Below are 60,948 nucleotides of genomic sequence, written 5' to 3'. Positions count from 1 at the left end.
AACTTCCCAAAAGCCGTGGAGCTTCCCAAGGGCTGTGGAATTTCCCAAGGGCTGTGGAGCTTCCCAAAAGCTGTGGGTCTTCACAAGGGTTGTGGAACTTCCCAACGGCTCCAGAGCTTCCCAGGGTTCTGCACATTCCCAGGGCTCTGCACATTCCCAAGGGTTCTGCACATTCCCAGGGCTCTGCATCCTCTTTAGCACCAAGTGCCCTCCCAAAGGATGCAGGTGGGTGGGAGGAACACGGGAGGCTGGGATGGAGGCACAGAGGGCACCCAGAAGAAGAACCAAGGAGGGATTTTTGGGGACCCCCCCCCCGGTATCACTGACCCCCATCTCTTCCAGCGCCCGGCACCGCTGGATGCTGACGCCCCCCCCGGAGTGCCGCATCCCCCCGTTCCCTCCCGGGCCGTCCCCACGCCATGTCCCGGCGGAGCCGCCGCCCGTCGGCCGGGGGCTGCCCGGCGCTGCCCCGGAGCGCCGCGCCATGAGCGGGCCCCGGCGGCGGGGAGCCGAGCTGCGGGATGGCCTCGCTGGACCTGCCCTACCGCTGCCCGCGCTGCGGCGAGCACAAGCGCTTCCGCAGCCTGTCCTCGCTGCGCGCCCACCTGGAGTACAACCACACCTACGAGACCCTCTACGTGCTCTCCAAGACCAACAGCATCTGCGACGCCGCCGTCTTCCCGCTGGCCGCCGACGCGGCCCTGCTGGCCCCGGCCGCCCGCAGGGACTACTTTGAGAGCACCTCCTTCCAGGGCAAGGACCAGCGCTTCTCCTGCGACCTGGTCCCCGCCGACGAGCTGGAGCCGGCGCCGTCCTCGTCGCCCTCGCCCCGCTATGTGCACGAGATCGAGATCCCGCTGAGCGAAATCTTCACCCGCGGCAAGGCCGTGGCGCCCGCGCCCGTCCCGCCCGCCGCCGTGGACTCGGCCTACGAGGAGGGCCTGGCCCGCCTCAAGATCCGCGCCTTCGAGAAGCTGGAGGTGGACAAGAGGCTGGAGAAGCTGACGGAGGAGGTGGAGCAGAAGATCGCCTCGCAGGTGGGCCGGCTGCAGGTGGAGCTGGACCGCAAGAGCTCGGAGCTGGAGAAGGCCAAGCAGGAGAGCCTGCGGCTGAGCCGGGAGAAGCAGGAGCTGGAGGACCGGGCGTCGGAGCTCTCCCGCCAGGTGGACGTCAGCGTGGAGATGCTGGCGTCCCTCAAGCAGGACCTGGTGCAGAAGGAGCAGGAGCTCACCCGGAAGCAGCAGTGAGTGCTTTGTCCCTGTGCCCACCACGGGCCGGGAGGAAAGGGGTGCCTGGCAGGGAGTGCTGCAGAACCTGTGGCTGCCCCATCCCTGGAGGGGCTCAAGGCCAGGTTGGACAGGGTTTGGGACAGTGGGGAATACTGGAAGGTGTCCCTGCCCATGTGAGGTTGGAATGAGATGAGCTTTGGGGTCTCTTCCAATCCAAACAATTCCCCTAAGTCCAGAGGAGCCCAATACCTCACCTCAGGGCCAGGGCTCAGGGACAGCCCCTTGGTGATGCCCATCAGCATCCTCCCTTATCAGGTTCTGCATCTTCTCCCACCCACTCAGTGTCCACACAGACCTGGGCCCCTCCATGGCTGGGTCATGGCGAGCCAGACCTTGTCCCAGGGCCACCAGTGCTCCCAGGACATGGCCAGGCTGGGGATCACTGAGCCACAGACTGGTTTGGGTTGAAAGAACCTTAAATCCCACCTTGTTCCCACCCCCTGCCATGGCTGTGCCAAATTCCAGGTTTTTCTCCCAGAGGGAGGGTGGGGCAGCCCGAGCAGTGCCACCTCAGTTTGCTGTTCAGCCTGTGGCACTGCCATCCTCATTGCCACCTCAGTTTGCTGTTCAGCCTGTGGCACTGCCATCCTCATTGCCACCTCAGTTTGCTGTTCAGCCTTGGCACTGCCATCCTCATTGCCACCTCAGTTTGCTGTTCAGCCTGTGGCACTGCCATCCTCATTGCCACCTCAGTTTGCTGTTCAGCCTGTGGCACTGCCATCCTCATTGCCACCTCAGTTTGCTGTTCAGCCTTGGCACTGCCATCCTCATTGCCCCCCCATTTGCTGTTCAGCCTGTGGCACTGCCATCCTCATTGCCACCTCAGTTTGCTATTCAACCTTGGCACTGCCATCTTCATTGCCCCCCCGTTTGCTGTTCAGCCTGTGGCACTGCCATCCTCATTGCCACCCTGTTTGCTGTTCAACCTGTGGCACTGCCATCCTCATTGCCACCCTGTTTGCTGTTCAGCCTGTGGCACTGCCATCCTCATTGCCACCCTCGTTTGCTGTTCAGCCTGTGGCACTGCCATCCTCATTGCCACCCTGTTTGCTGTTCAGCCTGTGGCACTGCCATCCTCATTGCCACCTCTGTTTGCTGTTCAGCCTGTGGCACTGCCATCCTCATTGCCACCTCAGTTTGCTATTCAACCTTGGCACTGCCATCCTCATTGCCACCTCCGTTTGCTGTTCAGCCTGTGGCACTGCCATCCTCATTGCCACCTCAGTTTGCTGTTCAGCCTGTGGCACTGCCATCCTCATTGCCACCTCAGTTTGCTATTCAACCTTGGCACTGCCATCCTCATTGCCACCTCAGTTTGCTGTTCAGCCTGTGGCACTGCCATCCTCATTGCCCCCCTGTTTGCTGTTCAGCCTGTGGCACTGCCATCCTCATTGCCCACCCAACACCCCCTGCCCACCCCAAGCTTCTCTCCAGTCCAGTGCTGGGTCATTCTGCCCTTGGTGCTGTCCAGGCAAACCAGACCTCGCTCCTCAGGAGCTGGAGCAAATCTGGAGGGACCCAAATCCGTGAGGAGGTTGTGGGGGACAGGCATGGCTGTGCTGGGCTGGGAGCACTGCTGGGATTCCTGAAGGAATTGTTTTGATTCCCGTCATCCTCTGCACATTGGTGAATGACTTTGACTCCAAAATAATGACCTGGCTCAGAAACAGGGCTCCCAGGATGGGGGGATGGCCTGGGTGAGGAGCGGGGCGAGCCTGGGGCTGGATAAGGACACCCCCAGGTTTGGGGGCACGGCTGTGGGACAGGCACTGAGGGGTTTGGGGGCTGCCTCGTGGGGGGTGTCCGGGGGCACCCTGGGGATGTGTGGTGAGGGAATTAAGGACACCAGCGTGGATGAGTCTGGAGCAGGGTCTGGAGACAGCTACACAGGGTAAATAGAGGGTCACATGTCTCTTGGTGGAACCTGGACAATGTTACCACCTAAAATCCTGGGTTTATGCCCCAAAACTACCTCCTGGACCTCCCATTCCTTAGAGACACCCTCCTGCCCCTCAACTGTCCCCAGCAGTCCCCAGACTCCTCCACCCCAAGGGACAAAATCCTTTGTGAGGCTGCAGGGAGAGCATGGGAAGCGCTGGTGGTGGGAGGAGGTTTTCTCCTGGATGTGAGGAAGGCATCAGAAATAATTTTAACCAGCAAAGCCTTCCCTGAAAACACTGTGGGGACATTTCCCAGCCCTGCCAGCTCCTACACACCATGAAGCCGTTGTCCCCCTGGGACACCTTTGGCTCTGGGCTCCGTTTCCTCTGCCAGGAGTGTTTTTCCACCCAGTCCATGGGAATGAGAGAGACACAGGTGATAACCATCAGCATCACCTTACAGCTGCTGCCCAGCTCCCCATTTGCCTTCCAAATCCCCTGGGAGCCCTTCCAGAATCCTTCCCAGAGCATCCCCAGAGCTCCCAGGCTCTGCCTGCAAGCAGCAGGCTGGGGAGAAATTAATTGATAATTAATTGGTGATTAATTGGTAATTGAGAGCCAGCAGTGGGAACTGTGTCACAAAGAGCTGCCCCTCCTTTCCCTTTGTGCTTCTGAGCGGATCATTGTGTCCAGGTGTCCAAGGTCAGTGTGCAGCAGCAGGTTTGGTGTCCAGGTGTGCACAGTCAGGGCTCTGGGGTCACCTGTGTGTGATCAGGTGTCCAAGGCCAGCTGTGTGTGCTTGGGTTTCTGTGCTCAGCTGTGAGCTAGGTGTGCCTGTCCGAGGTCAGGTGTGTGTGTGCTTGGGTTTCTGTGCTCAGCTGTGAGCTAGGTGTGCCTGTCCAAGGCCAGCTGTGTGTGCGCTTTGGGTTTCTGTGCTCAGCTGTGAGCTAGGTGTGCTGTCCAGGTCAGGTGTGTGTGCGCTTGGGTTTCTGTGCTCAGTGTGAGCTAGGTGTGCGTCCAGGTCAGGTGTGTGCGCTGGTTTCTGTGCTCAGCGTGAGCTAGGGTGCTGTCCAGTCAGGTGTGTGTGCGCTTGGGTTTCTGTGCTCAGCTGTGTGCTAGGTGTGCCTGTCCCAGGTCAGGTGTGTGTGTGCTTGGGTTTCTGTGCTCAGCTGTGTGCTAGGTGTGCCTGTCCAAGGCCAGCTGTGTGTGCTTGGGTTTCTGTGCTCAGCTGTGAGCTAGGTGTGCCTGTCCAGGCCAGCTGTGTGTGTGCTTGGGTTTCTGTGCTCAGCTGTGAGCTAGGTGTGCCTGTCTGAGGTCAGGTGTGTGTGTGCTTGGATTTCTGTGCCCAGGTTGGTGTGCCTAGGTGTGCCTGTCCAAGGTCAGGTGTGCCCCAGACAGGAGTGCAAAGCTGGGTTTGTGCCTCTTCAGGGCTTCCTGGATGCTGAGGGGTGGTGTGAGCAGCTCTGTGTGTGTGTGTATGTGTGCACCCCCAGCAGTGCAGGTGTGAGCAGCTCTGTGTGTGTGTGTGCACACCCAGCAGTGCAGGTGTGAGCAGCTCTGTGTGTGTGTGTGTGTGTGTGTGTGTGTGTGTGTGTGTGAGTCAGTGTGTGAGTGTGCACCCCCAGCAGTGCAGGTGTGAGCAGCTGTGCCTGGGGTGTGTTCACGTGGGAGCTCCTGGGATGGCTGGGTGGGAAGGGACCATAAATCCCACCCAGTGCCACCCCTGCCATGGCAGGGGCACCTCCCACTGTCCCAGGGGGCTCCAACCCCAATGTCCAACCTTGGGCACTGCCAGGGATCCAGGGCAGCCCCAGCTGCTCTGGGCACCCAGTGCCAGGGCCTCACACCTCCCCATGCTGCCTGGCTGTGTGTGTGCCTGTCCCTGTGTGCCTGTCCAGGTGTGCCTGTCCAGGTGTGCCTGTCCCTGTGTGCCATGCTGAGTGCTGGCTTTGTGCTCCCCTGGGCTGTGTGGGGCACTCAGGTGTGCAGGACAGGGCTCTGTGAGTGTGTGTGTGTGTGCCTGCTGCACACCTGGGTGTTCCTGGAACACGTCGGTGTGCAGGGGTGGGGTGGCCACACGTGTTTGGGCCATGTGGCCTCGCTGGTGTGTCTGTGCCCTCGTGTGCTTCCCTGGTTTTTGGGGAGCAGGTGAGGACAGAGAGTGTTTGTACTGAGGTGGGATCAGCTGGGGTCATGGAGCTGCTGTCACTTTTAGGGGGAAACAGCCCTGCTGCAGGCTCAGAGCTCCTGAGCACCTGCTAATTAATGTGTTAATGGGGGAGCCGGGGCCCTGCAACCACCGGGCTGAGCAGAGTTTAAGGGTGTCACTGCCATCCTCCTCCCTCACCCTGTCACACCATCAGCATCCTCTTCCCTCTGCTCCATCGTGCTCAGGAGCCTGATTCCAGTCCTGGGAGCGATGGATGAGGGGCTGGGGATGTCACCTCACCCCTAAAACAACAACACCCCCCTGCATGCTGGGAGCATCCCTTCATCCCCGTCCTGCCCCAGCCCATCCCAGGGGCCGCCTGGGCTGGCACAGACCCGGACTAGGCTGGGGATGGAACAACCCCGGTGAGCTCGGGTGGGTCCCAGCTGGACACAGGGCTGGAGGGGCTGAGCGGGGTGGGGATGGAGCTGCGGGCACGCGTGGGCAGCCCTGGGTGTCACGGCGGGTCTCCGTGCCAGGGAGGTGCTGCAGATCGACCAGTTCCTGAAGGAGACGGCGGCGCGGGAGGCCAACGCCAAGGTGCGGCTGCAGCACTTCATCGAGGAGCTGCTGGACCGCGCCGACCGCGCCGAGAAGCAGCTGCAGATCATCAGCAGCAGCTGCGGCACCACCCCCAACGGCAGCCTGGGCCGCTGCGGCACCCCGGCCACCAAGGCCATCGCCCGAGCGGGACCTCTGCGGGCACAGGCACGGCACGGCTTCGGGAGCGCGCCCGGGGCTTCGGGAATTCACCCTCGGCTTCGGGAATTCACCCTCGGCTTCGGGAATTCACCCTCGGCTTCGGGAATTCACCCTCGGCTTCGGGAGTGCGTCTGGGGGCTTCGGGAATGTCCCCAGGGCCTCGGGAGTGCGTCCGGGGGCTTCGGGAATAGGGCCTGGGCTCCGCTTCGGGAATGCGCCCGGGGCTTTGGGAATTCATCCTCTGCTTCGGGAATGTGCCCTGAGCTCCCAATAGGCAGCCCTGGCCGCAGGAGTGCGCCCCTGGGTCTCCGGTGCCGGGGCCCGAGGGGGCTCGGTAGGGACCCCACCTCCGTGCCGGGGGAATGGATAATGCTGGGGGGCCCAAAGAGAAGCTGTTTCCCCGTGGGTCGGTGTTCCCGTGGCGCTGGGCGGTGCTGGAGGTGCCGCAGGGTGAGGGGTCCCCCCGAGGGCAGCTGGCACCGGTGGGTGAGCGGGGTGCCCTCCCTCGGCTGCCCACGCTGGGTTGTGCCACGTCGGCCGCTCTTGTCCCCTGCCCCCGCAGAGAGAGCGGCACCCGGGCCCGGCGGTGGCCGTGCACGGTCCCTACGGCGGCGTGTCCAACCAGCGCTCCTCCTCCAGCACCGGGTGAGTGCCCGGCTCCGCCGCTCTGCGATTTTAACGGGAATTTAACGGGAATTTAATGGGAATTTACCGGACTTGGCGGGAAGGGGTGCACGCTCGGCCAGCCCTGAGCTGGGACATCCCCGTCCCCAGGGCCTCGAGCCGGGCCAAGGCCGTGTCGCAGAGCTCGGGCTGCTACGACAGCGACAGCGCGGAGCCGTGTCCCACGGACGACACGGCCGAGGGCCACCCGTACGCGGCGCGGGAGGCGCGGGGCTCGGGGCTGCGCCGCCAGGCCATCCAGAACTGGCACCGCCGGCCCTACCGCAACAGCACCGAGGGAGAGGAGGGCGACGTGTCCGACGTGGGCTCCCGCACCACCGAGTCCGAGGCCGAGGGCTGGGAGCCCGAGGCACCGGGATCCGCCGCGTCCCGACCGCCCGGCAGCTGCCGCCTGACGGGTGAGAGCACAGAGGGTCCTGGGGCCGGGAGGTGAAGGAGTGAGAGCACAGGGGGTCCTGGGGCCGGGAGGTGAAGGGGTCCGGGCCGGAGGTGAGGAGCGAGAGCACAGGGGGTCCTGGGGCCGGGAGGTGAAGGAGCGAGAGCACAGGGGGTCCTGGGGCCGGGAGGTGAAGGAGCGAGAGCACAGCGGGTCCTGGGGCCGGGAGGTGAAGGGGGGAGAGCACAGGGGGTCCTGGGGCCGGGAGGGGAAGGGGGGAGAGCACGGGGGTCTGGAGGTGAAGGGGGAGAGCACAGGGGGTCCTGGGGCCGGGAGGTGAAGGAGTGAGAGCACAGGGGGTCCTGGGGCCGGGAGGTGAAGGAGTGAGAGCACAGGGGGTCCTGGGGCCGGGAGGTGAAGGAGTGAGAGCACAGGGGGTCCTGGGGCCGGGAGGTGAAGGAGTGAGAGCACAGGGGGTCCTGGGGCCGGGAGGTGAAGAAGTGAGAGCACAGGGGGTCCTGGGGCCGGGAGGTGAAGGAGCGAGAGCACAGGGGGTCCTGGGGCCGGGAGGTGAAGGGGGGAGAGCACAGGGGGTCCTGGGGCCGGGAGGTGAAGGAGCGAGAGCACAGAGGGTCCTGGGGCCGGGAGGTGAAGGCTGGCCAGCTGAAGCCGTGGGACGGGGATGGAGCTGCCCTCACTCGCTGTTGACGCTCCCCAGTGGCCACGGACGCTGTGTGTCCCGCGGGCAGGCCCGAGGGGGCCGGGGGCAAGGTGTGCCGGCTGGAGCGGGGCAGCCCGGGCCACTGCAGCGAGGTGATCAGCCCCGAGATCCTCAAGATGCGGGCGGCTCTCTTCTGCATCTTCACCTACCTGGACACCAAGACCCTGCTGCGCGCGGCCGAGGTGTGCAAGGACTGGAAGTTCGTGGCCCGGCACCCGGCCGTGTGGACACGGGTGCTGCTGGAGAACGCCAGGGTCTCCTCCAAGGTACTGGGGAGGGGGTGGCACTGCCTGGGGCACGGCCTTTCTTCCAGATGGGTAAAGCTGGGTGAGCAGCTCCCTGGTGGCCGGGATGGTTGTGCCATTACGGTCATGGGGGACACAGGTGGGTGCTTGCTCCAGTGCTGGAGGTGTTGCAGGTGAATGCTGGAGGACAGGAGTTCACTCTGGCATAAGTTTGCATGTGCTTTTGTGGTCACACCTAGGAATTTGCGGTCACGCCCATGGGTTTGTGGTCACACCCATGGTTTTGTGGTCACACTCATGAATTTGTGGCGCATGCTCTGCCACGGCCTCCTGTGTGCCTCTCCAGACATTTCTGCCACGTGTGTGCACAGGCAGGGTGGGTGGTGTGGGACGTGCTGGGGTGTCCCTGGCAGTGACTGCCACCGCTGTGCCCCAGTTCCTGGCCATGCTGTCCCAGTGGTGCACCCAGATGCATTCCCTCACCCTCCAAAACCTGAAGCCGCGCCAGCGGGGCAAGAAGGAGAGCAAGGAGGATTACATGAAGAGCACACGGTGAGTCCCCCTGTCCCTGTGTCCCCATGTACCCTGTCCCCCTCCCACCGCCGGAGCTGCTGCCCCTCAGGGCTGCTGCAGCAGCTCCCTGAGCCCCAACCTCCATTTCCACGACAAACTCCAAATCCTCTGTGGGTTTGGGGTGTCCCGGAGCCAGGGGTGCCCGTGGGACGTGTCCCCATCCCGGGCTGGTCATGGGGAGGGTGAGCAGGGCTCCTGGGGCTGATGCTGGTTCCCTCCTGGCAGGGGCTGCCTGGAAGCGGGGCTGGAGTCGCTGCTGAAGGCCACGGGCAGCAACCTGCTGATCCTGCGCATCTCACACTGCCCCAACGTGCTGACCGACCGCTCGCTCTGGCTGGCCAGCTGCTACTGCCGCGCCCTGCAGGCCGTCACCTACCGGTGAGCAGGGCCACCAGGGCCCCCGCAGCGCGGGGCAGGGCAGGGGACACCGCTGGGACAGGAGTGGGGACACCATAGGGTGTGCTGAGATCACCCCTGTTCCTTGGTAGACCACAGGGACAGGGCTGGGGACACCACGGGGACAGGGCTGGGGACACCACAGGGTGTGCTGAGATCACCCCTGTTCCCTGGTAGAGCACAGGGACAGGGCTGGGGACACCACGGGGTGTGCTGGGATCACCCCCGTTCCCTGGTAGAGCACAGGGACAGGGCTGGGGACACCACGGGGTGTGCTGAGATCACCCCTGTTCCCTGGTAGAGCACAGGGACAGGGCTGGGGACACCACGGGGTGTGCTGGGATCACCCCCGTTCCCTGGCAGAGCACAGCCCACCTGCTCGGCTGCAAAGGACCTGCCTGTCCATGGCAGCCCAGTGTCCCCAGTGCCAGCTGTCCCTGCAGCTGCCATCCCTTCCAGGCTGTTCCCATGCAGGTGTTTCACTTCCAGCTCCATCCCCACCACCCCATTACCAATCTCATCCTGGCTGGATGGGCTGGGGGCTTGGCAAGGAGGCACCAGTTCATGGTAGAGAAGAGTGAGGAGGAGGTGCCCAGGGAGGTCCCACCTGGCTGTCACCCCTGATGAAGGAGGGAAGAGGCTCAGAGTCCCTCTGTCCTGGGAGGCGGGAACAGCTCTGCCAAGGGAGAGCTAAGATTCTGCTTGGACACCTTGCCTGAGGTCAAGGACACAAGACTCATGATGACTCTGGAGGAGGTCACAGGTCCTGGAGGACATCACTGGCCACTCCTTAGTTTTGGCCACCTGTGGAGACAGGATTGGCCTTCCCTGTACCCTCCAGGAGGATGATCCTGGCTCTGCTGCAGCTGCAGACAATCACCTCAGCCTTGGTGTCTGTTCCACCTGCTCCTCATGCAGCCAGGACAGAGAATCCTCCAGGTGGGAAAGCCCATCCAGCCACTCCCCTGGCGTAACCCCCAGGAGCCCAGAGCTCTGGGGGGTGGCTTTGACCCACCCCACGAGACAGGAGACAGCCCAGAGCTGCCAGGCTGGACTCCAAGGCTGCTCCTTGGGCTGCTCCCCGGGCAGCAGAGTGAGCCTGAGCTCTCCTGGCACACCCTGAGCTGTGCCTGTGACACGCTCTCATTAACCTGCTGCTCTTGGCACCCTGCTCCAGCAGAGGTGTGAGGCACCCCAGACAACACCCAGCCTTATTTTTAGGCTTGCCTGAAGTTCTGAAGTGGGACATTTAGACTTGGGAAGCGTGGCCTTGGTCCCTGGAAGGCTCCTGGTGTGGTGGCACAGCTTGGGGACTGTTTGGGCTGGTGGCATCAGGGTGGTGCTCTCTGGCACCTCTCCCCAAAGTTGGGCTCCACCCCAGCTCATCACAAACCCACTCCAGCCCCAGCCCCTGCCCAGGTCTCAGGAGGCCTCTCCTGGTACCTCCAAGGACACCAAGGAGGAGCCACAGCAATCCCCTGCAGGGACATTTGGCCAAGAGCCACCTACAGCCACGGTGGCACAACCACAGAGCAGGGACAGAGGCCACAGAGCAGCCCCTGCCCCTGGCTGGGCTGTCCTTCCAGCCCTGGCACCATCCCCATCCCAGCCAGGCAGGTGGCAAGGGACACCAACGCAGTGTGACCTGCAGGACAGGGACAGGTTCTGTCCCCTGCAGGGACACGTGGCCTGGCAGTCTCAGCCAGTCACTTGTCACCTTGGCACGTGGAAGGTGCACCTCCAGAACCTTCCACGTTCAACCTCTCCTTCATCCCCCTGCCCCTCTTCACCTCCAGAACCTTCCACGTTCAACCTCCTCTTCCTCTCTGCTGCCCCTCTTCACCTCCAGAACCTTCCACGTTCAACCTCCTCTTCCTCCCTGCTGCCCCTCTTCCCCCAGCCCCCCTCCTGCCCTGCACCATTCCAGGTGGGAATGCTCCAGCCCTCCTGCACAGGGTCCTGCTGGGCTGGCTGCTCCAGGGGCAGCTCTGGGCTGTAAATAATGCCCAGACTGGTGCCCCTGGGTGCTCCAGGGGCAGCTCTGGGCTGTAAATAATGCCCAGACTGGTACCCCTGGGTGCTCCAGGCAGCTCCTGGGCTGTAAATAATGCCCTGAGTGGTGCCCCTGGGTGCTCCAGGGGCAGCTCTGGGCTGTAAATAATGCCCTGAGTGGTGCCCCTAAGTGCTCCAGGCAGCTCCTGGGCTGTAAATAATGCCCAGACTGGTGCCCCTGAGTGCTCCAGGCAGCTCCTGGGGGATGCAGCCCCAGCCCAGGGGTGGCACTGCTGCTGCTGGGGTCATCACGTGTCCCCTGTGTCGTTGCAGGAGCTCCACGGACCCCGTGGGCCATGAAGTGATCTGGGCCCTTGGAGCAGGCTGCAGGGACATCATCTCCCTGCAGGTCGCACCTCTGCATCCCTGGTAAGGCCTGGAGCCACAGAATGGGGAGGGACCCACCCAGTGCCACCCCTGCCATGGCAGGGACGCCTCCCCCTGGCCCAGGCTGCTCCCAGCCCTGTCCAGCCTGGCCTGGGACACTGCCAGGGGTGGAATTGGGTTTGGAGGAGGCCACGCTGAGTGTGAGGGGCACCACTGAGCTGGAAAGGATTTGGGTGCCAGAACCTGATTTGCTTAGGGGGTGAGCAGCAGTCCTGGAGCCCAGCCCGTGGGACAGGAGCTCAGCCCACCCCTCCCTGTGCACACTGGGACCTGCTGGGTGTCTGCCCCTCCCTGCTGAGCCAGAATGTTCCAGGGAGGCTGCTCACATCCAGGTGGAAGGTGCCTGTGCTGGGTCTGGGAGGTGGCACTGAGCATCCAAGGCCTGTCTGAGCTCTGCCTGCTCAGCAGCAGCAGCCCTGGAGGGCCTGGATGGTGCTGAGAGGGTGTCACTGCTTGGGGGGCTCCAGCAGCTGCTCTCATTTTGGGAAAGCATTCTGGGGAGATGCTGCCTCATCTCCACCCCACAGTGTCTGGGTGCCCAGGAGCTGGTGGCTCACACAGCAGGACCCTCAGCTCTGTGCCTCAGGACAGTCCCTGGGCACTGGTCATGGCCATGTCACCCCCAGGGGATGTCACCCCCAGGTGTCACAGCCTGGTGGCTCCTGTCTGCCCTGGGGGAGCAGCACGTGGCACGTGGCTTCTCCACCTGAGCCAGAGCCCAGGCCCTGCTGCTGCTTTGATCCCTGCAAGCAACAGAGTTCAGGGCCTTATTTGGGTCTCCAAGGTTGGGATCACAGAATCCTGGAATGGTTTGGGTTGGAAGAAACCTTGAACGCCACCCAGCGCCACCCCTGCCATGGCAGGGACGCCTCCTACTGTCCCAGGTTGCCCCAAGCCACTCCAGCCTGGCCTGGGGCACTGCCAGGGCTCCAGGGGCAGCCCCAGGTGCTCTGGGCAGGGTTTGGGGCGCTGGGCACACGGAGCTGCCCCGTCCCCATGGCAGCGGGGACACCCCTGGTGCCCCCCAGGCTGCTGGGGTGGGAGAGCTCCCCGTGCAGCCCCTCCCTGGGCGGGCTGGCGGCCGTGCCACCCCAGCTGTTGTCCCTGTGTCCCCAGCCAGCAGCCGACACGCTTCAGCAACCGCTGCCTGCAGATGATCGGGCGCTGCTGGCCCCACCTGCGCGCGCTCGGCGTCGGCGGCGCCGGCTGCGGCGTGCAGGGCCTGGCCTCCCTAGGTAGGCACTGCCAGCTCACAGAGCGGGGCACTGGGCTGGGGAGGAGCTCTGGGCCACCAACACACCCTGGGCACCATGCCCACCCTGTGCCCAGCCCAGCACTCACAGTCATGGGTCACACAATGGGTCACTGGGCTTGGGGAGGGAGCTCTGGGCCACCAACACACCCTGGGCACCGTGCCCACACTGTGCCCAGCCCAGCACTTGGGATCACGGGTCATGCAATGGGTCACCAGGCTTGGGGAGAGTCTCTGGGATCCCCAAGTCCACCCTGTGCCCAATGCCCACCCTGTCCTCAGCCCAGCCCCTGGGATCAGAGGTTACTGGGCTGGAAAGGATCTCTGGGGCCACCAACCCACCCTGTGCCCAATGCCCACCTTGTCCCCAGCCCGGGGCACTGAGTGCCACCTCCAGGCATTCCCTGGACACCTCCAGGGGTGGGGACTCCAACCCTCCCCGGGCACCACCTCCCTCCTGCTCTGGAGAGGGTTGGAGTCCCCACAAGTGACAAGGACAGGGCAGGGAGGTGCTCCCTGGGGTCTCTGTGCAGAAGCCCACCCCCCCCAAGCTCCATGGGTGCTCCTCCCCCCCTGATGCCCCCAGCCCATGTCCCCGGGCTTTCCTGCCCCCCCATGGTGCCCCCAGCCCATGTCCCGGGCTTCCTGCCCCATGGTGCCCCCAGCCCATGTCCCCGGGCTTTCCTGCCCCCCATGGTGCCCCCAGCCCATGTCCCCGGGCTGTCCTGCCCCCATGGTGCCCCCAGCCCATGTCCCCAGGCTGTCCTGCCCCCATGGTGCCCCCAGCCCATGTCCCCGGGGCTGGTCACCTGCCCCCCCATGGTGGCCCCCAGCCCATGTCCCCAGGCTGTCCTGCCCCCATGGTGCCCCCAGCCCATGTCCCCGGGCTGTCCTGCCCCCCCATGGTGCCCCCAGCCCGTGTCCCCGGGCTGTGCTGCCCCCCTGGTGCCCCCAGCCCATGTCCCCGGGCTGTGCTGCCCCCCTGGTGCCCCCAGCCCATGTCCCCGGGCTTTCCTGCCCCCCTGGTGCCCCCAGCCCATGTCCCCGGGCTTTCCTGCCCCCCTGGTGTCCCCAGCCCATGTCCCCGGGCTGTCCTGCCCCCCTGGTGCCCCCAGCCCATGTCCCCGGGCTGTCCTGCCCCCACCTGGTGCCCCCAGCCCATGTCCCCGGGCTGTCCTGCCCCCATGGTGCCCCCAGCCCATGTCCCCAGGCTGTCCTGCCCCCCCATGGTGCCCCCAGCCCATGTCCCCAGGCTGTCCTGCCCCCCCATGGTGCCCCCAGCCCATGTCCCCGGGCTGTCCTGCCCCCCCATGGTGCCCCCAGCCCGTGTCCCCGGGCTGTCCTGGTCCCTCCCCCGTGGTGCTGAGTGCTGTGTCCCCCAGCCCGGAACTGCATGAGGCTGCAGGTGCTGGAGCTGGACCACGTGGCCGAGATCAACCAGGAGGTGGCAGCTGAGGTGTGCCGGGAGGGGCTCAAGGGGCTGGAGATGCTGGTGCTGACCTCCACGCCGGTGACCCCCAAAGCCCTGCTGCACTTCAACAGTGAGTAGCACTGCCAGGGCATGGCCTGGCACCCAGCCCCACCCATGGGAGCTGCTGGCCCTGGGAGCTGCTGGGAGCTCTCTGGGCATCCAACATCCCACACCAGGGATGGGCCAAGGAGAGCTGATCTTGCCTTGGGCCACAGGGAGGATGGGGATGCCCCTGCATGGCCCCCAGGGTTACCAGGGCCTCAGTGTTGGTGACAGACCCGAGGCATTGCCCAGGGCAGGGTGCCATTCCCACCCTGGGTTTACCTCCACCCTGGAGGGCCTGTCCTGGAGGTCACAGCTGGGCTGTGGCTGGAATGCTGGAGCCCTCCCCGGTGGGTGGCACGGTCAGGGATCCCCAGGGCAGAGGGAGGACACCAGTTTGGGATGGTGTGGTGTTGTGAGGTCCTCAGGACAAGGTGAGAGATGAGAATTTGACTCCATTTTCAGAATGCTGATTTATTATTTTCTGATATGATATTATATTAAAAGATGATATACTAAAACTATACTAAAGAGATAGAAAGGAGACATCAGAAGGCTGGACAAGAATGAATAATAAAAACCTGTGACTGACCAGAGAGTCTGACACAGCTGGCTGGGATTGGTCATTGAGTCAACACAATCCACATGGAACCAATCCCAGATGCACCTGTTGGTGAGCAGCCTCCATCCCACATTCCAAGCAATCAGATAATTGTTGTTTACATTTCTTTTCTGAGGCTTCTCAGGAGAAAGATCCTGGGCACAGAAGATTTTTCAAAAAACATCATAGTGACAGGACAGGGCATCCAGGGAACATCTCACAGCCCGTGGTCCCCCCGCCCAGACCCTGGCCAGGCCTCCTCCACCTTCAGGGAGAGGAGTGCCCACACCCAGGGGCCTTGAGGAGCACAGGGTGGGGTCTGGGGGCCCTGCTGGCCGTGGGGAGGCTCCTGTCCCCAGGTGAGGAGATCCAGGTGCTGTCTGTGCCCCCAGGTGTGTGCAGGAACCTCAAGTCCATCGTGGTGCAGGTGGGGATTGTGGACTACTTCAAGGAGCCCCACAGCCCCGAAGCCAGGAAGATGTTTGAAGAAATGGTGAACAAACTGCAGGTAAAGGAGCCCTGTCCCAGCTCACAGGGTGTCACCAGCCCTGCGTCCTCCCGAGGCAGGGGGCAGACACGTCCCCCTCTCCCTCCTTCCCAAGGCAGGGATTGGGGATGATGCTCCCCCTCTCCCTTCCCCACCCTGTGGGCAGGGATTGGAGATATCCCCCCTTCCTTCCCTTGCCCTGTGTCCTTCCCATGGCAGGGATTAGAGATATCCCCCCTTCCTTCCCTTGCCCTGTGTCCTTCCCATGGCAGGGATTGGAGATATCCCCCTTCCTTCCCTTGCCCTGTGTCCTTCCTATGGCAGGGATTGGAGATATCCCCCCTCCTTCCCTTGCCCTGTGTCCTTCCTATGGCAGGGATTCCCCTGTTCCTCCCTTGCCCTTTTCTTTCCCATGGCAGGATTTGGGGCATTCCCATTTCCTTCCCTCATCCCATAGCAGGATCTGGGGCATTCCTTGTCCCTCCCCCACCCCATAGCAGGATTTGGGGCATTCCCTGTCCCTCCCTCAGCCCATGGCAGGATTTGGGCAGGATTTGGGGCATTCCCTGTCCCTCCCTCAGCCCATGGCAGGATTTGGGCAGGATTTGGGGCGTTCCTTTCCCCCTCCCCACGGAGCAGAGGCCCTGCTGGCTCCCCCTGACCCCACTGTTCTCTCCTGTTCCAGGCCCTGAGGAAAAGACCTGGTTTCTCCAAGATTTTACACATCAAGGTGGAAGGAGGCTGTTAGCCCTTCAGGGAGCCCAAAGCACATTCCCTGCTCTGTCCCTGAGCCCAGAGCCCCAGCGGGGCCGGCGGGACCCCCGGCTCGGGCACCAGGACCCCCAAACTCTCGCAGCCCTCGGGGCCGTCCCGGGTGACAAGGTGCTACTCAAGGACAAGTTTTGGCTGTCCCCAGAGCCAGGCCCGTGCTCTTTGCCAGCAGGGAGGGTGGCCCTGCAGCCCTGCGGCCGCTCCTCGCCGAGGATCCGCTCTGGGGACGGCTGTTCCAAGAACTCTGCTTGGGGATCCCTGACCCCGTCCTGGGGCTCCTGGCTGGGCTGGCCACCCAGCCCCACGGTGCTGGACCTGGGCTGGGAAGGGGCTGCTCCTCCCCCAGCATTCCCACAGGGTTTCTGCTCCTGTTCCTTTGGGATCTGGCAGAGGGGTCCCCGAGCCCGGGAAGCGCTCCCAGGAACCAGCAGCCAGCACAGCACAAGCCCAGGAGCAGAGCTGCACCTCGGGAGCCACAGGACACCAGGAGAGAGGGCTCCAGCCTCACTCCTCTCCAGCACACCGCTCCTGCCAAGGCAATAACCATCTCCAAATCCCCACCCAGCAGGAAACACGGGTCACACTCCTGTCCCACCATCCTCACCCAGACTCCAGCCGGGGTCAGTGGTCCCACGTGGAGAGAGAGACTGGCACAGGACACCCACGTTTGCCTTCCCGAGCAGCCTGAAGGAGAAACCTGGCCAGAATATCCTGAAATGATCCTGGGAAAAGCACCAACCAAGAGCTGACCCTTATCTACAGCCACCATTTTCTAAATCTGATTTTTCTTCTGAGTGTCCTCAGCCTGCAAGGACATCATCATCCCCAAAATATCCTTTTCCATGGGAAATGACTTTGGAAAGGCATCCAGCAGGGTCAGGCATGTCATTCCTCCACCCTGGGCAGAAGGGACCAGGAGGTGGCCCCGGGACTGGGGACAGCCACAGAGCACTGCCAGCAGTGGGGACAGCCCCAGCCCCCTGTGCTGGGACCCACCGGGCTGAGCGCAGAGGAGGCGACTGGGGGAGTGGATCTGGGGCTTTTCCCTCTTCTCTGGACCAGCACTGGAGGTGTTGGTGCCTGCTGGCCAGCCTGGCTGGGGGGGGACAGCTCCCAGAGCCTGTCCCTTGCCCAGCCCTCCTGCAGCAACGGGCTCACCTGGAGCATCCCCCCAGGAGGGACCGGGCTGCAGATCCAGCACCCCGTCCCTCACCCACGGCACAAGAGCTGCTGACCTCAGCTGGGGCTGCCACACAGCCCGTGGGGATCCCCAGAGCAAGGAAAATCACCCCAAATCGCCGAGGCCGGTGGGGCTGGAGGCAGCTGGAGACCCTTCAGGCACCCTCCATCCTGCCTGCTCTGAAGCAGGGTGGGGTTTTGTGGCCCCAGCCCCGTGGGAAGCAGCCCTGCTCCCCCTTCCATGCAGCTTTCCAGGAGGAGGCTGTTCCTGAGTGCACAAAATGGGGAGCCTGAAAATGCCTGCGGGAAGCTCCTGCACCCCCAGGTCCCACCGATGAGCTCCTGGCTCCCTGCCATGCCCACCACGGGTTTACCTCCACCCTGGGGAGCCTGGCACACTCCTCACCCAGGGGCAAGAGGAGCAAGGGATGCCCCGACCAGCAAAAAACCACCCAGCAGAGCTACAACCCCCAGGGACCGTCTGGAGCAGGAGCCTGGCCCAGTGGAGATGGCAGCAGCACAGCACAGGGACTCACAGAATCCCTTAAAAACAAAAACAAAACAAAGAACCTATTTATTTCTATAAAGAGAAGAAGGAAAAAAATAAGATTTTAAAGGAAAATTATATACTCAGCATGTTTATACACTCTATGCTTAAAGACTCTCGTGGCCCAGAGTGGTGGCCCAAGCCTGGAGGTGGCTGCTCCGGGTGTGCCTGGAGCCCCTCCCGGCTCCTGGGGCTGTGGGGAGGGCGAGGATGAGGTGATGGGAAGAGGAGAGGAGTGAGGACTCTCAGAGAAGCCTTCTGTGCCAGAAGAAGGGGTCAGTGAGTGGCTGTGTGTGTGGTGGCCTTGGTGACCCTGTGACACCCCCATCCCTGCGCTGCCCCTGGGGCTTTGGAGGCACGGCAGGACCCTCTCCTGGATTCCTGGTGCGTCCCCAGGACCCTCTCCTGGATTCCTGGTGCGTCCCCAGGACCCTCTCCTGGATTCCTGGTGCGTCCCCAGGACCCTCTCCTGGATTCCTGGTGCGTCCCCAGGACCCTCTCCTGGATTCTTGGTGCATCCCAGGACCCTCTCCTGGATTCTTGGTGCATCCCAGGACCCTGTCCTGGATTCTGGTGCGTCCCCAGGACCCTCTCCTGGATTCTTGGTGCATCCCAGGACCCTCACCTCTCCTCAGAGCATTCCTGAAAAACCCAGCTCAGCAAAGGCACATTTTTCCACAAATCCTCTGATGACACAAGACCTTGAGCGTGTTCAAGGATTAGAAGATGGCAAGTGGGGGTTTCTTCCTGTTTTGCTTGGGCTTGAATGGATCCCTTCCTCATCCTCCTCCTCCTCGGCTGGGGATGAAGCTGGCACAGTGACAGGAGTGGTAGGAAGGAGGGCCCTCCTGGTGGCTCCTAATTGCCCAGCTTGTTAACGAGCTCATTAACGGCTCTGAAATGTCAGAGGGATCCTGCCCCTGCTGCTTCCTCTGCCCAGTCCCGCAGGGGGGTGGCTCCCCAAGGCCCCATCCCCGCGGGAGCCTCCGGCCACCCTGGCCCCGGATTCAGCCCTGGAGCCTCGGCCCCATTTCCTCTGGGAGCGATGGGAACACCCAGAAATGCCGAATTTCCTGGGAAAGCCTTCAAGGCACCCAGCCCGTTCAGCTCAGCCCCAGGAGAAGTGCCCGAGGGGCTCTGCCATGACAATCCCAGTGAAATCCAGGGACAGGACTGGGGGCACAGCCATGGCCACAGCTGGCAGCAGCTGGATGGACAGTGGTTCTGAGCCTGGCTCCTGCAGGACCGGCTCTGGGGAGATTTATTCCTTTTCTAGTGGTTCTCCCAAGGTTTCCCCATGGCTGACATTGCCAGCATTCCCCTTCCCCTGCAATCGGGACTGGGATTTCGAAAGGAACAACGTCACCAAAGGCAGCTCGGGGGCCAAAGCCATCCCAGATCCCTGGGTTTGTTTCTCCCTGGGTTGGATTTCACTGGCTCCCCTCGCTCCCAGCCCCAGGGATGCTCTGGGGACCAGGGGCCTCCTCCTGCCTTGTCCCTCTGCCTCGGGGCTCCAGGGTGTCAGGGACTGGGGAAATGGGACCCCAGGCTGGCTCTGCCCCACCAGGGTCTTAAACTGCTCTGTCCCTCTTCTTGCCACGTGTCCTGGTCCCTGCTGCCACCAAGGGCAGGGCCGTGGCAGGGGCTTCTCTGGATCCCCCAAAAGAGCCTGGATTTAGGGAAAACAGAACACAAACAAACCAGGAGAAGTGTTGGTAATGGCTCCTGAAGTGGTTAATAGATGTTTTCATTCAGCTTTTAGGGGAGGCCCCAGCCCAGGAGCTGGAGCATTGCTTCAGCCTCATTTTGGGGTGAGAAAAAGCAGGTTGAGGTGGAGCAAAAGCATTTGGGAATTGGTGCCAAATGAGAAAGTGCTTTAAGAGGGAAAAAATCCCAGGGCACAGGGAGATTTTGGGAAGCAGAGATGGTTTGTTGTGAAACATTGCAGGGTGTTGTGAGGTGGTGATGGATGGACCTTCTCCATCAGCAGGAGGCAAAATAATCCCTGGGGAGGGTGGGAGAGCACTGAGGGAAAGCTGCTGCAGCAGCGAGGAGGGAAAACTGCCCAAAAGCAAGGAAAAAAAAAAGGGATTTTCTAATGCAGCCTCGGGATTGAGCCCGTGGAGGCCAACGAGGCAGGTTGGGGCCGGGGACAAGTGGGTGCAATGGTGTGGGGCAGTTTTGGGAAGCGAGGGGGTGATGCACAGTTGCTTCGAGATAATCAGAGGAGATAATCAGTGCAGAGGACAGAGATATAGAAATCAGAACTGGAATCATTCCCTACAGCCCTGGACGGCAGCGGTGTACAGCGACCTCCCCCCCCCAGAGCTTCCCGTGGCCTCCCTCCCAAGTTATTTTTTTAACTCTCTATAAATTTAGGTCTATTTTAGTCTTTCTGCAGCGATGTGCCAGTGTCTGGAGAACCAAACATCCCTTCCTGCCCCCACCCCGTGGTCCCTGGATGCTAAACCGGGCGAGGTGTGAGATGTGCCGGAGCAGGGCAGGGTGGGCAGGGCAGGGCTCGGGGGCAGGGCCAGCTCCGGCCCGCGGGTTTAGCACTTTGGTTGGAACTCTCACCTGTAGACGCACTTTGATGTTGTTGCTTTGAAACTTTGGCAAGTGTAAACAATGTGTATTTAAAGAATTACAGAGAAACGACCCCCAGCCAAGCGTGTAAAGAGCTATTTTATGACTCAGTGTTGAATAAAGACTCTGGAGATCGAGCTGGGTTTTCACTCTCCCGGGGCTCACACTGGACCCACACCAGTGACACCAGTTGCAGTCTGGGGCTTACTGGAAGTGAACTCCTGACTCCCTCTGCAGGTCCGTGGGCTGCGCTGGTCTGGCATCACAGGGACCAAGTGGGATACAGGGATACAGCATGGGGGGAGCACCGAGGGTGGGCAGGGCCTGGCACAGGGTGCCCAGAGCAGCGCTGGCTGCCCCTGGGTTCCTCAAGTGTCCAAGGCCAGGCTGGACATCGGGGCCTGGAGCACCCTGGGACAGGGGAAGGCGTCCCTGGATGAACTTTATGGTTCCTTCTGACTCAAACCAGCCCATGATTCTGTATTTCTTTCACTGTCCTCCTTTGACACCTGTAACCCACCAGACCCAAGTCTCCCCACACTCTCCCAGCACCATTTTCCTCTCAGTCCCCCCAAATGCCTGGATCCTTCCTTGGAGCTGTCACACAGCTGCTGCCCTGAACCTCCTTCCATGAAGCAAAGTGGAAAATGGAAATGCCCCATTGAGCAGAAGCCAGTTAAATGTCACTGAGCAATATCTGAGAGCTCCAAGCACACACAGAGGTGCTCCATCCTAGGAACACTCCTGGGCTGTGCCTGGAGTCTGCCCTGCAGCCAAAACCAGCCTGAAAGGTTCATTCCTAACCCCAGTCCTGAGGCCTCCCTGTGTGGAATGAAGCACAGAACAGAGGACAAGCCCAACTGCCACTGAGACAAACTCGTTTTATTGTGCTGGAGCCTGGCTTCAAACTGCCCAGCAGAACAAAACACAAACCAGTATAAATAGGCCCCAAAGCCTGCCTGTGCTGGCTCCAGCCCGCAGGAGGGAAGGGTCCCCAGGAGGGAAGGGTCTGGTGGAGGGAATGCTCCCGAGGGAATACCCAGGCCAGAGAGGCAGCATTGGGCAGGGCACCTCCAAGGCTGTGGCTGCCAGCGCCAGGAGCTGCCTGTGACCACCAGGAGCTGCCGTGACCGCCCCCAGCCCGGGGCTGGCAGCCCTCAGCAGGGGAAGGAGCAGCTGCCGATCCCGGGGGTTTCCAGGAGCTCTCTCTCAGCGGCTGTGGGGCTGGGAGCCCTGGGCAGGGAAGGAGCAGCTGCTGATCCCAGGGGTTTCCAGGAGCTCTCTCTCAGCGGCTGTGGGGCTGGGAGCCCTGGGCAGGGAAGGAGCAGCTGCTGATCCCAGAGGGTTTCCAGGAGCTCTCAGCGGCTGCGGGGCTGGGAGCCCTGGGCAGGGAAGGAGCAGCTGCTGATCCCAGAGGGTTTCCAGGAGCTCTCAGCGGCTGCGGGGCTGGGAGCCCTGGGCAGGGAAGGAGCAGCTGCTGATCCCAGAGGTTTCCAGGAGCTCTCTCTCAGCGGCTGTGGGGCTGGGAGCCCTGGGCAGGGAAGGAGCAGCTGCTGATCCCAGAGGGTTTCCAGGAGCTCTCAGTGGCTGTGGGGCTGGGAGCCCTGGGCAGGGAAGGAGCAGCTGCTGATCCCAGGGGTTTCCAGGAGCTCTCAGCGGCTGTGGGGCTGGGAGCCCTGGGCAGGGAAGGAGCAGCTGCCGATCCCGGCGGTTTCCAGGAGCTCTCTCTCAGTGGTTGTGGGGCCGGGCGCGGGCGCGGCCGCGGGCAGCAGCAGCAGCAGCAGGAGGCTCCACGCTGGAGCGCGGGTTGCGGATGGTCTCGTCCACGGACACGATGAGGCACGCGGCCTCCGAGGCGGCCGTCAGAGCGTTGATGCGCACCACAGCCGGCTCCCACACGCACGCCGCAAAATTGTCAGCAATGTCCTCGTTGGTCACATCCACGCCGTACCACATCCCCCCCTGGGGACAGAGGGACAGATCAGTGCCACATTGCCGTGGGGGCAGAGGGACAGATCAGTGCCACATTGCCGTGGGGACAGAGGGACAGATCAGTGCCACATCCCCCCCTGGGGACAGAGGGACAGATCAGTGCCACAGCCTGCTCTGGGGACAGAGGGACAGATCAGTGCCACAGCCTGCTCTGGGGACAGAGGGACAGATCAGTGCCACATCCCCCCCTGGGGACAGAGGGACAGATCAGTGCCACAGCCTGCTCTGGGGACCAAGGGACAGATCAGTGCCACATCCCCCCCTGGGGACAGAGGGACAGATCAGTGCCACATCCCCCCCTGGGGACAGAGGGACAGATCAGTGCCACAGCCTGCTCTGGGGACCAAGGGACAGATCAGTGCCACATCCTGCCCTGGGGGACAGAGGGACAGGCGTAAGTGCCAGATTGCACTCTGAGGGACAGTGATCAGTGCCACATCCTGCTGAGGGACAGAGGGACAGGGATCAGTGCCACATCCTGCTGAGGGACAGGGATCAGTGCCATATCCTGCCCTGAGGGACAGAGTGTCACAGGGATCAGTGCCCCATCGCACTCTGAGAGGACAGAGGGGACAAAGGGGACAGGGACTGATCATGGGGCTGGGTGGGACTTGGGGAAAGCCTGGGAGGGAAGGCCAGGCAAAGGTGAAGGGAGAGGCTGGAGCCTCCCTCACATTCTATGGTGAAGGAAAACACAAGAAATCCAAGCTGAGCAGACTCTGCTCTCAGCCACCAGCGCCAGCAGTGCCTCATGAAGAGGAGGCTCCTTCCAGCTTAGGATCACAGAGTCACCGAGGCTGGAAAAGCCCTCCCAGACCATCCAGTCCCAGCTGTGCCCCATCCCCACCTTGTCACCAGCCCAGAGCACTGAGTGCCACCTCCAGCCCTTCCCTGGACACCATCAGGGATGGCGATTCCAAACCTCCCTGGACAGCCCCTGCCATGAAGCTGCAGAAGCCTCCCAGGCCTGACTCCTGCCTGGTTTTGCACCCTCATTTTGGGGCACTCCCCTGAGCCCCACACCTGCAGCAGGGTGAAATGTGCTGGGAGTGACCAAACCCAAGGGACAGCCTTAAAGCCCTGGAGGTGGGATCTCCACAAGACCAGCACTCAGGACCTCGAGCCTGCAGCTCCTGTGTAAAATGCTCAGCTCAGCCAGCTCCTGCACTCTGCTTCCTTTAATGTTTAACACAGCAGCGCCTTCCTGACAAATGATGAGTTTTTATGGAGCAAATCAGAACTCCCAGCTAAGGAAGCCACCTGACAGCTGGGATCAAAGGGAAGTCAGCTCCTTTCCATTTATAGCCACCTGTGCCAGGCCCACACATGATGTGAAACAAACACAGTGCTTAATCAAAGGGGACACGGCTCCAACACGGGCTCAGCTGAGCTACACTGGCTCTGACAGGCTCCAGGAGGGAACTGGGGACAAGGGAACCACACACACTGCCTCTGGGATGCCAGGTGTCTGAGGCTGAAAGATGCAGCTGAGGGTGTGTATTCTATTGCCACCTGTCAAAGGTGAGCAGGTATCTGCTGCTCACTGGGCAGGTTTCTTTATCTCTGCCACAGCCAACCCTCCCTCCAGGAGATCTCTGCTGTCAATGGGCCATTAATTATTAATTCTCTGCTGTCCATGGCTACTGAGTGTCCCTGCAGGGCTGATCAAATTCCAGCATCCCATGGGGAGATGCTCCACCCAGGGGAGGAGCCAAGCATTCCTACCTGGATCCAATCTGCCCTGGGAACAGCCCAGCAGCCTTTGCCCCCTGCATTCCCAGAGGAGCAGCTTTCTGCTGCCCTGCATTCCCAGAGGGAGAGCAGGCCCATCTCCAGCAGCCCTGGAGCTGCAGAGGAAAACTCCCGCCTTGTGCAGGATCCCTGCTCCAGCAGAACCACAGCTGGCACTGCAGGAGGGCTGAGCCCCCCTGGGATGGGACTGTGCCCCCACCCTGAGCCCCCCTGGGATGGGACTGTGCCACCACCCTGAGCCCCCCTGGGATGGGACTGTGCCACCACCCTGAGCCACCTGGGATGGGACTGTGCCACCACCCTGGGATGGGACTGTGCCACCACCCTGAGCCCCCTGGGATGGGACTGTGCCACCACCCTGAGCCACCTGGGATGGGACTGTGCCACCACCCTGAGCCACCTGGGATGGGACTGTGCCACCACCCTGAGCCCCCTGGGATGGGACTGTGCCACCACCCTGAGCCCCCCTGGGATGGGACTGTGCCACCACCCTGGGATGGGACTGTGCCACCACCCTGACCCACAGGGGCTCAGGGCCTGCTCTCACTCTGGCTATGGGTTTTTGTACTCTTGCATTTGTATTTCTAATTTCCCAGTAAAGAACTGTTATTCCTATTCCCACACCTTTGCCTGAGAGCCCCTTAATTCCAAAATTACAACAATTCTGAGGGAGGGGTTTGCATTCCCCATTTCAGGGCAGGCCCCTGCCCTCCCCAGCAGACACCTGGCAGTTCAGGCAGGGACAGGGGCTGTACCTGGGCGTGCTTGGCGCGCAGCTTGTTGAGGATGTTGGTGGCGTCGAAGCCGGCGTTGTCGCAGAGCTGCCGGGGGATGATCTCCAGGGCCTTGGCGTAGGCGCCGATCAGCAGCTGCTGCTTGCCCGGGATGGTGCGCGAGTAATCCCGCAGGAACTTGGAGAGCTCCATCTCGATGGCGCCGCCGCCCGCCACCACCGAGTCGTTCTGCAGGGACAGGCACAGCACAGGGGCTCTGTCAGGGCCCTGCAGCCCTGCTAGCCCATGGCAATGCACAGCCCTGCCAGCCCCTGCCCTGCTAGCCCATGGCAATGCACAGCCCTGCCAGCCCCTGCCCTGCCAGCCCATGGCAATAATCTACAGCCCTGCCAGCCCCTGCCCTGCTAGCCCATGGCAATGCACAGCCCTGCCAGCCCCTGCCCTGCTAGCCCATGGCAATGCGCAGCCCTGCCAGCACCAGCCCTGCTAGCCCACGGGAATGCACAGCCCTGCCAGCCCCTGCCCTGCTAGCCCATGGCAATGCACAGCCCTGCCAGCACCAGCCCTGCCAGCCCATGGCAATGCACAGCCCTGCCAGCCCCTGCCCTGCTAGCCCACGGAATGCACAGCCCTGCCAGCCCCTGCCCTGCTAGCCCATGGCAATGCACAGCCCTGCCAGCCCCTGCCCTGCTAGCCCATGGCAATGCACAGCCCTGCCAGCCCCTGCCCTGCTAGCCCATGGCAATGCACAGCCCTGCCAGCCCCTGCCCTGCCAGCCCATGGCAATGCACAGCCCTGCAAGCCCCTGCCCTGCTAGCCCATGGCAACAATCTACAGCCCTGCCAGCACCAGCCCTGCTAGCCCATGGCAACAATCTACAGCCCTGCCAGTCCCAGCCCTGCTAGCCCACGGCAATGCACAGCCCTGCCAGCACCTGCCCTGCTAGCCCACGGGAATGCACAGCCCTGCCAGCCCCTGCCCTGCTAGCCCATGGCAATGCACAGCCCTGCCAGCACCAGCCCTGCTAGCCCATGGCAATGCACAGCCCTGCCAGCACCAGCCCTGCCAGCCCATGGCAATGCACAGCCCTGCCAGCCCCTGTCCTGCCAGCCCATGGCAATGCGCAGCCCTGCCAGCACCAGCCCTGCTAGCCCATGGCAATGCACAGCCCTGCCAGCACCAGCCCTGCTAGCCCATGGCAATGCACAGCCCTGCCAGCCCCTGTCCTGCCAGCCCATGGCAATGCGCAGCCCTGCCAGCACCAGCCCTGCTAGCCCATGGCAATGCACAGCCCTGCCAGCCCCTGCCCTGCTAGCCCATGGCAATGCACAGCCCTGCCAGCACCAGCCCTGCTAGCCCATGGCAATGCACAGCACTGCCAGCCCCTGCCCTGCTAGCCCACGGCAATGCACAGCCCTGCCAGCACCAGCCCTGCTAGCCCACGGCAATGCACAGCCCTGCCAGCCCCTGCCCTGCTAGCCCATGGCAATGCACAGCCCTGCCAGCCCCTGCCCTGCCAGCCCACAGCCCTGGTGCTGCTGTCCCTGGGACTGTCTGGCAGCAGCAGCAGGGACACACCAAGAACCTCCAGTGGCAGCTAGAGCAGCTCAGCCCAGCTGAGCACAGGACAAAGGGGGGTTTGGACACACTACACCCAAAGGGAAGGATGGCAGCTCACAGCCATCCCAGGCCAGGGAAACTTCCTCACTCTCATCAAGCGCCCAAAACTAAAGCTATTGGCAGCAGCACCTTGCAGCTCAGTTCTGCTGCTTTTTCAGGAGAGAGATCAGGACCTTCCTTCTAGAAGCAACAGCTCCAAAACTCCTGACATGCTTCTCTCCAGCCCCCAGGACATGCAGCCTCAGAGCTGCTTTTAACCAGAAGCCCTTCCTACAGCAACCCCTCTTTGTGTAACCCAGAGCCTGGCAGTGTCACCCAGGATCAAACACATCCTGAGAGGCCCTGGACTTCTCCTGGTGCCCCCAGCCTGCCCTCAGAGCCACGGGACTGTCATGCCCTCAGACTGGGCACCAAGAGAGGGGTCAAGTGGCTCTATGGGCATGGACACACGTGTGACATCAATCTGCTGTTCCATCTCCTGAAGATCCACCCAGCACAGCCAGGAGACTGCTCCCCTTAGGGTGGAGGATGGAGCAAGCACAAGGCACAGCTGCACAGAAGTGCAGGCAGAACCCAGGCGTGCCTGGAGAGCAGCTGCAAACACTGCCAGAGCCACTGAGCCATCCAAGGAACTGCACTCGAGTGCATCCATAAGATGTGCTCACTGTGCAGAGCCCTCAGCCCTGGTGTGTGTGAGGTGTGCAGCATCTCTGGCTGTGCAGGGCAGGGCAGGGCAGGTGCTGGGCTCACCTTGATGGCCCTCCTGACGATCATGATGGCGTCGTGCAGGGAGCGCTCCGTCTCCTCCATGAACTGCTCGGCGCCCCCGCGCAGGATGATGGTGCACGTCTTGGCCTTGGGGCAGCCCGTGAAGAAGTTGTACCTGCCAGAGGGAGGGTGTGCCATGCACGAGCTGCTGCTGGACAGGCAGTGTGGGACAGAGCCAGCCCTGCAGCCATGTCCCTCTCACAGTCCCAAGGGACCAAGGAGGAGCAGGGCCATGGAACACAGAAGTGACGTTCCAGATAATCCAGGAGAATCCGTTCTCATCCTGCTGCCAGGGACTCGCACTGAACTGGTGCTCCCAGGAGCACAGAGGGCAGCAGCCAGCCCCAAACAGACTGGAAGGACCCCAGGGTACTGTCCCCAGCTTCTCCTGCACTGACAGGGAAGTGTCAAGCTGGAACATCACAGAAGTGCCACAATCAACCCCAAAATGTGGTGGTTTTCCATTACAAATGCAACAGTAGCACTGTGCTTTTTACAAGGCACTGCAGAATAAACACGTATTTTAAAAGCTTCTACAGAGGTAGGATCTCAATGAAATCTTGCTTCTGGCCCCCTCTCTCAGCCTCAATGAGCAGCTTCTGGCTATAATAAAATATACATTTTGTAACAACCTTGTTTTCATCTCAACAGCTTGAGAGATGTTGACCCTGCCAATGCTTTGACCCCCAACTTTTCCACCTGCTACAAGAGGGCATGCACAGGTTTGCAGCTGGTGTTTTTACCTCTCTCCCCCAATCTGGGTCTCCTCAAAGAGCTCACAGCGGCCCAGCACATCATCGGACAGGGCATTGACACTGGTCTGGATGGATCCCCCACAGGCCTGCAGGGAATGGGGACAAACATGGAATTACCACTGCTGACAACCCACACCAACCTCCCAGCAGGCTCCACCCTTCAGGGACAGCCCAGCTGTTGAGTTGGTGCAAACCCATCCTGCAGATTCAGGAAAACCCTTCTCTCTCCCTCCCTCCCTCCCTCCCCTCTCATGGATCCAGGCCAACCCTCGACAGCAAAATAAGTTTATGCAGCTTCAAGGTGCTGTCTCACAGGCTCCAGAGTCCAGGAGATACACAAAGAAAGCTCAGGAAAAAACCCACTCATGATGGAATGGGGAAGAACACAGGAAAAGAACTCTCTACTGATGCACTGATCAGATCTTTGTATGTAACACCAGGCTGTCAGGGTGTGAGAGCTCACCCCACAAGGAACAGCCTTGTCCTCTCAAACCCTTGTGAGGAGCAGGGAGAGCAGTGAGCAGCTGTTTGGGAATGCCCAGCCTGGGGTGTCAGCACTTTCCAAAGGCTTTCCCCAAGCCAGGGCAGCTCACCATCATGGTCCTCTTGAGATCCTCCTCGGGGACACGGCCAGCACAGAACATGTCCCTGTCTGCGAAGTACTGCGTGGCCACGTCCCCAATGGGCAGCTTGGACAGCACCACCTTTGCTCCTGACTTGTGGATTTTGTCCAGTTTGTCATACAGGATGTTCCACTCTGCATCCACGATGGCCTGGTAATCCTGGCAGGACAGAGGAACAGGTGTTCCAGTGCCAGGGGATGTCCCACATGCAGCCCTGGCACAGAGTCACAAGGGCCCTGTTCCATGGCACTGCCCAAACGGCTGCTGCAACCCAGGAGCTCCTGCAGCACCCCAGGCACTGCTGCATGAGCTGGCCCTGCAAGGCCCAAGGCAATCACCCCAGAGCTGGTGGCTCAGCACAGCTGGGGCACAGGGACAGCTCACCAACATGTCCTGACCCTGCTGTGCTTCCCAGTCTGCTGGACCCCCATTCCCATAGGGCAGCACAGCCCACCAGGTGTTCCCAAAGTTGAAGGGTGGGCAGGAGGGAAACTCATTTATCATGGAATGGTCTGGGTGGGAAGGGACCTTTTAAAGGTCACCCAGTGCCACCACCTGCCATGGGCAGGGACACCTCCCACTACCCCAGGCTGCTCCAAGCCCCGTCCAAACTCACCTTGGACACTGCCAGGGATCCAGGGGCAGCCACACCCTGTGCCAGCCCCTGCCCACCCTCCCAGCCAGCAATTCCTTGCCCAGATCCCAGCCCAATCTCCCCTGTCCCAGTGGCAGCCATTCCCTGGCTCCTGTCCCTCTGTCCCTTGTCCCCAGTCCCTTTCCAGCTCTCCTGGAGCCCCTCCAGGCCCTGCCAGGGGCTCTGAGCTCTCCCTGGATTTTTCCCTTCTCCAGGGGAACATTCCCAGCTCTCCCAGCCTGGCTCCAGCCCTCAGCAGCTCAGCGGCCCTCCCATCTCCTCCTCCCCCAGGGGATGAGCAGCCCCAGGTGTGACAGGGAGGAGGAAGCAGGCCAGGCTCCCCTGGGGCTCTTACCTCCACCGTGTTGACTCTGACCTCGGCGTTGTCCTTCTCAGCCTTGAGCTCCAGCTCCACGTTGAGCAGGGCGATTTTGGGGGACTGGTACTTCTTGGGCTGCATCTCAAAGCCAGCGTAGGAGAAGGTTTTCTTAAAGGCAACTCCAGCCACCAGCTGTGAGTCCTGGAACACAGGGATTTGCCTCAGGCTCAGCCCCCAAGGCTTTCTGCACAGGGTTAATAACAACTCCCACAGGACACTCCCTGCTTCCAGAGGCCTCATTTACAAAGCCTTCCCAGCACTGTCTCCTTGGATTAACCCACTTTTAGAGGAAATAAGCAGCAAGCATTTCTTTCAGCTCACAAAAGCATCTTCCTCTCTGCCCCTCAAAACTCCACAGCCAAGAACTCCTCACACAACCTGAAGATCAAGGAATGGAGCAATCAGTTCTCTCCCTGATCTCTTTCCCATTCCTCCCCTTGGAACTTTTGGATATTTCTCATCCACAGTCCCACTGGGGGCTGGTTTTGCTCTGGTTTGCCTTTCCAAGTTCCATCACCATCTCCTGATTTTCTGCAGCAGGACAGCCCTGTCCAACACCACTCCCTGGCATGAGCCATTCCTCAATTCCTGGGTGAAGAAATCAGGACTTGAATCTCCCTCTCCACAGGGGCTGTCCCACAGCCAGGATCAATCCCCTACCACATCCCCAGACACAACAGGTTCTCCAGCACTGAGGCATAAACCACACATCCCACCTCCCTGCCCACCACTAAATCAGCTTCATGAGGTTTGCCTTGCATTTTTCCCAACCCAGTAATCCTACATGCAACCAGGACTTTTGGAACCAGAAGCAACAAAGACTTCCCATAAAAAAAAAAAATTATTCGTGGAGAGATAGATGGAATTTTATCAGTAACAACTTTTGCTGCAGTGAGGTGAAGAGTGTATTTAGCTCAAAAACCAGAAACTCCACCTATGGAAAAGAAACCCAGCCCTATCTGCTGAGCTTCCTTCTCACACCAACAGCTTTGTTCCACTTTGGAATTCCCCAACAGGCACTGTCAAGCCAGGCTGCACTTCTGCCAGAGCTAAGGCACCACCAGAGCTGGGATCCCTGTCTCCCACCCCTTGAGGAAGGTTCCAGCACTTACTTCCAAAGCTCCTCCTTGCACCTTCTTTATCCCAATCATCTTGAGCTGCAACAAGTCATCCAACATCATCACAGCATCTACGACCATCTTGGAGAAAAACTCCTTGCTCTGGGAGATGAGCTTGGAGCTCAGGGCTGTGGCTGCACACTTTTCCAGGAGACTCCTCTGCTCACTGCAGAAAGGGAAGGAAAAACAAAGGTTTGGTCACCTGCCAGACCTTTTCACAAGCCCCAAACACCATATGTGGCTTTGCTAATCACAGGTTTAGGCTGGAAAACACCTTTAAAATCATTCAGTCCAGCACTGCCAAGGCCACCAGTGCCCCATGTCCCCAAGTGCCACATCCACAGGGCTGTGAAATCCCCCCAGGGATGGGGACTCTACCCCTGCCCTTTCCATGAGGAATATTCCCAATGCCCACCCAGACCCTCCCCTGAGGCTGTTCCCTCTGCTCCTGTCCCTGTTCCCTGGAGCACAGCCCGACCCCCCGGCTGTCCCCTCCTGGCAGGAGCTGTGCAGAGCCACAAGGGCCCCCTGAGCCTCCTCTGCTCCAGGCTGAGCCCCTGCCCAGCTCCCTCAGGGATTCTCCAGCCCCTGCCCAGCTCCCTCAGGAATTCTCCAGCCCCTGCCCAGCTCCATTCCCTGCCCTGGCTAAGCTCCAGCCCTTCAGAGGCTGTTTGTCATGAAGGGCCCAAAATCCTCTCTGACAGAGGCAAAGATCAGCTCCCTCCTATCAAGGGGGAGAACAAGGCACAAATCCCAGACTGACAAATCCCAGCCTCCTTTTTAGAGCTCGAGCATCAGCCCAGCACTGACAAGGCTGATCAGCTTTCATGCACCTAAAATCAGAAAAGAGCAGGTGCTTTCCTTCATCCCGAGGCAGGAGATGTTCCTGAAACCCTCAAAAGGCAGGGTTCACATTCCCTGAAGTACTGACTCAGGCAGTGTATGTGCAGCAGTGGGTGACAGGGACACCAGGGAGATGTGGATCCAGCTGCCAGCCTCTGTCCCCACTCTATTTCCCATCACAGGACCACATTTGGGGGCTTTTTCCCAGCATTTTTAGAATTTGGTTTGGACAACCCATTTTGGTTTATTCAAGATGCTTATGAAGTTGAAATACTTTTAATTAACTGCAGGTATCAGCAAGGTCAGGTGGACAAGAGTTTAAAATCCAGAGAGAAAAGGAACTCCAGTATTCTGACCTCAGCTGAAGGGATCACTGCTATGAGCTATCTACCTTGGTGTGTGACAGCTAAAAGGGGATCTGATCCTCAGGGAATGCTGAGATTTAACACTGCCTCTGACTGCAGCAAGAGCTGCAAGACTTCACCACTGCAAAAAAGAAATCAGGCCACTTATTTTGGTGCCCAGCTTCCTCCATGAGCACTGGGAGACACTGCCCTACATCATCCCTGCAGCCAAGTGGGGGCACAGCACTGCCCCTGCAGGAGCAGGAAATTCCAGGGAAACTGGGAATAACCCCAGCATGAGGCTGCAGCTCCAGGTCCCACCTGGAGAAGTCAGCCAGAGCCACAGAATCCAGGAGCACCCTCACAGCAGTCAGCTGGAGCCCAGAACACAACCAGGTCACCTCCAAGGCAAACTTACTCTTTATCCTCCTTCTTCACGGAGACAGCAATGTCTTTGATCTTGTTCACAGCCTGGCAGAAAGGCAACAGCTGCATTAATGATTTATGCTCCCGAGCTGCTCAGACCTCCAACCCCTCTCTCTGTGTTTTATCTTTTGTTCTCTGCACCAACGTCACTGAAGTTCCAAGTGTTTAAGTTATTCCACCCCTGCCAGCGCAGTAATTCCAAGGAATACACCAATACATGAGGAGTGGGAGGAGGCTCAGAGCTGCTCTGCTGCTTCTCTTTTCAGCAGAGACCCTGGGAACCAAAGGGCTGTTGAGGAGCAAACCTCCAAAAATCAGCTTTAATGGCACCAACAGGCTCCAGGAGACACACAGGTTACTAAGAAGCAGCAGAGAACAGGAGGAGCAGGAGAATGGGAAATGAGTTTTTACATTTATTCCTTGGGAGAAAACCCAGAGGAAGTGACAGCACTCCAGAGGTACAGACTGCTAACAGCAGGCCTGGCACAGAGAGGCAGTGCTGCTGGCAGGGAGGCAGCAGGAGATGGCTGCTGGCACTCCTCACCCCCACTCCGCAGTGGGCTGTCCCTGCAGGTGTCCCTGTCCTGGTGGGGCAGGCCCAGCTGTCCCCAGGGAGCCCTGGCCCTGCGTGCCTCACCAGCTGCGTGGCCGTGCGGAAGGCGCGGATGATGATCTGGGGATGGAGCCCCTCCTCCACGTAGGGCTTCACCTGCTTCAGGAACTCAGCTGCCAGCAGGGTCACAGACGTGGTGCCATCACCCACCTGCAGGGACAGGGGACACTGTGTCACCCCCACCTTGTGTCACACCCACACTGACACTGCCTGAGAGCAGCTGCAAAACCACTCCAAAGCTTCCAGGGAAACCAGAGCTCAGGATTTTCTCTGCTCACAGATTTGTGGCTGAATTCCTCAGTGACTCAGAGTGGTCTGGGTGGGAAGAGACCTCAAAGCCCATCCAGTGCCACCCTCTGCCTTGGGCAGGGACACCTTCTACCATCCCAGATTGCTCCAAGCCCTATCCAACCTGGCCTTGGGCACTGCCAGGGATCCAGGGGCAGCCCCAGCTGCTCTGGGAATTCCAGCCCAGCCCCTGCCCACCCTCCCAGACAGCAATTCCTTGCCAAGATCCCAGCCCAAGCTCCCCTTTCCCAGTGGCAGCCATTCCCTGGCTCCTGTCCCTCTGTCCCTTGTCCCCAGTCCCTCTCCAGCTCTCCTGGAGCCCCTCCAGGCCCTGCCAGGGGCTCTGAGCTCTGCCTGGAGCCTTCCCTTCTCCAGGGGAGCATTCCCAGCTCTCCCAGCCTGGCTCCAGAGCAGGCAAACAAACCCCAGGACTCCAAGAGCAATTGCCAGAGTTAACACTGAGCCCAGGGCAGCACTGGCACTCAGGCTGCTCTGTGTTCACCCCCAGGCACAGCCAGGCTCCCCTCCCACCTCGGCATCCTGGGACTTGGCGATGTCCACCAGGGTCTTGGCGGCCGGGTGCACAACGTCCAGCAGCTTCAGGATGGTGGCCCCGTCGTTGGAGATGGTGGCTTTGCCTGGGGTTTGTGGAGAAAAGGAAGTTAAAGGCAGCTTTACACCAGCAGGGGCAAGCCCTGTCTGGGGGCTCTCAGGAGATCTCAGCAGGTTCCTCTGCTCCACCAGAACTCAGTCCTGTCAGCCCATTTGTGGAGCAGGTTCAGTGAAGTCAATCTGAGAGCAGAACAAGTTTCCACACTAACAAAGATTTGGAATTCATTTCCCTCTTCTCAAAGGCCTCCCCAGACAAATAAAACCATATTCTAGTTTGAGACTCTTATGAACAAAGAGCCTAGAAATTGTATTAGTTATCATAGGAGAAATTTAAATCCAATTATCCTTTTGAACAAGGTTTCCTTACAGTTCCTATCTGTAAAAACTATTTAAAGATAATACTAAGCCTTTTCACTCCACCCTTTAGTAACAAAAAAAAAAAAAAAATTAGTTTGGTGACTTCATACAAGTCTCTTCAGAGTAATGGCAAAGCTCATCTCTTAAATCACACTCAAAAAAAAAAGATTAAAAATCAACCCAGGAACATCCACTGACCTCACACTCAGCCACAACTGCTGAGTGACTCCACAGGTCTCATGAGCCTCATTTAAAAATAGAGATGATCAAAAATCCCTGAAAACAAGTTCAAGCCTCTGCTTCTCCTGTCTGGCACAGATTTACACTGTATGCATCCAACTGATGCCTCAGGTTTGAGCTGTTCTATTTTTCACATTCTGTGCTGCTTTAGGGTGTGGGTCTGGGTTCACATTCGGGGATGGGGAGCTCTGTGCACAGAGCAGAGCAACAAAACAATTCCTACTCCAGCTGGGACCAAGGACAAATGAGCCAAATCTCAGCCCAGGAGCACAAACCCCGTGGGCTGGAGAGAGAAAAACAAGGGTGGGACTGCCTGGGCTAAAGCTGGGCTGGGACAATGAACTGCAAGGTGGGAATGGAGCAGAGCTGATCCCAGGGAGAGACCCCGGGAGCGCTCGTGCATTTTGGGTCATCTTGGGTTCATTTTGGGACCATTTTGGTTCATCCTGGGTTCATTTTGGGACCATTTTGGTTCATCCTGGGTTCATTTTGGGACCGTTTTGGTTCACCTTGGGTTCATTTTGGTTCATCCTGGGTTCATTTTGGGACCATTTTGGTTCATCCTGGGTTCATTTTGGGACCATTTTGGTTCATCTTGGCTGCAGCCCTGGCTGGGCTCTTGTGCTGCTGCCCAAGGTGGATCCATTGAGGGGATCCTTTTAATAAATCCCCACTTTTATTCTTTAACTCTGCCCAGCCTCTATTCTAGGGCAGCCTTCCCAAGGCATCACATCCCCCCTGACTCTGCATCTGCCCAGGGGAGCAATCAGGGAACCCTCAGGCTGGACTGGCAACCCTCGTGCCTCCTACAGGGGACACAGAGGTGATCCAGTGCCACCCAGAGTGACAGTCTCCCTGGGCTGTGAGAGCCGAGTGTGGCAGGGCTGAGGCTGCCCCAGGTGGGCTCAGTGGTGCCCAGCAATCCCGCCGTACCCACCCCGATCATCCACGATGAGCTTGTCCATGCCGCGCGGGCCCAGCGTGGTGCGCACGGCCTCGGCGATCACCTGGCAGGCGTTGATGTTGCTGACCAGCTGCGGGATGCCCTGCGAGGTGTCCGTGCCCTCCTTCAGCAGGATAACCGGCGTTGGCTGCACGAGGAGCACAGCACAGCCCTTAGCCCGACCCCAAGGACCCGCAGAGAACTCCTGACAGCTCAGGAGAGACCAGTGTGCAGGAACAAGACCAAGAATACAGCCTCGCTCTAACTCCTCTGCCCCACAGCACCCAGCTGCTTTCCACTGCTCCCACAGCACTGGGAATTCACAACTGCTCCACCACAGGCTCAGAGACACACAGGGACTGTCCCAAAAACAACAGGGGCTCTTTGGGGCAGCCTGGCCCACTGAGGTTCTGATCTGATGCTGGCCTGGAGGAGACAGTGTGTGCAGGAATTACAGAGACACTGAGGAACCAAACAAATCTGGGTGGTGGAATTCCCAGAGCAGCTGGGGCTACCCCTGCATTCCTGGCAGTGTCCCAGGCCAGGCTGGGCATTGGGGCTTGGAGCAGCCTGGGACAGTGGGAGGTGTCCCTGCCATGGCAGGCGTGGCACTGATGGGATTTATGGTCCCTTCCATCCCAAACCATTCCATGAGAGCTGCAACCATCTCACAGGCAGAGCCCAGGCAAAGCCCAAACACTGCCCAAATTTGGGATGCACTGGCTCAAAACAGCTGCCAGCAGGCACAGAGCAGAACTGATCTGTGCTTGGGGCTCTGAGGGGGCACAGGCACAAGAAAAGGAGCTACTGCAGAGGGTTCAGTGACGGGCACAAAGAGCATCTTGGGCTCTGGAGCATCTCTCCTGTGAGGAGCTGGGCCTGCTTAGGCTGCAGAAGGGAAGGCTGAGGGGGATCCCATCAATCCATACACATCTCACCGAGGCGGTGCCAAGAGGTTGGTGCCAGACTCTTTTTGGTGATGCCCAGTATCAGGACATAAATTAAAACACAGGAAATTCCACCTCAACATGAGGAAGAACTTCTTGCCATGGAAAGTGACAGAGCCCTGGGACAGCTGCACACGGAGGGCCTGGAGTGTCGTCCCCCCCACCCGAGACATCCCCAGCCCACCTGGACATTCCTGTGTCACCTGCTCCAGGTGACCCTGCCTGGGCAGGGGGCTGAAGTGAGTGATTTCCAGCCCTGACTATTCTGTGATCCCTGAAACCTAAAAAGATTCTGCGAAAAAAAAACCGTACAGCTTTCCTCCACACCCAGCAGAGCAGGAATCCCAAGGGAAAAGGAACCGTTTGTCCCCGGGGCAGTCAGGCTGGACACACCTCCCGCATCACCGCGGGGCTCGGAGCCGGAGGGGACGCGGGGCTGCGGGGGCCAGGGCCGGGCCGGGCGGAGGCTCCGGAGCGGGAGGGCTGGCCGCTCCCACGGCCCGCAGCCAGCGCAGCCCGGCTGCGGCTCCGGCGGGCGCGGCCGCGGCACAGCCCGGCTACCGCCAGGCCTGCGCGCCGGGGCGGCTCCATCCGCGCGGCCCGGCCCGCCGCGACCCCGCCACAGCCGCTCCCTGGGAGCCGGCGGGGGCTCCCCGGCCCGGGCAGGGCGGTGGGACGCGGGAACGGCGGCGGATGGCGGCGGATGGCGCGGGTCACTCACCATCATCGCGGCGGCTGCTCTCTCCCGGCCCCCCACAATGCACCGCGCACGCCCAGAACCTTCCCGGGGGCGGGCCGGGGGTGGGTAACACAATTTGGCAGGGAGGGAAGAGGGCGCGCAGCGTGGGGAAATGTAAAGGAACACTATTTGGCAGCGAACGCCGCGGTGACAGCGAGCGGCCCGCTCCGGCTCGCGCGTGATTGATGGCAGAGCAGACCAATAGAAAGGAGTGCGGTAAGCTCATCCGCCAATGGGAAGCGCGGGGCGGGCCGGTGGGCGGGCCGTGCCGCAGCCATGCTGCTCTGGCTCTGGCTCTGGCTCTGCGTCTGCTGCTGGCCGGCCCGCGGTGAGTGAGGGACGGAGGGAGGCACGGAGCGGGGACAGCGCCCGGGCCGCGCCGCCACCACCCGCACCCCGCACCCGGACAGCGCACACACCCCAGGCATCCCGGGCCGGCCGCCTCCCCGCTCGGCGCACCGCGATCCCGGTGTATTTCCCCCCCTGCGTCTGTATCCCGGTGTATTTCTCCTCCCGTGTCTGTATCCCGGTGTATTTCCCCTCCTGTGTCTTTCCCCAGGTATTTCCCCTCCCGGCAGCCCGGCCCCATTGCGGTTCCTCTCCTGTACCCCAATCGGAGCACGGGGGCATTTCCCCTCGGTGCGCCCCCACCTCATTGCGTTTCTCCTCCATCCCGATCCGGGTGCATTTCCTCTCCTGCATCCCCATCGTGATGCAATTCCCCCGATGCAGTTCGACCTAGTTGCATTCCCCCACTCAGTACCCCAATCCAGCAGCATATCCCCTCGCTGGGGTCTGAGCCCCTTGGATTTCTCCTGTGATCCAGGTACATTTCCCATCACTACACCCCAGCTCCATTGCATTTCCTGCTGCATCCTCATCCAAGTGCATTTTCCCTCTCATTTGTGACTCTGGTGCGATTCCCCTGTGTTCCCCTCGGTCTGGGTGCCTATCACCCCTCTCCCCTCCATGGTCCAGCAGCATTTTCCCTTCCCCTTGAGCACCCCAGTCCCTGTGCTCTTCTCGCTCTTCTCCTCTCAGCCCCTGGGAATTGCCCCATCTGCCCTTGGAACACCCCAAAACCTTTGGGGTGTTTTAGATCCTGAGCCAGGATTTGTCATTGCTAGAGGGCCTGTTCTCTTCCCCGTGGTTCAGGAGTGACAACTGGGACTTCTCCCCTTTTTTCAGGGACTTTGCCTTTAGTTTCCCTTGAGCTCTGTCCTTTCACCCCCAGGATTACGCATCCATGAATATCTGTACTTCCAAGTGCTGAGCCCCGGAGACATCCGCTACATCTTCACTGCCACCCCAGCCAAGGATTTCGGTGGCGTGTTTGTAAGTATTAAAAACTGAATTAGCCCCTTTGGGTCCCTCCATCCCAATATTGCTCCTGGGTGGGACTCTGTGGTTTGGGGTTTCGATTAAAATGGAGCTCATTGCTCTTCCACAAACATCCCTGGCCTCAGCAGGATTCCAGAGGCAGGGATTGGCCCTGGGCCTGGCTCTGAGTGTCCCTGAATGTGGAGCCCAAAATCTCCCCCAAGCAGCCCCCAGAGGGATGAGCAGGGTGTGGGAGAGCCCAGGTGGGCAGGGCTGGGGAGGGGGAGCAGCTCCATCCCCCGGCTCACCCCTGCCTGTCTCCTTGGAGAACACAAGGTACGACCAGATCCACCTGGTGCCAGCGGATCCTCCGGAGGCCTGTGGAGAGCTCAACAATGGGGTCTTCATCCAGGACCAGATCGCCTTGGTGGAGAGGGGGTAGGTCTGGCATCAGGGCAGCTGCTGGGCGACCCTGCTGGGCAGGAGGGGAGCCCTGGCCACATCTCCCCATCACCTCCATATTCATGCTATGAAGGAGGCTTTCTCCACATAGAGAAACCAGGAAAATGCAACGGTGTTCCTACCCTGGAGAATTGCAGCTTGTGTTTTTTAGCCTGTGGCAAGGTAGAAACAAAAATGCTGTCTGGGTTCGGATTGAAAGAGTAGTTTTAGATTAGACAGTGGCAAAGAACTCTTCTCTGTGACAGGTTGCCCAAAGAAGTTCTGGATGCCTCATATCCCTGGAAGTGTCCAAGGCCAGGGACACTTGGTTGGACAAGGGCTTGGAGCAGCCTGGGACAGTGGAAGGCCATGGCAGGGGTGGAACCAGATGAGCTTTAAGATCTCTTCCAACCCAAACCATCCAAGATTTTATTTCACTTTTTTTTAGGAGTGTGGGTGGCTTGTGCCTAAAATACAGACTCAGAGGAGCAGGGTTTGGAGGAGGTGTGGAATCAGGGAGACAATCCCTAGTTTAGGTGTCTCCGGGCCAGCTCTGGCAGGTGCAGGCTCTGGAGCCACCTGTGGCCACCCCAGGCTGGTGACAGCGTGGTCCCTCTCCTCTGTGCCCCAGGGGCTGCTCGTTCCTGTCCAAGACACGAGTGATCCAGGAGCACGGTGGGCGGGCCGTCATCATCGCCGACAACGCCTATGACAACGACAGCTTCTACATCGAGATGATCCAGGACAGCTCCCGGCGCACGGCCGACATCCCCGCGCTCTTCCTGCTGGGCAGGGACGGGTACGTGCCGGGCTGCCATCCCGGGTGGGACAGCTCTCCCTGCTGGGCAGGGACGGGTACGTGCCGGGCTGCCATCCCGGGTGGGACAGCTCTCCCTGCCGGGCAGGGACGGGTACGTGCCGGGCTGCCATCCCGGGTGGGACAGCTCTCCCTGCCGGGCAGGGACGGGTACGTGCCGGGCTCCCATCCCGGGTGGGACAGCTCTCCCTGCCGGGCAGGGACGGGTACGTGCCGGGCTGCCATCCCGGGGTGGGACAGCTCACAAACGGCTGAGTGACAACCTCACAGCAGGGAGGTTCAGTTCTGTTAATTTAGGGCGCTCAAGGGGATGCTGCTGGACCATGGAGGGGAGAGGGGTGATAGGCAGCCGGACCAAGGGAAACACAGGGGAAATGAACCAGGGTCACAAGGCACTGAGGGAAAATGCACTTAGATTAGGATGCAGCAGGAAATGCAATGGAGCTGGGGTGCAGCGATGGGAAATGTACCTGGATCACAGGGGGAATCCAAGGGATTCAAACCCCAGTGAGAGGAAATGCTGAAATTTAATAATTAATCGGGTTGGGTTCAGTCCTGGTTAATGGGCAGAGTTGGAGCTGGGTTGTGGTTTGTGCTGGGGTCTGGCTGCACTCTCCCAGCCCTGGCAGCTTGGGAACAGCTGTCACCCCTCCATCCCCCAGGTACATGATCAGGCGCTCCCTGGAGCAACACGGGCTCCCCTGGGCCGTCATCTCCATTCCTGTCAACGTCACCAGCATTCCCACCTACGAGATGATGCAGCCCCCCTGGACCTTCTGGTAGCAGCAGAAGGCTGTGGCAGATCAAGGACTTCCTGGTGCATCCCAGGATCTTGCCCTAAGGACCAGGTTTGAGGAAAGGATCCCAACATGCTCCAGAGAACCCACTGGATTCAGCCACAGGGAATCTTTCTGCTGGCACCGGTGTGTGGCCAAGGGCAAACACCAGTGCCAGGGGAAACCTTGAGCCTGGCTCCAAGCTGTGACTGTGTGGGAGGGAGGTGAGGGCCCAGAGCAGGCCAGCACTTCCCTGGAAACATTTGACCTTGTGCTGCTGATTTGGAGGGATGCAGGACTGGCAGGGATGGGGGGAGAGCGATACAGGCTTGGTCTGTACCAGCAGGGCTCACCTGATGTCTGTATATTTTTGTCTGAGCTAACTTATTCTAAAACTGAGTAAGTTTTAGAGAAGGGGAAGTTTGTCTTTTATTTCCAGCAGTCAGCAGATGAAGGGATAAATGTCATCCTCAAATTTTTTCCTTGTAAAATTCTCCAAGTACCTCCTGCAGCTGGGGCAGGGCTCGGTCAGAGGCTCATGGGACAGCGTAGCCTCCAGCAGGGGTGGGCTGGTCACCAATCAGAGCCCACACTTGCAGAGGTGTCTGTTCCCCCAGCCCCGTGCCCCCACAGGACCAGCCCCTGGCTCACAGCCCTCTGTGCACTCAGCAGCCAGCAATACAAAGCACAGGTCCCCAGCTGTCACCAGTCTCGGTTTATTAGGAACACTGAAGGGGATGTGGCCCGGGACGGCTGAGGACAAGCAGCGGGAGGCAGTGATGGCAGTGCCATGGGTGTGCCACCCTCAGTCCCACAATCCAGCTGCCACGGACACGGCAGGAACACAGCTCCCCAAAATCCATGGAGGGAGGAAATAAACCCTGGGTGCATCCTTGACCTGCTCCTCTCTTGGAGCCATTGTCCCTCCAGCCACATGGTCTGCACACAGGGACAGTACTGTGTGGCCCTGAGGGTGGCAGCATGGGGTGGATAACAAGGGGACATCCAGAGGGGCCATTCTGTGCTGACACATCTCCATGTAGAAGCAGTTGGTGCAGGGAAGCACCCAGCACATGCTCATCCCTGGGCACATCCTCATCCCATGGCCAGCAGGAGGGAGGGACAACTCCCTCCCTACGAAACCCAAAATGTCTTCTGGGTTTGGGATGACACCCCAGCCCATGTCAGCTCCTGGCCATTCTCCATCCCCACACGCTCTGGCAGTCGCTGCCCAGGGCTCTGTGTCACAGGATGAGCCAAGCTGGGAAGGAGGTGTCTGCAGGGTCAGCTCTGCTCTCCCTGCTGGACTCGGGCTCTGGGCCACCCTCTGAAGCATCCCCTGCAAGATCCTCCTGCCCCTCACTGCTGGCCAAGGCATGGGATGGAGGATATATAAGGGCCCCAGCTCCGTAGTGTGTAGATAGTGCTAATATAGACATTAAATAGTACCCTCGTGCACAGACACACGGACACGCACACACACACACACATTCCCCTCATCCCTGCAGGGTGGAAGGACAAGCTCCTCCGCAGACACAGCCTGCACAGCCACAGTGGAGCCACCTCACAGGTGACCAGCATGGTGTCCCAGGGGCTGGCTGAATCCCACTCTCCTCCAGCCTCCCCTGCAAGCACCAGCCAGCCCCACCAGGAACTGGGATGTGCTGGAGGGCCACTGGCTCACAGCTTGTCCTCGCAGGGAAGACAGGGACAGCCTGACACACACACACACACACACACGCACAGGGACAACACGGACAGGCGGGAGCAGGGCCTGCCTCCGGCTCCCGGCTGTCCCGCTCCGGCACCTCGGCACGCGGCCCCACCCGACCCCACAACACAACCCTGTTCTAAATTAAAGCTGCTGCCTCTTGGAGGAGCCTCCAGGCCCTTCCCTTCCTGTCCCTTCCCTTCCCTCTCCTCTCGCTCGGGGCCAGGATCACACATCAGTCATCTCATCCTCCAGCTCGGCATCGTCCGTCTCTCCTTCGCCCTCCTCCTCTTCGTCCGACGTCACGTCGGCGTCGTCGGCTTGCGCGAGGCACTTGGGACACGAGCAGGTAAACAAGTAGTTCTCCCTGGCAGGTGGGCACAGAGGCATGGTGTAGAGACAGGTACTCTCCCACACTGCTGCTGGCCAGGGGTCGGGAAGAGAACAGCCAGGAAGGGGCTAAATGTGTCAGACCCAGAGGAGTCTGGGGGTTCCATGCTGCTGGCTCAGGCAGGGTAAAGGTACCCCGGGTGGAGAGGGGGATTTCTCAGCCCCACGGTGGGGATGGGACAGGGGGATAGTGACCCCCAGCAGGAACCCCTACCCTTGAGGGACAGGGAAGGAAGAGGAAGGGTCTGCAGGTGTGAGCCTGCAGAGAGAGGGGGGAACCCAAATCCTACAACACCTTACAAGGAGCTCAAAGCACCAGAAGCACCATGTGCTGACAAACCCCCTGCCACGAGCCCACTGAAGTTCACAGCAGCCTGTGCACAGCCACACCCCAAGGCACACACAGCCCCGGGGTGGGGATGCTGCCCTGATGGATGTTTGGGGTGTCAGGGGGTGTGAGGTGCCCCCCAGGTGGCTCCAGGCAGCCCCTACCTGAGTATCTTGTTGCGGCTGTGTCTGCTCCGCTCCCTCTGACAGCAGTCTAAGTAACTGATGCAGATTTCCTGGCAGCAAACAGAAATGGGCTGGGCTCAGAATCGCTCCCCATGATCCCAAAGCAGCAGGATTTGCCCCAGTCCCTCTTAGAATCAGGCAGAAACAGGGGGTCTGGCAGCCCCTACATGGGATGGGGATTGAATTCCTCTGCCAAGATGATGCAGGACACAGGTTTTGGGGCTGGGGTCTGTGGAGGATGCAGGGGACACAGGGATGATGCCGAGGTGTGATGTCACCTCAGGTCCACCCAGGCCCTGTTGTCTCACCTCTCCTGCTTCGATGTCCTCCAGAGCAGTGAGATGCAGGAGGAAGTTGTTTTCTGGGAAGGATGTCTCAGCATTGGGGATGCAGCTGTGGTTACCTACGGGCAATACAATCTCTGCTAAATGCCTGAGTGACTCCTGGAAACACATCACATCTGAGTGCATCCAAGGCAGGACTGGCCATTCCACAGCTGGGCAAAGTGCCAGGGAACACTGAGAGCAGTACCCATCACATCCATCCCATTCCAGAGATGGCAAGCACAAACCCCTTTCTCCAGACAAAGAGGTGAGCCAGCCTAGCACAGGACATTTCCCTCCTCACTACTGGTTTTCCTCCCAGTCCTTGTGTTACTTACAGCAGCTCTGCAGCACGTAGAGCCCTGATCCCTCGCAGTTGAGGAACTCTCCCGACTCTGCAGCACAGAGAGAGGGGTTAGAGCTCTGCAAGGCCCATTCCAGTTCTTCCACAAACAAGCACGAAGGAACGTCCATCAACAGGGAACACCCACAGCCAGCACAGCCTGGGCACTGCAGAGGGATTTCCCAAGAGCCTTTCCCTCCTACTGGGAGGGGGTGGAGGACAAAGATTCATATCCCGAGGCTGCCTGCCCTGTCCCTGCACTCCCAGAGCCTCACCCTTCTCAATGTCCTTGTAGAGCTGGTCAATGAAGGCGTCCAGCTCCTCCCGCTGCAGCATGGGCAGGTCCAGCGCATCACACGCGTGCACCCACTGGCTCAGGGAGCTGGGGGAACAGGGGACATGCGACAGTGCCACGGGCCTTCAGGGAGCTGGGGGACAGTGACACAGTGCCACAGTGCCTGCAGGGCAGTGGGACAGTGGCACAGTGACACAGTGCCTGGGGAGCAGTAGGACACTGTCACAGTGCTTGGGGAGCAGTGGGACAGTGTCACAGTGCCACAGTGCCTGCAGAGCAGTGGGACACTGCCACAGAGCCACAGTGCTGTCAGAAAAAGAACAGTTTTACACTCCCATAGTGCTGTCAGCACACAGTGAGACCTCGCAGAGGTGATCCAAGGCGGCTCAGAGCAGCCAAGGTCTGGCAGAAGGATGTGAAAGGGTTGGACACAGCCAAGATGAAGTTTTTTGAAGTCTGCCCCTCTCTCCCCACCTCTTAAACCCAGCCAGTCACATTGCACATCTGCACTGCCTGGCAAGGAGCACCCACAAAGCGCCATTACCTGGTTCCTATGCCTTGGCCATTGGTCCCGACAAGGGCGAAGAGGGACCGAAAGCCTTCTGGAGTGAACCACTGCAGAAAGGACAGACAAAGGAACTGAGGCCAGCAGCCTGCAGGAGCACCTTGCTCTGCAATGCTTCAGGAAGCTTCGGGGAAGCAAGGAACCAGCAGAGTCCCAGGGGAAGCCCTGGCCAGCGCTCCTGGGCTGTCTGGGAGGCAGATCCACTCACCCTGCTGAGATATTCATCATAAAGGGCTTCAGTGAAGAGCAGCCGCAGCAGCTCCAGCTGGCCCTGGCAGGACACAGAGCACGTTCAGGGTGGGGGTGCTGTGGGTGCAGCCCCGGGCTGAGGCTGAGCCCAGCCCAGGCCAGAGGCTCCAGAAGGGCTCGGGCTCCCTGGCCTGCCCTGCATGGCTGGAGGCTGCTGCCCTCACAGCCGTGAAATCCTCCCATCTCAGCAGCAAAAGCCACCCACTCAGCAGCTAAATATCACGCTGTCCCAGCCCACAGCAGGAACATCTCCCCCACAGGAAGGAGCAGCATAGCCCATGAAAGCATCACAAGGCCAAAACCCTCTAAGCAACAACTTCCTCACTGTCAGGGCCCTCCCTTTAACACTGCAGTTTCCAGTGTTTCTTATCCCTGCTGTAATGAGGCTTTTGCATTTGTGGGCTCACAGACACAGGCAGGAGAAGGAAGCCTCAAGGATTTAAGAGCTGCTGGGTCATACCTTAAATTTGTCCCCCAGCAGCTTGTGCACAATCTCCTCTTCTTCATTTGCTGTCTTGTTGCAGAACTGGGAGAAAGCCTTGATCCACCACTCCTTGTCTTTAGCCTGACAAAAGAATCAAGCAGAGGCATTGCACCAACACCACTTTCCTCCCCTGCCCAGAGAGAGGGAGGATTGTCAGAATAAATGCTGAGAAAGCCAGGGCAAGGAAACAGAGCCTTGGGAATAACATCCACAGTGGGATAACAAAACCACCCACTGTACCTGTTTGATGGTGGCGACCATCCTGGCCATCAGCATGATGCTGGAGGTCTCTGGGGGGTAATGCATGTTTCTGTGGGATTAAAAGGGAGAAGAGATGAGCAGATCAGAGCTCAGGGATGGGAATGAAAAGCTGGAGAGAGGCAGAAACAGCTGCCACAGGTGTGGTCAGGCCTGCACTGATCCAGCATACCAAAGTGGTCAGTGCAGCACTGCTGTGTGGGGACCCAGTGGAGAGAAACCAGCACCCACCTTCCTGCTCCACCCATACAAACAATCTCCCTCCATCCTGCTCACTCTGCTGGGGCTTGGGACAAGATTTGGGTCAAGGATGTTGCTTATCCCCTTTAGTGGAACCATTTTTTTTTTTGAAAGCAGGGACAAAAATGGGCCCATGGAATGCTACAAGAAGGATGTCCCAGAGGCTGGAGATCTGCAGGAGCACCATAAAACTGCAGGAGTGAGGGATGTGCATAGCTCAGTGCTTTGTAGCTCTTCAGTGGGAGAAAGATAAGGAGTGCTCAGCTGTGTGTCCAAACCCTTGGGCTGCCAACATCACAACACCCAACCAGGAGAAAGAGCTGGGCAGTGTACCACGGCCACCTCCACCCTCCAGCCACCTTGTGCAGGGATGCACAGTAAGGAGCCAGCCCAGGAGAGCCACCTCCCTTGCCCATGGACCCACAGGCAGGTCAGACCCTACCTCCATGCCTCCTGAAGCTTGTTGAGGGGGTGTGTGGGGTCGTCCCGGGACGGGCCGAGGCAGAGGACCTGGTGGTACTGCTCCAGAGCTGCCTGCCTGCATTCTGCACTGCAGTACGTCACCTAGAGCGAGGGGACAGTGCTGGCATTTGCTGTGGCAGCAGGAGAAGGGGGTTCTAGATCCAGCTGAGCCAGCTGTGCCCCCTCCCTGACCAGCAGAGCCTTGGCTCTTTGGCCCATGGCATGGAAAGGCAGACAGCACAAGAGCCCAGCTGGATGGGAAGGACTCAAGGATCCCAAGGAGAGCACAGTCCCTCCTGGCAGCCCCATACCTGGCAGCGGGGACACTGCTGGTGCAGGTCTTTCCTGATGCTGCACTGCTCCGGGTGAGGCAGCACCAGGGAGCTCTTCCCCAGCAGGCGCTGGGCATTCTCCTCGGCCGTCTCCAGCGCCCGCAGGCAGTGATCACAGGCTGTGGGGGACAGGAGGGGTGGGTGGAGGGATGGAGGGATGGATGGATGGATGGATGGACGGACGGACAGATGGATGGATGGATGGATGGATGGACGGACGGATGGATGGCACAGGAAAGCCTTCAGAAAGCAAATGGACCAGAACCCAGGGCAAAGCAACACAACTGGTACCAACACCAAAGAGGAAAAAGGGGATGGAGCTTGGAGCAACTTGGGCTAGGGCAAGGTGTCCCTGCCCATGCTAGGGGTGGAATATGATCTTTAAGGCCCCTTACAACCCAACCCAACCCATTCCAAGATTCTATGGTAGCACATTCCATCTCGCACATTCCTCCAGAGCAGATGGAATTCACCATCGCTCAGATGACACCTGAACTTGTCAACAGTTAGTGCAGAGGCAGAAAAGGCAGCAGGGCCACCTTTACAGAGGCGCTAAGACAAACCCAAACCCTTCCGTCGGTACCTCTGCGGCCCCGCGCTCACCCCACCGGGACAGGTGGCAGGGATGGGGACGCGCCACCAGCGCCAGCTGCTCACCTCGGTAGTTGTACAGGGCATTCCAGAGGAACTGGGATGACACCACCGGCCTCTCCACGAAGACTGTTTCCCCTTTGCGGATGTTTCTGGTGGCGAACAAGCCCTTTCCCTGCCGAGGGACGACCGCGGGTCAGGGACGTGCCCGAAGCCGAGTCATACCCGGGAGCTGAGGAAATCCCTCCATGCCCTCCATCCCTGCGGGCTTCTACTCGCTGTGCCCCCAGGCCGGGCGGGAAGGGAGGGACCCTCGCGGAGGGCAGACCGCGGGCTGCTCACCTTGGCGCTGCTGATGAACCGCGCCTCCGCCGCAGCCCCGGCGTGTGGCCCCGCCGCGGCCGCCATCTTCGGGCGGCGACTTCCCCGCCCTGACCCGCCGGGCAGCGCCTCTTCCTCTTCCTCCTCCTCCTCCTCTTCCTCCTCCTCCGCCCCCTGCGCCCTTCAGGGGTCCGCACTCGCCATCGCCCCCCTCAGCGGCGGGGCGCGGGGGCCGGCGGCCATCTTGGCCCCCCTTCCACAGCCCCCTGCTTGCGTCTGAAAACAGCCCCAAAACACCCCAAAACAGCGCCAAAACACACTAAAACGGGGCCGGGGCGCTGCCGCTGCCACCCCAAATCGTACAGGAGTTTGCTGTCTCTCCCCAGTCAGTTATTATTATTTAATGGTAGAGGAACAGCCGTCACCGCCCTGTCAGGCACAAGTTCCCCCCTCACCTTGAGGTCTCCCCTCATGGAGAGGAGCCATCGCCCACTGCCCTGCGCACCCAAAACTGGCCCGACTTCCCCCAAAAAAGCCTTCAAAACACGCTACTGTGGCCACTCTGCCCTCGCTGCCTCCTGCTTGGGGGTCTGCAAAGCCTTAAAGCCCAAGGAAATGCGTGTTTGGTTGTATTTACTAATTCACAGCGCCGCGGCTCAGCCTCGCTCCTCGCCGGCCAGGCGGCGGGAGCAGGGCTGGGAATTCAGGACGATTCCGTGTTCGGGGCTTTGGGCAGTGCTTTGGTGTCACTAGATGTCACTGTCGGCTCGTGGCGGGGACGCGACACCGGGTGACAAGGCGGGAGCTGCCACCTCCATGCTCGGGCCAGCAGCTGCAGCATGGCCTCAGGACTGGCCGCTGACCCACAGCGTGGCCGCAGGGCTGGCCGCAGCTCCGGCCACCCGGCGGGGGGACAAGGGACAAACAGGCTGCCAGGGCCACGTCCCCTGGCCGTGCTGTGGGATCCAGGGCCGGCGGGGCCAGCGCAGGCTGTGCTCCATCACACTGTGCCCATGGCAGGGACAAGGACAAGGCACAGTGGGGCAATGCTGCTGTCACTCACCATTACATCCTCAGCGATTCATGCAATATTTCTGTGGGAAAAGCCCCCTAAGAGTAACGAGTCCAATGTTCCCTGGCACTGCCAAGGCCACAACTGAGCCATGTTCCCAAGTGCCACATTCACACGACTTTTAAATCCCGCTAGGGACAGGGTTTCCACTACTTCAGATGTGCCAGGGCTGAACAGCCCTTCCTGTGAATGAATTTATCCCAACATCCAATATAAACCTCCCCTGTCACAACCTGAGGCCATTTCCTCAGATTTCTTCATGGAAAGGGGTAGAATGGGCATTGGCAGGGGCTGCCCAGGGAGGCTTGGAGTCCCCATCCCCTGAGGTGTCCAAGGAAGGCCTGGATGTGGCACTCAAGAGTTTGGGCTCAGTGACCTTGGAGGGATTTTCCAGCCTCAATGATCCTGGGATTCCTCCTGTCCCTGTTCCCTGGAGCACAGCCCGACCCCCCGGCTGTCCCCTCCTGGCAGGAGCTGTGCAGAGCCACAGGGGCCCCCTGAGCCTCCTCTGCTCCAGGCTGAGCCCCTGCCCAGCTCCTCAGGGATTCTCCAGCCCCTGCCCAGCTCCTCAGGGATTCTCCAGCCCCTGCCCAGCTCCCTCAGGGATTCTCCAGCCCCTGCCCAGCTCCTCAGGGATTCTCCAGCCCCTGCCCAGCTCCTCAGGGATTCTCCAGCCCCTGCCCAGCTCCCTCAGGGATTCTCCAGCCCCTGCCCAGCTCCTCAGGGATTCTCCAGCCCCTGCCCAGCTCCCTCAGGGATTCTCCAGCCCCTGCCCAGCTCTGTTCCCTGCCTTGGCCATGCTCCAGCCTCTCTGGCTGGCAGAACAGCAGCTGTTGAGAAGGCTTGGCCACATCCTGCAGACACAAGTTCCTGGTCTCCAGGAGCCTGAGCACCCCATACTCATCCAGCATGACTGCTCTTCCTGGAAATGTAGTTTTATCTTGACAGGAACCAGCCCAAAGATAGTAACTCCCTTCATCTATTTGATATGGGGTCATCAATCAATTGAAAAAAAAATCTTTAGTATATATTTTGTCCAAAATAGTTTATTAAGAAAAAAACCCTCAAACTTTTTGAGAAAGATGAAAATATATTTGGTTGGTTTTTTTGGTTTTTTTTGTTACTAATTTCATTTGAAAATTAAGAGTACTTGGAAATTTTTCCATCTGGTTTTTGTTTTTACACTCATTCTATCTCTTTTTAAAATTAACTCAGTTTTTATTAAGAAACAAAGTAAATAAATAAGTGAGTCATATTAAAAAAAAAAAAGGTATTTCTATAAATAACAATGTAAGAGTAAAGTGATATACAGTGTTCTAGGTCAGAAAGAGACGGAATAAATTATCCTGAGCTGATGGGCCATGGTCGCTGCAGTAGGAAGGCAAGGTGACAGCCTGAGTCCTTAGTCCTGGCCCCCCAAAGCCCTCCCTACCCCCAAAAATCCAGCTGTTAATTGCATCAGGCTGCTCCAGATGTGCTCGGAGCACTCCAGGTGCAGTGTCCCAGGGCACCTGCAGGGATAATGAGGAGAGAACAGAGCAGCTGCCTGTGTCTGGGCCACAGTGGCACATCTGGCCGCGGGGCAGGGGGCTGTCTGGGGCAGCAGCTGAGTGTTGGAGCTGGTTTTTACTGCAGCCTCCAGCCCTGTACCTCGGCCAGCCCCGGGGCTGGCTCCCTGCAGCAGCAGCAGCAGCAGCAGCAGCACACACACACACCCCAGGCAAGGACAGCAGTGCCAGGGGACACACACTGCTGGGGCTGGATCCCGCTCTGGGGAGCCATGGAAAAGGCACAGACACAGCAAGGCACTGCTGGAGGAGGCACTTCTGCTCCAGGGCAGGGGCAGACCCTGCTCCTCGCATCCAGGAGTCTGGGAGGGGCAGCAAAGGGCTTCCCTCTTTGGGGTATTCTGGTTGTGATTGATCTGAACATCAAACATGGGAGTCAAGTTGAGAGGAAGAAGCGATCAGGGAGATTCTTCTCTTTCCTCCTTGGGGCACACAGCCACACATAACATGCGTGACTCTAGTTTGAAATGCTCTTGTGCTCAGAGGCATGAGAGACAGCATCCCATTGCCTGCCCAGCATCACAGACTCTCTGATTGTCACCCCAGCACCAAAATCACCCTCTGATTGTCACCCCAGCACCAGAGACACCCTCAGATTGTCACCCCCACACTAGAGAAACCAGCAGATTGTCACCCAACATCAGAATCACCCTCTGATTGTCACGCCTGTATCAGTCACTCTTGATTCTCACCCCAGCACCAGAGACACCTTCAGATTGTCACCCCAGCATCTCTGCTGGAAACTGTTTGTGTGTCCTGGTGCTTCATGAGCAAACAGGAGATCACCTGCCATCAAGTGTTGAAGCCCCAGGAATCACAGCACTTGGCTACCGAACAGCAGCCAAAAAAATTCGGGGGGTTCCTGTTCCTTCCAGCCAGCTGCAGTTTAGTCCTGTGGCTCCAGCTCTCAAATCAGTCTCACTTGGACCAAAGCAGCCCAGACACGTCCCCAGGCACCAAAACCCAGCCCAGTCTCCTGGGCTGTTCAAAGCTCCACGTCCACGGGGTCCTCCTCGTGGTCCTTGCTGTCGGTGGAGTCGGCGCTCGCAGGCTGGATCACCGCGAACTGGGACAGCTTTGCCGCCTTCTGCTCCATGCTCTGCTTCCTCCACTTGATCCTCCGGTTCTGGAACCACACTTTGACCTGGATGGGAATGGCACAACAGCTTAATCCAAGGGCTCCAGAAGCCCTTTTCCAATCCACGTGCTTCTGAGGTGGGTATCCTCAAAAATCAGGATTCCTTAAAAGGGGACATGCATTATTCCCTCAGGGAATAGTGAGTGAGAACAGGAGGAGGTGAAACTACGGAGGGCAGAGCTGTGATGTGAAAGGATAAGGGGACAGCAGCTACACTGAGAAGGCTCTGGCCAGGGAAGTGAAGGAAGCAGCTCCCTAAGGAGCCCCTGACCAGATCCCCAGGACTGCAGTTGCCACAGGGCATGAGACCCCCAATAATTATCCATTGTCCCCCAGAACTGGCCTTGTTTTGCTCTCCCTTTTTTCCAGCTGAATTTAGATCCCACTGTGGAAGATCACCTGGCTCCTTTTTTCCACACTAAACAGGCAGTTTACTATGGGAGGAGCAGGAACTCACAGGGCAGAGCAGGGAAATAATTATATCCAGTGTCACAAAAGGACACTTGAAACAGTCTCCAGAGGATCATGGCAATGCAGACACAGCAACCAACCCAGCTTGAACTCTAAAGCACAGCAGGTTTGTGCTCCTGAATGCTTTTTGTTCCATTTCGTGGATTCAGAAATCTTATCCAGAAACCATCCAAACTCCAGGCACATCTCTTCAATGCCACCTGGCAGCAGGGTGTCCCACAGGTCACTTTGCACCGTGTCCTCCTCCCCTCACACTTCCCAGTGGGAAGGTCAGCACAGAGCAGAGAGGGACCATCAGCACAGAGCAGCCCCAGGATCAGTTCCACATCCCAGCTCCCCCATCCCTTACCTGGGTCTCTGTGAGATGCAGAGTTGCAGCCAGGTCCACCCTCTCTGTGCCCACCATGTACTGCTGCTTGAGGAACTCCTGCTCCAGCCGCTCCAGCTGCTCTGGTTTGAAGACCGTGCGCACTCTCTTCATCTTGCAGGGCCCCCCCGACCTCCAGGGCCCAGCAGGACCCAGCGGGGTGGTCCCCACACAGTGAGACAACTCCAGACCTGTCAGAAAGAAGCAAAAATTGAAGGGGGCTGCAGCAAAGGAGCTGGGAGAAAGTCGCACCAAACCCAGCAGAGATGTCCCTGCCCTGTCCCTTCTCAGATAATATCACCCAGGCTCCTTCTCCCATGAAAAGCTGGAGTGGAAGAACTTTTGAGGGCCTGTTTTGTGGTTTTACCCTCAGGGTCCACCAAGGACAGTCCTGGACAAGCAGCCAGACCCAAAGAAAACAGCACTCAGTGAGGTGGGCAGATTTGACCTTTGCCTGCACAGGGCCTTTGTAACAGGATAATAAATTGTTGCCAACATATTTTATGAAAAATCCTTTACTTAAGATTTTTCCTTTCCTTAGAGCTGAGAAGCCTCAAGAACAACTAAACAATTCTTATCTGCTGCTGTGGAATGCCACGGGAAAATCTGTGATTGGCCCCGTCAGACTGTTTCCAATTAAGAGCCTATCACAATTCACCTGTTCGGCCCGTCTCGAGCTGAGAAGACTTCAGTTTACACATTCCTATTCTATTCTTAGCTTAGCCTTCATAGTGAAACCTTTCTCTTTACTCTTTTAGTATAGTTTCTATATCTTATATATCGTATCATAATAAATCAAAGCCTTCTGATGCATAGAGTCAACGTTGTCGTCTCTTCCCTCATCCTGGAACCCCAGAAAACCGCTGTAATAAAAAATTGCATCAAGAGCTGCAGAACACAAAATCCCACCTCTCTCCAGAACCACCGAAACACAAATTTTTAAAGTCTGGGGCAGTTGACCCCAGACTGGCCCCTGGTTTTCCCCTTCCCTTGGCACCCGGGTTCAGTGTCCAGGATCCAGCTCTCATGCAGGACCACATCCTGCCCCTCTGCTCCCCATCAAGTTCCCAGAGGTGCTGATGATTTAGCAGGACTAACAAGTGTATCTGACCTGTCTGGTTTCCAGCTGTGGCCTGAGGATAACCGTAATTAGCATAAATTAACATACAATCCAACACCAGCACTGCCACTGGCACCTGACTGGGAGCAGGTCTGCCTTGCCCAACCCTCCCTGATCCAGCTGATGGCCCTGCTCACTGCCGAGCTGGTCCTTGAAAATCCCTTCCCAGCCCAGCCACCGTGACTCCAGGCCCAGGTGATTGCTCTGGAGAGCTCCTCCAGGGCTCCCAGCACTGCCTGGAAGGTTTAGGAGCCATAGGAGCCACGGAAGGCCAGCACTGATGGCACCGCGGCTTCTCCAGCACCAGATTCCCTTTAACATAACCCACTAATTACAGCCAGCGGGATTTTCCCTGTGGAAAGCACCGAATGCATTGGCAGGATCAGACCATTGATGGTCCCCATCTCTGCTGTTCCTAAATATTGTGGCAAGCCAGGTTTCTCTAGCTGTTATGGAAATACTGCACATAATGATCCCCATTCACACCTGCTACTTATCTCTCCTTTAATGACTGATCTTGTCACGTTCTCCAGGCACAAACCTGCACCTTGACCTACTTATTTTTATTAATTGGGTGCAAGTTCTGCGTGTGTTTAAGGATTTGTGGGACGGAGACCTGACAGCTTAACAGCCGTAATTGCACTTTAAACAATTTTCATCATTAAAATCTTTTCACCCATCACTTTTTGTTTCTATTTTAACACTGGAATAATAGCAAGTGTAATTTCCAACATGAAACGCTGAGTGGAAATCGCTCTGCAAATTGTTTAACTGTGTTTTCATACCTGGATGTTTGATATAATACAAAGATTAACACAATTCTGAAGATGCTGTCTCGTGAAATAAATAATATATTAAATAGTTGTGCTAAGTACTTAATAAAAGATTAGCAAATGGTTTTGGAGTCTGAATATTGTAGCATCAGGATCAAATCTGGAGTTCTTTATACACAGGGAAACCTGACTGCAGGTTTTGCCTGGACAACAGCAAGATCACGCTCTGAACGCTAAAAAAGAAATACTTAATTCCAAGAAAAATACTTCGAATAGAGATACTTTGTTAAAATCACATGGTCGTTGTCCTTATAAAGTTCCAGTGAACTCCAGATGCTTCTGCACTAGAAATATGCCGTTTTGAGGGCCAAGTGCTGCAAAACACTTGGCAGTTTCACTTCTGTGAGTGAAAAATTGCAGGGAAAGCAAAATTAGAGAGGGATGAAGGCAAATTTGGGAGAAGAGGGACCCACACAACAGCAGAGGTGAAGAAATTAATTTTGGGAGCGAGGCTATGGGAAATTACAGCAGGTTTTTGATTAAAACTCTGGCAGATAAGTGCCTTCCTGCTATATGAAAGGAGAAATAAATGCCAGCATGTGTAAAGTTGCCCGTAAAATCGAATGGAACCACAGCCTGCTTTGGGTTGGAAAGCTCCTTAAAGATCATCCAGTTCCCACCTCCGACACCTTCCACGAGCCCAGGCACTGCAATACTAGTTTTCGCTCTGCCCCTCACTATTCCATCTATTCCAAATTTCTGGCTCCATCTCAAACGCTAACAGTGGGTTTGGATATTCTGCACCAGGTTCTGGACTGGGGACTGCGTAGCGGATTAGTAAAATCCTGCAGCATCTTTAGGAATCAACCACAGGCTCTTTCTTTGTCAAACTCTTCAGAGACATCGGGTGTGTTAGGAACTGCCTCGCAAAATTAACAAATAAACAAAAAACCCCCACACAAACCGGTTATTTTTGGTCTGGCTATATCGATCACCTATAGAGGGGAGAAACTCCAAGGGAAGTTTTCTCTCTGCCTCGTCCCTGTCCCGCAGCCCGCCGCTTCAGCTCGGGGCCGCTCCAGAGGCTGCAGGGATGAAACCACAGCGGCAGCGGGGACCGAAGTGCTTTGGGGTGATCCCACCCCGTTATTTCCCCGCTCGTGTGACGGCCGAGCGCCGTCCCGGTGCGCGGCATCCCCGCCCGGCGCTCCGGTCCCGCATCCCGTCCCGGTGCGCGGCATCCCCGCTCCCGCCCTCGGACCCCGCTCACCTGCACCAGGCCAGGGCCAGGGCCAGCCCCACGCTCCGGGCAGCGGCCCCAGCCCCGCTGCTGCGGCCGGGACCGGCCCGGCTGCGGGTCCCGCCGCGGGCCAGCGCGGGGCCGGCGGCGCGGGGCTCACGGGGGCGGCGGGGCCGCGGCGCGGCGGCTCCCGGGCGAGCAGCGCTTCGATGTGGAACGGGGTCTTGGGGGGCGGTGGCCCGGGCCGGGGGCACGCCGGGCTCTGCAGCATGGCCGGGCCGGTGCGGCCGCCGCCGCCCCGGCCGCTTATATGGAGGGCGGGGGCCGGGGACAGCCGTGCTCCTATGCAAAGCGGCGGCGGCGGGGGGGCGGGGGCTGCACATACCCCGCTGGCCGCCTGCAACACCCCTACCGACACCCCTGCTCCCCTACCGATACCCCACCGACACTCCTGCTTCCCCACCGACACCACACCGACACCCCTGCTCCCCTACCGATACCCCACCGACACTCCTGCTCCCCCACCGACACCCCACCGACACCCCTGCTCCCCTACCGACACCCCACCGACACTCCTTCTTCCCCACCGACACCACACCGACACCCCTGCTCCCCTACCGACACCCCACCGACACTCCTGCTTCCCCACCGACGCCCCACCGACACTCCTGCTTCCCCACTGACACCTCACAGGCACCTCTGCTTCTCCCCCTGCTTCCCTACTGACGCCCCTGCTTCCCTGTCAACATCCCCAGTTTCCGCAGACACCTCTTCCTCCCCACCAACACTCCCATGGAAACCCTCCTTACACTCAAGCTCCTCCATGGACACCCTTCCTTCCACACCAGCACCCCCATGGAGAGCCCTGCTTCCACAGTGACAGTCCCATGGATCCCCTGTTCCCACGGACTGCCCCACAGTCACCCCACATTCCATGGAAGCACTCCCACAGACACTGCTCCTTCTGCCTTGGCACCCCACAGACACCCCTCTTTCCCTGATGTCACCTCCAGTGTCACCTGCCCTGCATCTTCCCCTGCAGTGACCTGCGCTCTTTGCCCATGGATCACCACACTGGCACTACCTCCTTCCCCAAGGATGCCCCATGGATAATGGTTCCTTCCTCGTGGTCCCCTACACCAACACCTGTTCCTTCCTCAGACATCCAGAACAGCACCCGAACCCCTTCCTGATGGACACCTCACCAGCACCAATCCCTTCCCCACGGACACCCACAGGGACACAGACATATCCCTCAGACCCATTCCCAAACTCCCCCTGAGATCCCCAGGCCTCACAGGATCCCCCCACACCATCTCCTGGCCACACTCCTCAGGGCACAGCCTATGGACCCCAGGCTGTGCCGGCACATCACATGGTGTCCCCGTGCCAAGGGGAATGTGTCTGTACCTGCCCAGGTGTGCCACAGTGAGTGGCAATATCTGGGATACGGGACAAGCACCTCAGGAGCTCACACAGGATCTGAGGTGACCATGCCCTGGGAATGGAACTGGTGCCATCCCTGTGTGACACCCTCAGAGCTGGGCATAGCCACATGGCTGGTGGGGAGCTGTGGATGGCACAGACACCTCTCCCAGGTGGGATTCTGCCTCAAATCCCATCAAATTCTCACTGGAAATTCACTCTGGTGTGTACAAACACAGAGAAACCCCAGAGTCTCCAGGTTAATAAACACAGAGCAAAAATCCCCTGTGCTTTAATAACCTGGCATTAGCCACCCCTGCATGCACAGGCTCACAGGCCATATCCACTAAATCCTGCCTTAAACAAGGATTCATGCCATTAAAGTTTATTTTCCCTGCACAATGCATAGAAATAATTACAAAAATCTCTGTATATTTGAGCATTTCAAAGCAGATGGGAATACACAGGCAGGATTATCCTGCTCATGAGGAAGCACCCTGGTGATGGCTACAGGATCCTCAGGGAGGAGGATGCCACAGGAGACAAAAGAGTCCCTGAAGTTTGCCTTTAAAACGTGTTTTTTCCCTGCCTTTTAGCATCCTCCCTTCCCCAGCAGCTTCCAAATAAGTGAATAAATACAGCTGCTGCTTTATTGCTCCTTATCCAAACAGGCAGCTCTGATCCTGCTGCCGTGGAGCCACGGTCTTAATTGGAATCACACGTTCAAAGCTGGGCAAGTGCTGAAGCCTCTCCCAGAAAAAGTCACCTTGGGAAAAAAAACCACATCCTCAGAGATTCACAGCTCCTGGCTTTGCTGGCACAGAGGATGTGTGGGGTTGAACATGGGTGTCATTAGATGAGGTTAAGGGTTATTAAAAGGTTATTAATTCAATTAATGATTTTTGCTCTTTATCATAAGTCCTGACTGGTGCTGTGATTCCCAGGGAAAGCAATGTCAGAGCTGCTGCAGTTATTAAAGGATCTGTGTTGGGGTTGTTGGGATGGGCGAACTGCAGGCAGGGCAGGGACACTGATGGATCCCCCTGGCAGGATGGGTAGACAGACAGATGGACAGGGAGCTGCTGGGATGGACAGGGAGCTGCTGGGATAGACAAGGAGCTGGTGGGATGGACAAGGAGCTGGTGGGATGGACAGGGAGCCCCTGGGATGTACAGGGAGCTGCAGGGATAGTCAAGGAGCTGGTGGGATGGACAAGGAGCTGGTGGGATGGACAGGGAGCGGGATGGACAGGGAGCTGCAGGGATGGACAAGGAGCTGGTGGGATGGACAAGGAGCTGGTGGGATGGACAGGGAGCCCCTGGGATGGACAGGGAGCTGCAGGGATGGACAGGGAGCCCCAGGGATGGACAGAGGGATGCACCAGCAGCCAAAGGCCAGCTGACTTTTCCCTTCACTCCTCATGCTCTGCCGCAGCCGCTGCCTAATGACTGTCCTGTTTCCCATTAGTGCTGTGTGCTCAGCTAATGCATTTTGGTGGGAAAGCTGGAAATTTTCACCCGCTGGTAATGACTTGGGAAATGTAGCACCCAGCAGCCAGGCAGGGCGGGGGGCTCTGGCCGGGACCCCCCACCTCCCCTGCCCACACCTGCTCCAACCACCCGCCCCAGACCCTCCAGAAAGGGGACATGAAAGGATGGGATCTGATCCTTTTTGGTTTTCTGGTGATGGTGATTTTATTTATTTTATTTTATTCACTTTATTCTATTCATTATATTTTATTCCTGTTTTGTTTTTCAAGAGTGTAGAAAATAAAAGGGGAAGGGGGGGGAATCTCTTAGGGGGAGTTTCTTAGAGAAGGGGTAAAAAAAATCCCAACAACAAAACAACAACCCAAAAAGCCCCCCAAAAAGCCCCCAGCCCTTTGTAAACATCCCCCCTGAGCAAAGGGAAGGAGGTGAAAAGCATTTCCTGATAACTCCATTAAAGAATGAGGCTGCATTAACATTCCAAGTCCCTCGACAAGAGATGAAAGTGGGGAACTCAGTTCAGCCTCTCCTGCTCCAGATGTTATTATGGGCTCCCTGAAAGGTTTTTTTATTTCTTTTTTTGCAAAGAGACAAAGATGTTGCCTACTTCAAACGGGGCTAATTGATGCTAATGACTATCAGATAGAGGGGGGGCCCTTTTTCCCCCTGCCAAGGGGAAAGAGAGAGCGCATTTTACAATCCCCCCATAGAAAACGCCCCGCTCTTCAATCCAGGTTGGTGCTTTAGGGATTTTTGTTCCTCCCTGGCTGCTGCTTTCTCTCCTCCTCCTCCTCATTCCCCCCCTCCCTGCTTCATCTTTTCTGTCCCCCTTCTTCTGGGCACCCCGCAGCTCTCACTTGTTTGCCCATGAGAAATTTCACACCTCGCCTCTGGCCGGTGGGGAGAGCCCGGCTCCATTTCCATCCTCTGCCAGCCTCAAACCCATCCCAGCGGGGCGAGAGGGGCGGCGGAAATTTCCCCAAACGTGCAGCAAGCACACGCGAAAACGTGACGGGGATTTGGTGCATCTGTAATCCCAGGGGTGAGTGCTCCCGCCAGCGGGGAACACCGCCGGGAGCCATCCATCCATCGGGAGCACCCCTGCGGTCAGGGGAGGATGGATCCCAGGATCCCTGCAATCAGGGGAGGATGGATCCCAGGTTCCCTGCAGTCAGGGAGAGAGGATGGATCCCAGGATCCCTGCAATCAGGGGAGGATGGATCCCAGGTTCCCTGCAGTCAGGGAGAGAGGTTGGATCCCAGGATCCCTGCAGTCAGGGAGAGAGGATGGATCCCAGGATCCCTGCAGTCAGGGGAGGATGGATCCCAGGATCCCTGCACTCAGGGAGAGAGGATGGATCCCAGGTTCCCTGCGGTCAGGGGAGGATGGATCCCAGGATCCCTGCAATCAGGGGAGGATGGATCCCAGGATCCCTGCAGTCAGGGGAGGATGGATCCCAGGATCCCTGCAATCAGAGAGAGAGGATGGATCCCAGGCTGCCCGTGCTGCTGAGCCAGGAGGGTGCTCCTGGTCATTGGAATAAATGGCCCAGCACTGCCAACCTGAGGGGGCTGAAATCCTGAGCTCGTGTTTTTTTGAAGAAAATTGCCTTAAAAATGGGATTCTGAGCACCAAGTTTTGGCCTTACATCAGATTTTTGCAAAGGTTTCTCCTGTGCTAATCCAAAGTGACAGTAAATGATAATCCATGAATAAGTAATGGGAAATTAGGAATGCTCTCAGCCCCATGGCTCCTTGGGCTGGTGCTTTGTCCCTTTCCAAACTGGATCCCTCTGCATCCTCTAGGAGAGGGGAATGGGGATCTCTCTCTGCAGTGGGAAGAGGAGCACAGGTTTTAGCTGAGGAGGATGATGGATGTGTTCCTATTCCTCCAGGATAACACTAGAAAAGGCAAATTCCTCTGGCTCACAGCAATAGCTGTGGGTGCTCTGTGCACCGGGAGCACCTAGAGGTGGGAGCCAAGGAGCCACCCTGCCTCTGCTCTGTCCCCCTCCTGTGACAGGGAGCCAAGGAGCCACCCTGCCTCTGCTCTGTCCCCCTCCTGTGACAGGGAGCCAAGGAGCCACCCTGCCTCTGCTCTGTCCCCCTCAGGCAGGCCCCAGGGAGCTGCAGACCGTGGTGCTGGAGTTGTCTGCCACCCCCCAAGGGCCCTGCCAGAGCCAGGTGTCAGTAGATCATGGCATGGACAGGACAATTTGGGGGACATGCCAGTGGCATAGGTCATCCCAAAGGCTGGTCTGGAGAGGGGTCGTGCAGGTTCGCTCCATTCTTGTCACCTCATTTTGTGTCCTGCCTGTCAAACCTCCCCAAGCTGACTCAACATGTCCCAAGCCAGGCAGGACGGGGTTTGGGGCAGCCTGGGACAGTGGCACATGTCCCTGCCATGGCAGGGGTGGAACGAGATGGTCCCCAAGGTCCCCTCCAGCCCCAGCCATGCCGTGCTGCTGTGCTGATGCAGTGGAAGATTCCCTGCAGTCCCCAAGGCGCTGGGTTTGTGCTCGGGGGAGGCAGAGGACGGCAGCCCCCAGCCCAGCCCAGACAGCCAATACACACCCGGGCCGCCCCTCAGACACCGCTGCCCGGCTTCATTGTCAGGTTAATTTGGGATAATGGCCTGCAAAGCACCTCAGCCCCATCCAGGCTCATTAGCACTTGATAA

At 58.9% G+C, this 60,948-nt stretch overlaps 5 protein-coding genes across 7 annotated transcripts; 2 read left to right on the top strand and 3 right to left on the bottom strand.

The window, feature by feature from the left end:
• The first annotated feature begins 521 nt into the window (after positions 1–521).
• On the top strand, positions 522–21,187 carry FBXO41 (F-box protein 41). The gene is made up of 12 exons (XM_050973472.1): positions 522–1,243; positions 5,858–6,086; positions 6,643–6,725; positions 6,855–7,162; positions 7,859–8,127; positions 8,543–8,658; positions 8,905–9,057; positions 11,401–11,496; positions 12,631–12,749; positions 14,149–14,307; positions 15,273–15,388; positions 16,053–21,187. Exons 1-12 carry the CDS (start codon positions 522–524, stop codon positions 16,113–16,115), a joined length of 2,433 nt encoding a protein of 810 aa, XP_050829429.1. The 3' UTR covers positions 16,116–21,187.
• A 124-nt stretch (positions 21,188–21,311) lies between these two features.
• On the bottom strand, positions 21,312–37,272 carry CCT7 (chaperonin containing TCP1 subunit 7). Its single transcript, XM_009100051.4, has 12 exons — positions 37,160–37,272; positions 35,486–35,639; positions 33,871–33,977; positions 33,076–33,201; positions 32,431–32,483; positions 30,820–30,991; positions 29,684–29,848; positions 28,665–28,853; positions 28,060–28,157; positions 27,299–27,431; positions 24,950–25,156; positions 21,312–22,412 (listed from the first exon to the last, which is right to left on the bottom strand). The coding sequence occupies exons 1-12, from the start codon at positions 37,163–37,165 to the stop codon at positions 22,179–22,181; spliced, it is 1,644 nt and encodes a 547-aa protein (XP_009098299.1). The 5' UTR covers positions 37,166–37,272; the 3' UTR covers positions 21,312–22,178.
• A 142-nt stretch (positions 37,273–37,414) lies between these two features.
• Positions 37,415–40,945, top strand: PRADC1 (protease associated domain containing 1). Of its 3 annotated transcripts, none has more exons than XM_050973470.1 (5): positions 37,415–37,505; positions 38,412–38,512; positions 38,826–38,935; positions 39,570–39,737; positions 40,418–40,945. In XM_050973470.1, the coding sequence occupies exons 1-5, from the start codon at positions 37,454–37,456 to the stop codon at positions 40,536–40,538; spliced, it is 552 nt and encodes a 183-aa protein (XP_050829427.1). In that variant the 5' UTR covers positions 37,415–37,453; the 3' UTR covers positions 40,539–40,945. The 3 variants fall into 3 exon arrangements, with proteins under 3 accessions (XP_050829427.1, XP_050829428.1, XP_050829426.1); XM_050973471.1 differs by lacking the exon at positions 37,415–37,505 and adding an exon at positions 37,737–38,003 and having other exon boundaries at positions 39,570–39,793; XM_050973469.1 differs by lacking the exon at positions 37,415–37,505 and adding an exon at positions 37,742–38,003.
• A 286-nt stretch (positions 40,946–41,231) lies between these two features.
• Positions 41,232–47,714, bottom strand: SMYD5 (SMYD family member 5). The gene is made up of 13 exons (XM_050973468.1): positions 47,630–47,714; positions 47,354–47,462; positions 46,676–46,815; positions 46,345–46,466; positions 45,645–45,714; positions 45,381–45,485; positions 44,880–44,942; positions 44,651–44,721; positions 44,087–44,193; positions 43,807–43,863; positions 43,454–43,548; positions 43,125–43,195; positions 41,232–42,609 (listed from the first exon to the last, which is right to left on the bottom strand). Exons 1-13 carry the CDS (start codon positions 47,693–47,695, stop codon positions 42,471–42,473), a joined length of 1,215 nt encoding a protein of 404 aa, XP_050829425.1. The 5' UTR covers positions 47,696–47,714; the 3' UTR covers positions 41,232–42,470.
• Positions 47,715–51,233: 3,519 nt separating this feature from the next.
• Positions 51,234–55,628, bottom strand: LOC103824748 (homeobox protein not2). The gene is made up of 4 exons (XM_050974090.1): positions 55,518–55,628; positions 55,082–55,112; positions 52,207–52,415; positions 51,234–51,392 (listed from the first exon to the last, which is right to left on the bottom strand). The coding sequence occupies exons 1-4, from the start codon at positions 55,626–55,628 to the stop codon at positions 51,234–51,236; spliced, it is 510 nt and encodes a 169-aa protein (XP_050830047.1).
• Positions 55,629–60,948: the final 5,320 nt, after the last annotated feature.

This window comes from Serinus canaria, chromosome 4 (assembly GCF_022539315.1).
Source record: "Serinus canaria isolate serCan28SL12 chromosome 4, serCan2020, whole genome shotgun sequence".
In the NCBI taxonomy this organism is placed as follows: domain Eukaryota; kingdom Metazoa; phylum Chordata; class Aves; order Passeriformes; family Fringillidae; genus Serinus; species Serinus canaria.
The sequence above is the reverse complement of the archived record's forward strand: the minus strand, read 5'-3'. Positions and strand labels throughout refer to the sequence as shown.

Coding starts and splice junctions, on each gene's coding strand:
- FBXO41 (XM_050973472.1), top strand. CDS start 522: ATGGCCTCGCTGGACCTGCCCTACCGCTGCCCGCGCTGCGGCGAGCAC. Junction 8,128..8,542: donor ACGCCAGGGTCTCCTCCAAG/GTACTGGGGAGG, acceptor GCTGTGCCCCAG/TTCCTGGCCATGCTGTCCCA. Junction 12,750..14,148: donor GCAGGGCCTGGCCTCCCTAG/GTAGGCACTGCC, acceptor TGTGTCCCCCAG/CCCGGAACTGCATGAGGCTG.
- CCT7 (XM_009100051.4), bottom strand. Junction 33,978..35,485: donor GCTCATCGTGGATGATCGGG/GTGGGTACGGCG, acceptor CACAAACCCCAG/GCAAAGCCACCATCTCCAAC. Junction 25,157..27,298: donor TCGTCAGGAGGGCCATCAAG/GTGAGCCCAGCA, acceptor CTGTCCCTGCAG/AACGACTCGGTGGTGGCGGG.
- PRADC1 (XM_050973469.1), top strand. CDS start 37,904: ATGCAGTTCGACCTAGTTGCATTCCCCCACTCAGTACCCCAATCCAGC. Junction 38,004..38,411: donor GGATTTCTCCTGTGATCCAG/GTACATTTCCCA, acceptor TTTCACCCCCAG/GATTACGCATCCATGAATAT. Junction 39,738..40,417: donor TTCCTGCTGGGCAGGGACGG/GTACGTGCCGGG, acceptor TCCATCCCCCAG/GTACATGATCAGGCGCTCCC.
- SMYD5 (XM_050973468.1), bottom strand. CDS start 47,695: ATGGCGGCCGCGGCGGGGCCACACGCCGGGGCTGCGGCGGAGGCGCGG. Junction 47,463..47,629: donor GGTTCATCAGCAGCGCCAAG/GTGAGCAGCCCG, acceptor GTCCCTCGGCAG/GGAAAGGGCTTGTTCGCCAC. Junction 46,467..46,675: donor AGCAGTGTCCCCGCTGCCAG/GTATGGGGCTGC, acceptor CCCTCGCTCTAG/GTGACGTACTGCAGTGCAGA.
- LOC103824748 (XM_050974090.1), bottom strand. CDS start 55,628: ATGCTGCAGAGCCCGGCGTGCCCCCGGCCCGGGCCACCGCCCCCCAAG. Junction 55,113..55,517: donor GCCGCGGCCCCGCCGCCCCC/GTGAGCCCCGCG, acceptor TCCCCTCTATAG/GTGATCGATATAGCCAGACC. Junction 52,416..55,081: donor AGCCAGACCAAAAATAACCG/GTTTGTGTGGGG, acceptor TCTTTCTGACAG/GTCTGGAGTTGTCTCACTGT.